Source organism: Phaethon aethereus, assembly GCF_964289735.1.
Source record: "Phaethon aethereus genome assembly, chromosome: 14".
NCBI lineage: Eukaryota > Metazoa > Chordata > Aves > Phaethontiformes > Phaethontidae > Phaethon > Phaethon aethereus.
In genome coordinates, this window is record NC_138590.1 from 10,212,792 (window position 1) to 10,284,390 (window position 71,599).

Genomic DNA, 71,599 nt, shown 5'->3' on the forward strand with positions numbered 1-71,599 from the left:
AAAATGACGTGAAATTTTCCTCTCTGTCGTTACAAGGAAATCTTCACTTATATTTTAGACCCTGGAATGGCTCTCAGAATACCTAGTTCTGCTCCTCAGTCTTCTGCAGGCTTGGCCCAGGCTCTCCACAGACAGCCAGGGTCTGATTTAAGCAACAGGGCTGGTTTTCCCCGGCATGGCTCTGGCAGCTCCGAGGCAGTGCTCCCTGTGCCTCTTCCAAAATTAGAGGCTTCCTAATTGTACCAGCTAAGTGGGCACATCGCTGCGGGGATCCAAATCTGATGCTGCTTCATGTGCAAAATGGTGATAAGTCCCTGTCCATCTCCTTGCCATTGATGTGGAAGTCTTTGGGGCGTGATCTGTCTTTTGTGTATGTTTGTGCAGCACTTGCATACCAGCACAGTCCGGGCTGGGCTGTAACCTGTTGTAACAGCTTTTATTAAAAAAAACCCCACAAAATACCAATGCAAATACTTTGCAACATTATTTTCAGCCTTATTGTCAGACGTTTATTTTCTATTTTAGGCTGGCTTCTAAGTTGGTCATTTCCTAAAACGAAAAATGAAGCATAGGTAAAAACATCAGTGAAAATTGTGGACTGCTTTCTGGGCTGTTGGAAAACAAACCTACACAATTTAAAAACTTTTCCTCAGGCCTCCTACATCAGTAGGTCTAATAAATGGAAATAAAAGCTGGGACTGTTATAGCTGAAAGTAATTTTAAGATTAATTAATTCCTCCTGGGTTTTTGCATTTCACTCTGTTCGCAAAGGCGAAGAGACTGCCTCTGTCTTTTCCTCTACTTAGACACTAACCTCTTTCCTTGGAAATACTGTTTAGCCACATTTTATCTCCAAGCAATAAAAGTCAAGATATTTTTAATCCATTTATAACATACTCTAAAACCGTCCTCCCAAATTTGAGACCCGGAAAGATGAGACCTTTGAGAAAAAAAAGTTTATTCAGTGAATTTCCTGGAGACTTCCCTGAGAAATAACGGGAGGCTGGTGGCATTCCCCAGGGAGCCACACGCCTGCCCTCTGCTTAATCCTCTGGCAGCCCTCAGCCTGGAGAGCCCGGCTCCCCCCTCGTGCTGCTGCTTCCTCCCCGCGCTGGCTGTGCAGTTCTTGCCTGCTCCTGTGCCCCAGATGGACATGGCCAGGTTTCAAAGCTCTGTCACCAGCGTGCTGGGACATTTGGAAAGAAGATCAGAAATCTGGCCTGAAGTTTCCAAGCAGGGTCTTAGATTTCATTCCCTACTATTTTCTGCCCAGACACCAGGCGGAATCGGGACCAGACAGCTACAGAGGCAGTGCAGGTCATTAGGTGAGCCTTTTTTTTCTATCTGCGTCTCCAAGGCCCTGCGTATGCCGTGATGACTGAGCATAGGCACTACGCTCTAGTTCTTAAAAGTTTCAGATGTTGCTTCTAAAACCAACGCAGGCTGATGCACAGGGAGAATGGTTCTTCCTTTAGGGATAGTCTACACTGTCTTCCCGGGCTCCCACTATCACCCTAAAATGGGAGGTTTTGCCCCCGAGACCTCTTAGCTTCTTGTAGTTTGAAAATTGTTTTTGATTTTTTTTTTTTGTTTAAAGAAAAGTTCATTGACCATAATTGTGCCCGCTATATCTGAGGAAGATCTTACATCCTATGGTTTCAAACAAAAGTTCTTAGAAATTTTAAATGAAACTTCATATGGGTTCGATGGGGTTAGTTTAGGGCAAGTAAAGTAACTGTAGATAATATACTGAATTTACCACTTAGCCTGAGACTGCATGGAAAGGGATGCAAAACTTTCTAGTTTGACACATTGGGTGCACATAGAGAAAAGTGTATTGTAACCCACAGCTTGCTTCATGGCAGATCTTTTCAGTGTCTGAATTGGACTTCAAGCCCATGTACGTTTCGGAGGAGAGCTATATTCTGCATCCCTAAATCACATGAGCTGCTGGAAATTGGCACAGATTTGTCCCCAAACAGAAACCAGAGAAAAGGCTCCATTCCAGAAAGTCTATTGCGAGATGGTCATTTTGAACAGATGGAAAAAAAAGAAAATGTTAAATACTGCTCTGCTTTGAGAGACTTTTCATAAATACAGCTTAATGCACAGTAATGTTATTGGTTGTTTTTCCCAAAGTAGTGTCAAGATCCAGATGCATATAATTCATCAATGTGTCTGTTCCCTGAAATGAAAAGAAAAGACATGTTTAATGCCCTGGACTCTTAAATTCTTCTATATGGCCTCTCCTTGTATTCTTCTCTGCATAAAACACATTACCATCTTGTACCACTCGCTATTGACTAGTCCATGGGTCCTGCTATTCATCTCGGTTTTTTTCAGGTACTTATTTCTCCCAGTGTTTTTCCTGGCATCAGGGCTAAGCAGATAGGTCTATAATTGCCTGGTTCCTCCAGTCCCCTGCTTTTGAAGAGCGACGCTACCTTTGCCCTTTGCCCGTCTGCTGGTATCTCACCTGTCCCTCACAAGTTCACTAATGGCCGAGATAACCGGCTCCCCGAGTATCCAAGGATAAAATTCCTCAGGGACAGCTGATTAGGAAATATCACTCTTATCTACACACTTCCCAGCTTGTTCTGTCCTCGTTCAAAACTGAGCTCCTGCTCTGTCCCTGCTATTAATTGTGGTCACTGTTGATGCTTTTGGTGAAGAGAAGAGCCAAAATAGGCGGCGAGCGCCGAGGGACGTGCGTGCTCCCCGTGCAGCGGCGGATCGTTTCTTTAAGGTGTAAGACTTTACAAGGCTGTGATCGGAGAGTGGTGAAATCGGATTTAGAGGAGATAAATGAAGGACAGTTAAGCTGTTTTCTCCTCTGCGCCTGGAGCTCAGCCTCTTTCCACCTGCAAGGTGGGATATCTGCTGGGTGAAGCAGCTGCCGTGCTTTCCCAGCCCGGTTTTTTGAGAGATGTGTGGCGCAAGGTTGCCTTCAAGTGAAAACAGAAAGGTACTGCAGGGAGGAGAGGGTGAGGACTATCGATACCGGGGAAGACTGAAGCAGATTTGGGAGCTGCACTCCCAGCTAGAGCCGGGACACGCGGAGTTCAGAGCACAAGGGAGTCTGTGAATAAAAAAGACACAGGAACAACAACAACAACAAAACCCCAATAACTTGAGAAAATGTACATAACTTTGGTAATGCCGACCATAATCTGTGGTCTGTAGAACTCACTGAGTTTAGAAACAGTTTATACTCCTTTCCCACTGCTGCGTACAAATCCGAGCCATGGCTTTGTGGGAAAAGTTGCTGTTGCCAAAAGGAGGCAAAGCTTCACCTTCAAGAGTCAACATGCAATGTGGTGGTTGTTCTCAGCCCTCCTCTGGTTAAGATCTCGGGGTTCTTTTTTGATAGAAATAAATTTTTATGTGCACTTACACTGACTGGCACAAAGGGGAAAATGCACCCTGCAGTGTACAGGAGGGTGTCTCCCAGCTGCATGCCACTCAGTTTTTTTTTTTACTGGGGAATTAAAAAATCTGATGTCTTGGTGATAGGTAATTTTGGTCCATTTGGATTATTTTTCTCATAGAAAATGCAACTAGCTTCAGAATTAATGACACAAATAGTCTGAGTGTAATTTTCCTGAAAACAAATTAAATCTTAGATTTTAATTAAGGCTCTTGAAATAATCACTTAAAGCTTACCTAAAGTTAATATAAAACTCCCACTGTTTCAGAGCCCACTGGCCATTTTTTAGTGGTTCTAAATTAATATTCTTCCTACTTTGTGTACTTGTACCTCCTCTGCTGTTATTCTGAGAGTTATCTGAGAAATCTGGATGCTGACAGGAGAAAGCTGAGTTCCTCTCCAGAAGTGAGGAGACGTAACTAAGAGTATCATCAAACAAATTGAAAACCTGAAGCAAACACCTCCACATGCGCTGTGTCCTCTCCCCATTCTCATCACGTCTGATATTGCCTAAGCAGTGGGAGGCAAAAGAGTGTAAAGGGTTATTTTCGTAAAATCATAGAACAGTTTGGGTTGCAAGGGACCTTTAAAGGTCATCCTAGTCCAGGGACATCTTCAACTAGATCAGGTTGCCCAGAGCCCCGTCCAACCTGACCTTCAATGTTTCCAGGGATGAGGCATCTACCACCTCTCTGGGCAACCTGTGCCAGGGTTTCATCACCCGCATTTTGCTGTTGTTGCTACGATTTTGGTCACATCTGTCGCTCTCCCTGATGCTCTAAAACTGTGTGGGAAAGAGTGCGGAAAATCTGGGACTGAGGAACAACATTTTAGAGGTTAGTGGGGACATATTAGACTTTTGAGACTCCCGCTGCTGCCTTTGTGTGGATGAGTCACACTTTTTCCCTTCCTGTCATGGATGTGTCCGTGCCGGTACGGGGCAGGTTGGTGGTTGCTGGAGGGCTGTCCTGGGAGCAATGCCCAGCAAGGTTCAAGCAGAGAATTTAGCAGATATCTTGGTTTTAGTTGGGTGAAAAGCAGCCGCCAGGAAGGGACGTAGGCAGAAAAGGGACTGTGAGGGCAGAAGAGCTTAACAAAAAAACACCAAAACCTGCAAACTGCTCCCAAGTTCAGTTGAACCGCAGCGCTGATGCTGGGGTTTGTCTGGGATGCCAGAGGCCATAATTCTCCATCCCTAACAGAAATCTTTCACCTATTGTCTGCTTTGCTCCTGCTTGCAACTGCAGTCCGGACTGCCGTGTCCTTCAGGTCCACCCCCCCGTGCAGCTGCCTGCGAACGGTGCCTTCCTCGCTCCCGCGGCAAGATGGTGCTGCGGATCAGGGAAACGCGTCTCTGCGAGCGCTGCTGGGCCTCGCAGCCGGCGCGTGCAGCGGGGATCGCTGCCGGAGGACAGGGCCTCCCGCAACGGCCGCGCTTGGGTCCTGGTGGGGCAGGGCGAAGGAGGGCTGGCGAGCCCCGGCAGCGCGGGGGTAGGCTGTGGGTTGCGTCTAACCTGCACCGGTTCGCCCTGCCCTGGGCGAGCTGACTAACTGGTGACCCCTCCGTCTCCTGCCTGCTCCGCGGATACGGGGGTGTCGGGGCAATACGGGTGGAAGTTCCTTACCTGCCTGTGTCGTGTTGCTGTGCCCTTTTCTGCGTCGTGCACGGGAGGAGAAGGGCAGCTTTGGCTTGAGCATGGTGGGCTGGTGTATATCCGAGTGGTTAAGATCACTGACATTATCACGCTTTAAATCAAGATGTTCATGTCGTGAATCCCCGTCGTGCCCAGGACTGATGTAGGTTGTAGTTATTTCTTTGCAGAAATCCTGGTTCACACTGTTGGGACTGTTTGCAATCAGACTTTCTGCCTAATGTGCTCCGGTGAATTAGTGGCAGCAGTTTAAGATATTATTGTCCCCAGTGCCATGTCTTGTGTTCTTGTGGGACCGGACGAGCTAGAGTTCCATTTCTGCAGCCCGATAGCTTGTTTTTTGACGGGCAAACTGGTCTGTCAATGGCTTAAGCTGATGTAACAAACTCCTCTCTGGAACTCCCCAAGATGGAGATGTGTGTCCCATAGTGCTGGTTTTGCTCCAGGAATGGTGACCATCAGCAAGCCACAGCAAAATCCTTTGGGCTTCTTAAACCGGTCTGCTGTGGTTGACCAGAGGATGTAGGTCAGAGCCTTAAATGCAGCCCTTGCACTACATTTGTTCTGGTTTTTGCCATACCTGTACACATTTAGTTACACAGTTATACAACTTATCACACATTTATTCAGGTTCTCAAGAGGAGGTTTTATTACGTAAGAAAATGAGGCATAGCACCTTTGGGGAGGTGTGTGTGTTCCTTTTTTTTTTTTTGGCCAGACTTGTTTTCTTTTGGGATTTATCCTAAAATTTATCAGGATTGAGATGGGAATTCAGAAAAGAAATAATGAGAAGGAATTATTATCTAAATGAAACTGTCTAATGTATCAAATACATATGAAAACCAAGTAAGTATATACAGGCCTGTTCTGCATGTAAAGCTGATATGTTAAGGTTATTTATAAGTAGTGAGTTAAATGAGTTATTTTTCCTGGTCGAGGTCTTCAAGACATTAGCACTAGCTGAATACATTCTGCAATACTTTTTCATGGCTAGAAGAGGGAAATAAACTTTCCTGCTTTTCAAGTCATTAATTAACGCCTGAATGATGAAGTACCTCAATCAAACTGATTGAATAAATCAGAATGAACAATTCTGATTGTTTTTTCCATACTTGCAGCAGAAGTTATTTTCATCAGAAGCTTATTGAGATTTTCGACGTCTTCTGGTCATGGTCTGTGGCTTTCACCATTTCAGCAATTTGACTTTCCTTTAAAATGCTGTCATTGTGCATGATTTGTGCAATTTTTCTCAAAGGATTTAAACAGATTATGGTATAAGTTAGACTCTATTTCTAATGTTGTTTAAAAGGTATGTAGGTGAAATGAAAAAACAAAATATAATAAGTTGATGTTTATCTACACTGAGAGCACCCACTGGCTTTCTATGTATAACCCATATATAAGCTTTTAGGCTTACACTGGTTTTGTTGGTGACATTGGCCTTGACTGGGTGTGATGTCTTATTTTCTATTTTCATCTTCATGACATTTTTTCTTAAAGCACATGGCCCTAAGAGTTGTTGTGAGGGATTCGGACCTTTTTGCTCAGAGCGCACGTGACTCTGCTTCCAAATACCGGCTGGACTGTGTTTCCCTGGTGCAGAGAGTTCAATCCTTGTGTGGGGACATAGCCTGGCCTGGGGTCTAGAATAAGCCTGTAGTCAATTTTGCAAACTTAGGTGGCCTACTTGGGCTCCAACTGCGGCTTCAGAAGGCCACTGGTCTCCAGGAGGTCCTGGGTCATACCTGCCAGTGTGGGTGGATGTCTTGGATAACCTAGCACATATCAGCTGGCTCCTGACACCTGTATTTTGGCAACAAACCCCTTCCACCTCATGCTAGACATTGGTGTTGTTCTGCTGCATGCTCTTGAGCAAGTCACTTCTCACTGCTCCTTTCATCCTTTGCTGTGGCTATTTTGAGCGTCATCTCCTTGGTCCATGGACTCTTGTACCATGTATTTACCTGGATCTGAGGAGGAATAACAAGAATAATAATCATGTGGCCCAGTCCCACCTGCCAACCACAGCAGGTCTGACAGGTCCAACTGGCCATGCACGTGCACAGCAGGCTCTGGTGTGTGCAGGGCTCGGCTCGGGGACTGTGCGGGGGCAGCTTGCCCAGAACTCATGCTCCTTTGAAGCTGGGGCTGTCCAAAATCTGGATAATTGAGTAAGGCACTGTAAGGGACAGGCAAGAGGGACCAGAAAATTGGTGGATGGGTGCAGGAATAGCAGGGGGTATGGTGGTAATGGATGCGAAATTATCAGTGTTTTGGCCTTCCCTTGCCTTCCCTTCTCTTCCCTTCCCGCTGGACAAGCACATCCCTTTGCTCTTGAGGCAGAGTTTTCAGGAGTCAGAGCAGACTCTCTTCTGTGCTATGCTGTGTGCACAGGCTAAGCCTCATTAGCAGCTCATTAGTAGTACTCTTCTCTTTTTTATTGCATTTTTAAAAACTTCTTGAGCCTTCTACATGCATCAAACAGCCAGCAGAGTCAGCAAAGAGGTAATGTCTCTGGAGTAATTTCTTCACTCTCTGTGCCTTCCACATCTGCCCAGTCTCTCCTTGCAGAAGATGTACCTCCTCAGGGAAGGGACGAGTTGAGTTTGCCTCTTGCCATCCACCCACAATGAGCAATTTCTGCCATCAGCTCCACTCTCTTGGAACTCCTTTAAGAGGAAATTGTGGAGCAGTTAAGGGCTCCCATTTGCTTTCACTTCTTTCTAAATCTTCTCTGTTCCTTCCCTTTCTTTTTTGACTATTCCTACACTTTCCCTTCTGTTTGTTATTTCCCTCTCTGTTCCTTTCCTCTTCCTTTTTTCTCTCTCCTTCTCCTCCTTTCTCTTCCTTTCTCGCGCTCTCTCTTGCTGCTGGATATTATGAGCAGTGACAGCAGCCGCTGGGAGCTGGAATCCAGGGAGATAACAGCATTGCCATGAGAATCAGTCTGCTCAGCTACAATTAGCCCTGCTGATATCTTTCACCTGGACGGAGCTGCCTTATCATTGCTACTTCTTGGAAAATGAAGGGTCACAGATACTGATCGCAGATAGCATGACTCTGGCATTTCCCTCTGGTTTTCATGTTGCTGGAATCCCTTTTTGGCTCCCTTCTCCGTACGATTAGTTTTGCATCTCTCTTGTTCAGCTGTGCTGCTGTCAGATGGAAAGCAGGCACCGGCGCTTTCCAGCGGTGGTATGGCTGAAACAGAGACCCGGGTAAATTCACCTGGTGTGAGCGACGGCGCACGTCCATGAATCCTGGATGTTTCTGAAGTTCAAAGCCAGAAATAAAATAACGCGTCAGTGCCCCAGGGCCTCTTAATGGTAAACCATTGCCCTGTCTTTGGAAACTATTGAGAAGGGCGCAAGGCAGAGCCAGCTGGGCCTGTTAATGTCGGGCTGTTCCACCCACCCTTCTCCTGGCTGATTGCGTAGTTCCTGACTAGTGATGTGAAGACGTTGGCAAATGCTCCCACAGCTTTTTTTTCCACCATGATGGGCTTTAGCAAGTGTTTCGTGAGTCTGGAGACAGCAGGGTTGTTCTCCCTGGCCTTTGTTTCGGTGGCAATTCCACCTATCCGATAAAAAGAGACCAAAGCAGTTCAAGGCAGCTAATCCAGTCCCTGCTTCGCATCCCCGCTTTCTTCTGATATCTGTCTTTCTATTTGCCTTATAAATACAGCTCTGCAACAGGAATAAACCCCTCCCTTCCCTTTCTGGAGCTTGAAAGCTTCTCAACTGCAGGACAAGCTTAGCACATGTCGCGGCGATGGACGCCTTTCTTGTGTGTCTTCTTTCTCTGTTGCTTTTCAGTACCTGGGAGACACAGCTGCCGTTGTTAGAGACCTGTCATGTGGCAGTCAGGCGTAGAGACACTGACATTAAGCTAATGGCACTTTATCGAAATGGGAAGAGGAAACCTAGACTTGCAGGGAGCTGGTGCCTCACCGACCATTTAATAACGCCAGCCTTCAGGCCAAGTGCAGGGATGACTATTAATGCAGCCTCTCTCTGGTTTTGCTACAGATTTGTTCCATTTGCAGACAGTACTGAGTGGGAATCATCACGGTCCTATGGATAAGAACTGATGTTTCTATATCTTTATTTTTTGTTCTCCACCTTTCTCCCTGATCTAGTTTGAGTCTTAAGTCCTTTTTTGCCATTTTCATATGAATTCAGGACAAGAATATCGCAGCCACAGTGGGGGCCTGTTGTACTATTACAGCCAGTAGCAGCATTTTAGCTAATTGCCTGCTCGGTTACTGTAACCTGTGAGCTGATGCCATGGGTATCACAGACCCTGCTGACTCTGCACCACCAGGTTGCTCGGTAATACACATCCACTTGAGATGCACCACATGAACATACTTAAATTTTGCTCAGCGGGAGCACACAGTTTGGAGCCAGCTTTACGCTTTTGCAATGATTTTGGTGGGTTGCGAGATTGCAGTCAGAATTACTTTTTATTTATCCAATACCAGATACCACATTGGTGGCACCAGCCCTCGTGTCGCGTGGCTGCAGAGTTGCCAGTCCCATAGGAGGGTCCCTAAGGCTGGCCCTGCTGTGTTTCTGCCGGAGGAGTCAGCTGTGTGTGTGGGTGCACGTGGAGCTTCTCAGAGCCGCGGCTGCCTGAGCTGTACCACGGGGGTACCACGGTGCAGCTACACCTGCGGCGCTGCGGTCGCAGCCAGGGGACAACCTTGGATCCCACGGCCGTGGTGAGGGCGCGTGGCTCCTGCCGGTTACAGCCCCGAGGACGGACTGTGCTCACCGCAACAAATGCAGCTCACGCGGTCTGTACGCAGCGACGAGGGCGGGGGGTGTCTGCGGAATTAAACTGGCGTGTGGCTTTTATGTAGCCGTGCTTGCAGCAGCGCTGTGCCTCGCTCTGTCGTTGCTTTCAGGCTGTGCCTGTTGCAGACGAGCCACCTCTCAGGATATGCCCTCCCTTCCTGCTGATGTTGCCCCAAAGCAATCCCTCAGTGGTAGCACCTGGTTTGTAATGGCTTGGCAGGTTTTGTGGCCCCTGAAGGATTTTCATTTCACTCATTTTTTCATCCTCAAGAGAACTTCAAAGAGCAGAAAGCACTTGTGGTTTTTTTTTCCAAAGATAAGGATGGGTGTTGCTTTGGGGACTGGGGTTTCTTTTCCCTGTGCAGCTCAGGCTTTCCATGGCAGCCTCTGCCCTCTCTGTCCTGCCTGTGCCTCGTGCTGGTGGAGAGCATGATCCGCCTGTCAGCTGCCCACCATCCACTCGAACCCTTAGTCCCGACAGAAGAAAACATAGGTGAATCGCCAGAGGAATGTGAATCCAATACGTTGCAACATTTGTATGTTTATATGACCTTCAGTGTTTACAAATTTGGCTGGCAGTCTCATGAGAGAGGGTTTGACCAACATATTGGTCAGTTGGACCTTAATGCCCTTCTTGTTTCTGGTCAGTCTGGCAATACTGTAAGAACAGCTTGTTCCAAGCAAGCACCTAAATGGGTTTATGTGCTTAAACAGCATCATCAAATATTCTCAGTGCTGTCTCCTGGCCCTTTTTAAATCCACACTCTCAAGTTTTTGACTTCTATGCTATTGCTCAGCATAATTGCTGTATTTTCCCGAATAAATGGTATCATCCTGCTACCATCTTCATTGGGAGGCTATAGCTGGTCTTTTCTCCTTTGAAGAGAGGGCCTGACCGCTTTTCCAGGCTGTACTAAAGCTGTGCTATGTGACCAACAGAAGGAAAACGAGAAGCCTTTATGTGTAGGATGGCCAGAGTTCAAGAAATAGGGTATATAATGTCATAAAGCCTAGTAAACTTTACTTCAGGTTTTTAAAAGCAGCATTCAAGTCTTATCTTTGTCATATTTAAAATGTCGTACAATTCTGGATGCTGTTGAAAGACACTAGTGATTGCCTGCTCTTCCATGGTCTGCAAATGGTCTACGCTTAGGGAGTGCTGCTGAAAAACCCCGTGCCTCAGATCCAGGCATTTCTGAATGTGGGATGTTTGAGAACAGATTATTTTCAGCCTCATCTATTTTCTGATTTCGTTAAGATTATTTCTGATAAGCCTATGTAGTCAGGAAAGCTTCAGTGATTCCCAGCTCCAGCAGGAGCCTAATCCTAATGTCCTACTATTATCAATAAGATGTTTTACCAGAGGCTTTGGTGATCCCAAGATTGAGCTTTTAATTATTATCCAAGACTCATTCCCCAGTCCTGGATCATTGGCTGTGGCCAGCTTTCACTAGTCCATGTAATGCAGATAGCCACAAAATACATCTCCTCTTCCAGGAATCTGCGGAGTCAGCCGGCTGCCGCCCTGGGTTGCCCGGACCCTCGGGAGCCCTTTCTTGCTCCAGAGCAGTTTCAGCTTCCCTGGGCATCCTCTGCCCCTTCCAAGGCATCCTGACTGCCTTAACTGCCTCTTTCTGTACAGGCCAAAATGCTTTTAATGGGCTTCTGCAGACTCATCATCAGTTAGCGTTAGCTTTTGGACCAGCGTAGGTGGTAGATCTGAGAGAAAAACACGTAATTCCTGTGATGACTGTTCAGAAGCATCTTGTGCAGTGAGTTAATGCTGAGTGTCCAGGTAGACACTATTTTGTTTTCTGTGTGCAGAGGCAAAGGAGAATGTTTCTTTCTACTGATGGTGATGGAAATTCTTTCTGGCCAGGCCTTTCTCCCGTGATATATGGATCAGTAGCCCTGAGGTTGGGGCTTGCTGACAACCAGGAGCTACTGCAATTATAAATAATAATAATATTTTCAAGGAGGCTTCGAGCATGTGCACTGCACCCCTCTGCAAACTGATTTCGTAGTGGCTTGATTTCATGTCAGTTTAACAAAATGCTGAATGTGCATACCTCCTCTTAATTTTATCTTAAAATAGGACATCTAAATAAGGCACTCTGTAGGCCTTTCCCAGTCTCTCCTGGCTGTCAGCTTTCACTGAGCTTCCCCACACCTCCCACTGCATTTCTCTCCAGGGTAGGAAGATACTCTGCAGTGTAAGTGGGATTATTCATGGGTGACAAATGTAGTCCGGTGCGATTGTGGGGCAGAGAAAAGTGGATGCAAACTGAAGAAAACCTGAGAAATGGAAGCGGGGTTTATAGATGCGATTACCTGCCATAATGTCTTAGGCAGTGGAGGGATGATCCAGTGCTGTATTAAAATGCAGCCTGGCTTTAGCCTTTCCATTAGCTGCTGTTTCCAGTGACACTGGGGAAGCTGGAGCTGTCTGTGCCGTGGGGGAATTTTGTTCTTGCACCGTGTAAGCTGACCCAGGCTTGATTTCAACCCTATTGAGGTTTCTTTTGTGGAACCACGTCGGAGCTGATCTCTGCGGTGTCACCAGAGCCACCGAGATGCATGGCAGCGCATCCAGCATGCTCGCTGCAGTGGCACTGCCCCCAGGGCACTACTTCCCGACAGCGGAGGAATACCCTTAAAAAAAGCTATATCCCCATCTACGTGGAGAACCTCACAGCAGACTCTCCAAAGACGACTTCTTATTGTAAAAGAATTTCTAAATAAACTCTAAGCCACATTTTTATAAGGGAGGATGGTATTTGCAGAAAAGGTCAAGGCTATAACAGTCGGCATCCTCGGAGATAGGAATTCTCAGCCCCTGCAGCTTCCCATAATTTGTCATGTCTTTAAACCCTCAAGTCCCCATTTTACATTCTCCATCAAGAAAGACATGAGGTTTTGATTGCAAAATGAAACGCTCCACTGGCTGGGATGTTTTTCCTTAAAGAAAATGTACAGAAACAAAAATCGTTAGGATTTCACTAATTACACGGTTATGCTTAGCCCCAACCCTGTGCCAGGACCTGTCAGTGCTGGGACCGCGGGAACAGACCTGGGAGGGACCTTGCGAGGCACCGGTGGAGCTCCTGCCCCCGGGGAGGTCCAGCTGCACCCCCTTGCATCCCCTCGCCACGATTCACTTTTGGTCGGTCACGGGGCAGGTGAGCGTGCCGGGGCGGGGTGACGCAGGCTGCCCGGCGTCGCTCGAGGCTCGAGATGTGCTGTGTTTGTCGCCGGGCGAGCGTGCAGCGGTTTCTGGCTTCAGCAGGTGCGAGAAGCCTTTCCTGCGAGAGGCTGCGAGGCGAGCGTGGAAACACGAACACAACTAGCAGTGAAAACGGAGTGGGATTTGCGTTTCTGGTGAGGTGTCAGGAAATAGCTTTAAAAATGCACTGCTGACAGGCTTCCCAGCAAGCTTTAACTGTTTCCTCACCTGGGAAGATCGTGGGGATGAATTCTCCAGGCGTGGGCTCAGGGAGGAGAGCGAAGGGCAGGGAGCGAAGGAACCAGCAAAGGCGAACGCAGAAGCGCTGGCAGTAGGTTTGACTCAGCTCACTACGTGGGCTGACGTATGTAAATTGCCATATACATTTGTAAATGTTTTGGTATGCCTGAGCAAGCCAATATCTGGAATTAGTTTTGTTCTTTTGGGAGGCTAGAGAGGGAGCCCGTCGGAGAATAAATCCAAATGGACCACATGTATGCATCTCGGTGGGATGAATCTCGGTGGGATTTGTTCAGTTGGATGAGACCTGTGTATGGACGTGCATTTGCAATTTCAATTGCCTTGATTTGGTTTTCCTTACCTCACTTGTAAAGCGACTCAGACCAAATTAAACTAAGATCACTCCAGTCTTGAAGCAGACTTGTGTGGTGGTATTAAACATATTTTAAGTTATACACTTGTCAGGGTTGTGCAATGCAGAATCCCTGCTCTGCAGTCTGTTTTAGGGCTTCTTTTTCTCTCTGTGCTTCTGTACTTTTTCATGTCAGCACTCTATTACTTACTGTGCTATTTTGTGAGACGTGATGCCCTAAGGGAAGGTGAGGGTCACTTCTCTATCACTAACGTCTAGCCACTTTTTGGAGCAGAATGCAGCCTCACCATTTTACGCATCAGGAGATGAAAAATAGCTTTTCTACTTGAAATTGCAAGGAGGCTGGTAGAGGGCAGAGGGCAGTTGCCTTAGCTGCATCACAGCCACGGTGTGGACCAGCTCCTGCAAAAAAAATGCAGGGGGATCTTTAATGCCAATGAGTGGTCCAACACCAGCACAAGCCATTCCTTGGTTGTAGCCTGACCGCAGCTTGGTCTGAGATCACATCCCACCAAACTCTGTCACATCTCTGCTGGCAAGATGCACTTTCCCGTCTGGCTGTGTTTGATGGCAGTCCGTGGCAGGATTATAAAGAGCTGTTGCACCTAAAGGCAAAGAAATGCTACAGGTCCTAGATTGCTGCAAATCACATTTAGGCTTGTGAAGCCCATCCCATCCAAAGGCTTCAACTGGATTAGTTATTTTTAAAACCCACAGAAGGAGTGTTAAAAATGTGCTTTTTCATCCAAGCAGCCTTAAAAAAAAATCCGTGCTTTATGTTCTGAGGTGCTTTCTCATAATTTCCCCATCCCCTTACTGCCTACACCCCAACACTGTATGAAAATGACTTTGGAGACAACACAAAGTGCTGTTTCTGCAGATTGCTCTTTGTAAATCTCAGGATTTTGCTTTTCTTCTTTGCTGAAACTCCAGTAAGCATTGAAGATTTTGATATCTGATCAGTGCTGGGCTGGTGATGGAGTGATCTGAGAGAATTACAGCTACTGCATGTGCCTGCTACACCCTGTACACGGGTGGGTACTTACTGACAGCTTATTAATAGCTGAGAGTGAAGAGCCAAATGGATGTCCTCTGTTTTTGAAGTAAAATCTTTAAGGGATAACTCTTGCTATCACATGAAGTGACTGGGTCTTGTAGACATGCAGGACAAATCCTATCAGCTATTACAGCTTTTGGAAAGCATTGCTGCTGCTTTTGGTAATGGGTCTGGCTGAAATCCAGTGCTTAGGGTTTTGGCCCCGTGCTGGGGGCTGCTGACACCTTGCCCACGGGTGGGTGCTGTGACCGGCCACAATTCCCCTTCCCAGCCCTTACAGGATGCTGGGTTGTGCCTATAGCCAACCCAGCCGAGCACAGTCGTGTGCAGCCCCTCAAGGGACTTCTCTAATCCATCATCAGGGCAGCAAGAAGAACCCCGTAAGCACCTGCATGCCCCTACTCCCTTCCTAGCCTGAGGCAGATGCGGCGTCTCCGACATGCTGCAGCAAACCCCATCCACGGCTCTCCCGAAACGAGCAGGGGCACAAGCTGCTGCTCCCCGTGTTTTTCATCCCCTGGTGTGTTCTGCATCTCCCTTTCTGCCCTCAGAGGAAGCCACCAGGTCCCAGCTAAGCAGCCAGGGAGGTCTCCCTCCCCCGGGGGAACGACACGCCGGTGACGAGGTCTCTGCCCTTGCGCCGGCTCTCCCCGGCGTACGGAGAGGCAGGGCTGGCTCCGTCCCCGCGTCCTGCCCCGGCCAGGGCACCTCCGCCGCGGCCCGGCTGGCACAGGGGACGGGCTCTGGGGGCACGAGCAGACAGATTACCTCTGCCCCCCTTGGCTGAAGCCGCTGGCTCAGCGTCAGAGGGCTTTTCTTACCCCTTATCGCAGCAGCTGAAATTCCAGCTAAACAAAACCCAGCCAAAGACTTATTCAAAACATTTATTAGTGTTTAAGGAAAATAATAGTGTGAAAGGTACAGAACTTTGTCTAAAGCCATATGCATTTCTTTTTTTACAAGCTTATTTGGCTGCAAATTCTACATGAGATAAAACTAGTATGTTTTTCTCCCAGAGATTTGGAATTAAGGACAGTTTGTCGTCTTTTTTTTTTCCTTTCTTTTTTTTTTTCCTTTTAGTTCAGCACTTTAAGTTAGGACAGCATTTTCCAGGGTTTACTGCTATCTTTTTCCAGTAGGCGTTTTGCTTCTCCCAGTATTTTCATTCCAGAACAAGGCTCATTCCAGATGCAAAGCGTAAAGGAAACATTCATACCTTGGCTTTTAAGCTAAACCTCCTTCATGAACTGCAAGTTCACAAGGAATGTTAATTAAAGCATCATACAGTATCTAAATGGACTTTTTTCTTCTTCATAAAGAATTAAGGCTATGTAGATGTCACAATAAAATAATCTCAGGTAAAACACACCCTATTTGTTAGATATGAAAGAAGGTTTAACAATAAATAAATGATTTATGCTGTCAATAACATTATGGAACTGTATAAAACTATATTTACGCAGCTTTAAACATAAAAAAAAACATACTAGTGGCATGAATATATACAACACAGGTCATGACGTACGTTTAAATTATCATAGCCAGCAGTGTTCTTTTTTAAATGGAGACACTATAATAAATAGAAATGTTAAATATTTACAATAATAGCATATGTGGAATCAGTAGATGAACACATAAAATCTTCACACACAGAGGAAAAAAAAGTTATGCCTTATACAAAAATCCCACCCACCTACAGCTTGCCCCCCCCCCCCCAATTTTCATTGACTAAACAAGGGGAACATACAATTTTCCCCACAGAACGAATGAATACAAATAAAACTGTATGCATGCTGAGGTGATATGTTGACTGAGACATTCAAGGATGTAGATCTGTATGTTTGGTTCCCATTGATGAATCAGACCTCTAATGCAAGAGGGATCTTATTTTAGTTCAATGCAAGAACATTATGTTGGTAGCGAGTTGTTGTTTCTGGTTTGCGTTTGTTTTTTTTTCTAAAACGCTTGGATTGTCTTTTTGGTTTGAGCTTGTTCTTCATGGTGGCTATATGCCATCAAGGGGGAGAGGACTCTCACAGAAAACCCATGGAGGCACACTAGAAACCTTCTTACGGTACCACCAGCAGCCACTTAGCTTTTGGCGCAGAGGAGTTGGCCATCAGAGGCAGGCCCGAACCAACTTTGGCAAGCTCCTCCGTGGGACGGCCTGGGTGCCCCACCTGTGGGAGAGCTGTACTACAACCCAACGGGGCAGCTGGCACTCTCACTGCCAGGAGCTCCGCTCCTCAGGTCAGCATGGTCTTTGCCGCTACAGTACCTGGCCCAATCCCACCTCTTCCCAATTAAGTTGAATGAAAATTTTCACAGAACTTAGCTAAGTCAGGCAGGATCAAGGTCATGTCTTTAAACAAAGACCTGGTGATCACAGAGGCACACCTTTTCAACTTAACGGTCCTTTCTTCCTTCCTACGTGGCTTCTATTAAAAGCAATGCCTATAACTTCTGCGGGTGGATATATGCATTAAACCCTGAATATAGCTATTAGGAGCTGTGTTCACTTAGCAGTAACTAAAATCTGAGTTGGAAATTGTAGCCAAATTCCAACACTCTCTACTGTTTATACAGCTCCTTCCCACCATGCGACAAGACGTACGTTAGTTCACTGGGTACGTTCTGTCTCTACTGAACTGCCTTCCTGCCCCCACAGCTTTCCTCCCAAACTTTCTAAACGAGAAGGCTCAAATCCCTGGTGTGATTCCAACTTTCTAAGAAACCTTGCTTTTTCTCTAGAGGAAGCTGAAGAACTTGCCCTTCCATCCCCATGAATGCTGTAACCTCCATTTCCAGTACAATATCTGGGGATCTAGGATTGCAGATCCACAACCTGAGAATTACAATTGCATAGGGGGTAGGACAGATGTGTCCAAACACCTTATTCACACTTAAAACTGCTTAGAGACTATTAATAAACTCTTGACACTCTTCATCTTCAGTAACTCATTCTGCAGAGATTGGTGGTCATTATCTGCATGACAAATTAAAAAAACCCAAGTCAACCCCCTCTCCTTATCTTTGGCATTTGGATAAACCACAGCTGATAGGCAGGTTAGAGTGGGGCTCCAAATCCCAGCAAACCACACTATGCTACTGCTAAGGAGAGACAGATTTCTGATGGGCCTTCAACACAGCCCTACAGAAGAACTAAGTATACGGGGTCCTTTGCTCTCTGAGCCTACACCTACCCTTGTAAGCTTGGGCTTTCCATAAGGGTAGAGGACCTGTATCACTGCGTCGGCGGGTGTAAATAGAATACGCACAGGGTTTTTAAGAGGTCCACTAGCATACTCTTGGGGGTCCTCCACACTGTGCAAGTCTTAACAGTCACACTGCCTTGTCTGGAAGCTGACCACTTGCCTTCGATACGCAGAAGTGACTGGATTAGCAAGTGTAAAGTTATGCAGTGGTTAAAAAACAAACAGGGGGCACTTAAACTAGGCAGCATCACCCAGATGGGAACAACGGCTCAGAAGTTAGTTAAGAGAAAGCGGTGGAGCTCCAGACCACATGGCTCCTGTGCGAGAGCCGGGGTAGCTATTTCATTAGGGAGTGTTACATTGAGAGCCTTGAGCTCTTGTGTTCTCAGTCACAGGCAGAAACCAAATCCCCCTGGAATTCAGCCATCTGCTGTAAGGCTGCGCCCTAAACCTTCGGAGGTGCTAAGCCACAAGTGGCCACATGCAATCTGGCAGAGCCCTCTTGGAACCTTCTCCCCAGCCCAAAGGGACCAAGAAAAAACAAAAACAACCCCCCAAAACAACCCAACGATCCCCAAATAAGTTCCTAAGTTTCAGCTGATGTCCGCTTCATAAAAAAGGGGAAAAAGATTTAGTCAGAGACATTTTGCCACATTTGGTGGCTGCTCAAGTGTCGAGTTTGCTGGATCAATAACCCATTGCCACTGCTCTCCCTTTGCTACTATATACACTGTTGCTGAGGTCCATATATATCTTGCAATGCCCTGTGCTTGACCTCTGAATGGGAAATGCTTTGGAATGTCCATAGACGGGAAGATGGGACTCAACGGAGGAGGTTTCCAGTAGAGGGGGAGGATGTGGGGGGGGGGAAGGGGGGTGGGGAGTTGGTGCCTTTTTTCACCTCCGGATGTCAGAGAAGTCGGACAGTTCATCTGCCCGGTCCATGATCCCATGTGCCCCTCTGGGACTGTGGCCCCCAGCTTTCACCCGGGCATGGGCGTTCAAGTGGCCCTTAGTACCTCTCTCTCCCTTAGATGCTCGTAAGGTCTCCCTGTGGTCAGAATCAGAGTGGGCCAGCATGTCCCCACGGCCAGCAGTGGCTTTGCTGGCTTCACCCGGCTTCTTCTCGGGACCCAGGATGGTGTCACCATGCACAGCTGAGGTGCAGAAGCTCAGGATGGAGCAGAGACTTCCCCAGTTCTGTTCACACTGGGCCTGGACGCTTCTTGTTATTGCCTTTTTCACCTCCTCGCCACAGGTGAGCAGGATATTCACTAGGTCAACATATGGTCTAGAGGTAAAGGAAACAGTGAGAGGAGAGTCAAAAAATATGTAAGGGTTATCTATCAGTAAACAAGTGTAATGGCCTCTCTGCCTTACCTTCTCCAGTGCAGAGCACAGCTCAGCAGCGTTAGCCCCCTGCTACCCACCGACTCGGCAGCCTTGTAGAGCAATTCTGCACCGTACGTTCATCATGCAATGTACTGTATTCTAATCAGACAAACTGCTCTAAGAAATGTGCATGATGTCACCCTGTGAAATGAAATTTCACTCAAGTGCTGGGTCTGCCTTGATTGCTCCCGCACCAGAGATGCTCTGGGAGAACTGTAATGTCCAGAGGAAGATAGGAGGTCTACGTGCTTGGCAAAATGGGGCTGTCAAACAGAAGATCTCATGCCTTCTCCCTCTATCTCTTTCCAAGCCCCTTCAGCTTTATTAGTCAGGATACATGACAAAGGAGACCTGCTCATGTCCAGAGCCATCAATTTCATCAAACAGCTTGCTATCTCCAGGTGAATGACTGCTACAGAGCACTCACCAGTCACTAATTTGCAAGAGGGAGGTATTTCCTCACCTCTGCAAAGAGCAGCAGACACTCACCTAGAGGGTCTCTGGCTTTTCTCATAATCTTTAGCTTTCCCTGAAGCACCAGGTATTGATCTCCACCAGAAGCAAGATCTGATCTGGAGTCATGATCCAATTGCATAGAGCTCAGACACACGGAAATCCACTTTGTTGGCACTGTTTCCTCCCACGTCAAGTTTCTTCTTCATTTCCTTACACAGTTGAGTACAGCTGTCAGTATATATCTTTTTGCAGCTAAACAAGGGACTCCAAATGAGCCATGGCCAAACAACCGTTTCTGCTTCCCGTCCGTCCCCCTGTGCCCCCACAGCACAACACAGCCTTGAGCACAGGCACTTCAGCTTCCTCAGCTTCGGGTCACCGAGTGCAGCAATTTTAAAATAGTTGCGGTCACAAGTTTTGTGGGTCAATATTGATGTTGTCTATTGACACAACTGCTCAGCTGCTACCAGGCCCAGAAGGACGTGCTTAGAAGTAGGAAATTCTTTTTCTAGGTTGGTAGGAACCATCTGCAGTGCAAGTGGAGAACTGCCTGGGGTCAGCAGTCATGGTTGTATGGGGTGGTGGGGATGTACCTTCTGGGCACACCATCCACCAGCTCTGGGGGCTGTGGACAAGTCTAAATCTCTTCCCGTGAACTAAGTCAGAAGAGACACGGAAAACCAACAGATTACGATCAGTGTCTGACACTGCCCTGATTTTACTTTGCCCAACTGCTTAAACTCATTTTGAATGACTAATCTTGGAAAGCCACCTACTATTCCCCTATCTCAAAATATTTCCCATGTTTGGATTGTTTCTGCCCTTTAAAAAAACCAGTTACTTGGAATGCAGCAGCGACCGATCTGCCAGGGCCTGTCACCACTTCCACCATAGCGAATCAGCCTGACCCCCACCCCACCACAGCTGACTCAGGAGGAGACTTTGCTGCCCCAAGCGCGTTCCTCAACACTCATTGGAAGAAAACAGAATAAAATAGTCAGAGAACTGTCTGAGAGCTGCCACTTGCTTCTCTACTCCTAGTTTTTGTTTTAAACATAAAATAGAAGATGAGAAAGAACTGAGCACATTGCATACCAAGTGATCCAGCAGGAGGGTGAGCAGGGGGGGAAGATAAATCAGTTGTTGAAGTTGGGCATAACCTTTACAAAAATCTTTGTAAGAAAAAGCTTGCTGGTATGACTAAAAAGTGGCTCAGCTGCCAAATATTTCAGGTATTCAGAGTCTGCCAGAGCCCTGCGGATTAATACTGGCCCGTTTCTCCTTCACTGTTTTACTTTCTGCATTTCAGCTGGCCTGACCATAGTACCTGAACTGAGCACAAGGCTGCAAGTCAGCAGACGTGATTTTATTTCCAGCTCTGCCACACTTGCCTATTGATCTTGAACAAATTCCTTAGTTCAAAAGCTTCAGAGATGGCCTCTAAATTTAGGGGAGGGGAGGAGGCTGGCTCGCTGCTTCTGGCTGGGGAGTTCCGCATAGGAAAGCTAAGCTCTGACTTAAGCTCATCTGTGTGATGCTGAAAATGAAGTGTAAGAAGTTCTAAATGAGATCGTGCAAATTATAGGTGTTCAGCTGAATGATCTGACTCTTCTCAAATGAGAACCCCCCAGTTAAGCTCCCCAGAAATAAGTAGCTGCCTTTGAGCATTCCTGCTTTAGCCTGTTTGTAAAACAAGGATAACCTCTCTTTGGTCAGGCCTTTGACTTCCATAGTTCTTCACGTCTCCAAATGATGGGGGGCGGGTTAACTGGTACCAAGCACCCAATTTATAGCCTACTAACACAGCCTGAGCAGTGCCCACAAAGATGTGCTGCAGTGCAGGATGGAGCCCTGCTTCCCCTCTCCCCCAGGCAGTGGGATGCGGCCCTTCACCCTGGGCACCATGCCTTCAGCCCACCATGTTCAGCTCATACAAACCACAGCAAACGATTCTGCATTTGAGAGTGAAATCAAAGAGTCTCTCTGCAACAGCAGCTGAAGTATTAGAGGGGAGCGGTTTTCAACAGAAAGTAAGGGAATTTGGCCACAGCTCCTTTGGAGAGCAATGAAAATGCAAGGCTAAAGGTCCAGGAGAAATGATTCTGTTAAAAAAAAAAAGTATCTGTCACGATCACTGGGATTTGGGGTTTCTGTGCTAGTATCTGCTAGGGATAAGGCAGCATAGAGGCGTGGTAGGAAGATGCTCTAAGGTAAGCCTGCTGCCAGGCTGTGGCTCAGCGTTCTTGTTTGGGAGCAAGATGTTCACCTGCAAGAAAAACAGGCTCTGATTTTTGCATTTGTGCACAAAGAGTTGGTACAAACAGCTTGTGCCTGGTTTGTTGCTGTCATGTAGCAGCTTTGATCAATTCCAAATAGGATTCGTGCCTGCCATTCCTTGGAGGGAGGCTGTGTTCCCAGTTAGAGGGATGAACTCCTCAAAAATCTGACTTGTGCCTTCATTTTGTACACCTCCATGTTTTATTAAAAAGCATCTGAGATTAATAAGGAATAAGATGAATGGGAGATTACCTGGGGGACTGCAGCTCTTTCAGGGACAATTAACTACAAGACATTTGAAAGTATGTATTTAAAGAAGAAATTCTCATCTTACTGACAACTTTGCATAGACCTTCTTCCCCCAACTCCTCTAGCTGTCATCTTTAACAAGATACTGGGGTCCAGAGCAGTGTCTTTGAGCTCAGAAAGCAGAGAGACATTGTCAGATGCCTCTGGAAACAGCAGACACTGACACTGTATTTGGTAAAGGACCAAAGAGACAGACAGATCCAACTTCAACCCATTTCATTCCCTTCCACAGTCACATCTAGCCCTTCATAAACAAACTAGTCTTCAAGGGCCCCTGTGAAGAAAGCATTACCTTGGTCTGGTACCTGGGAAAACAGGACATGCTTAAGGCCAGAGGGAGGTGAAACAGCTCTTGGGCAGATGCACAACCCATTGGCACCATCGTGCTCCTGGAAGGAGCTCCCACGCCTCTGACTGCACTAGCACGGAGGCACTTACTCATGCTGCAGCAGGTCTTTGAAGTGAATCATCTCCACAATGACCTGGACGTTCTCCTTGGCAGCAGAGCAGAGGTCATGCTTCAGGTAGCACTCCCGCTGTAACTGGAACACCATCTCTTTAATGGCAGGGCACTTACGGCTGATGCAGCTGAATTTATGCCTCAAGGCATGAGCCTTACACTTCAGAGCGTCTTTAATGAAGGATTTTCCCTAAGAAGAAAAGAAATGGAGTAGGTCTGTATTTTTGTCCATTAAGCACAGCAGCTGATTTATGCCCAGCTAGCTGCTCCTCTGTAGGACAATGTCAAGGGTTATTAGATTGCTAAGGGTACCACTTAATTGCTTTCCCCCCCTCTTCTCGTTGCTTCTCTGCCCTTAGAGATCATGCCAAGATACCTGGTCTTGCTATTCCAGTGGAGCTGAACACACAGGGCTTCCTCACTGGTATTTTGAGGTTTCCTCTACCCCAACAGCTGAATGCCCAACAAGGGAAAGGGCAGAAGTAAGCACCTGAAATAATTCAGTCCTTGAGTTACTAGCTTTGTTCACTTCTGGGATGTCAGCACAGCAGGTTCACACAAAGGGGAGGGCATCGTGCCATGGCTGAGGTCCCCAGGACCACAAGCAGAAACCCATTCAGTAACTGCAAGATATGTTTTTTTGAATTTTAAAATTAGTTTGCAAACTCATAGACATGTCTGCATTGTCTATATGCATCTGTCCATTCCCCATCTGTCAGTGTTTTCTCTACTAGCACTTCCTCAGAGAGCGACTCAAATCAGCACTAATAATAATCCTACAGTGTCTTGAAGCCTGTTTGCTGCAATAAATTTTAAGCAAGGTTAAAAGAAAAAATCAAATCAAGAAACTAGAAAAGTAAGTTGCAGGACAGCTGCTTCAACAGCATCTCTTTAACTTAACTGCTATTTGCGATTCCTTCATTCAACTGCTTAGTGGGCACCAAAACCATTCCTTCCTTTTCCTCTTTGCTACCTGGTACCATAGCTGCCATCCACGGTGTGTGTATCACTTTCTGACAGCTCTGCTGACCCCCTTTACTGTGCTGAGCAATAGGTGTGTGGAAGCCTCCTGCACTGCCTCCATCTCTTCATTAGCTTCAGATTATTTTACACAAGTGCTTCACAAAGACCAAATTCTTGTTAACCTTTATCCAAAGAGTACACCGGCACAGCTCCACTGACATTAAGATTCACCCAGACCTGCAAGAAGATTTTGTCCCCAAATTGTTTCAAGCCAGAAGTGTTTCTTGCTGATCAAAGAACTGCTTCGGTCATCATCCCCTTCTATTCCCTATACCAAAGGCACTTACTAGCCCTCCCCTTCAGTAACAAACATGCGCAGCACATTAGGCAAATAAGGATGAAAAAGAAAATTCTTATGCAAACCAAACCTGACATAAATTCTCAGGTTTCAGAGAGAGGGAAGGAGAGCGGAAAGCAGAGAACAGGAAATGGCCAATGTCTCGTCATTTAATGCAGTCGGAAATAACTGTAGATAATACAGAGAGGAGCCATGAACAGCCATGTCATAGCAGAGGCTACAGTCACCTCTATTTTAAATAAAGCTCCAGGGGTTCAATACTTCTGCACTGCAATGGCGACAGCCTGGATGTGAAATGGGCTGTTTTGGATCAGCAATATCTGGGGATCCTAGGGAATAGGCATCAATGGCTACGCTCAGCCTTTGTAGGCACATTTCCCTCCCCTCCCAACAGAGCTTACTTCTTTGGTCAACTTTGTTCATTGACAGACTACTGTGCAAAAATGAATGTTTTCGGGAAGCCACTTGGAAATTAAGTTGAAGGTTTTCAGATACCCACAGAAGAAACAATTCCCGTTTTAATGGCTAGCCAGACCCTTTGTACATCCTTGACAATTTGAGCCTAAAACTCCAGCACTTCAAAAGTGTTTCCTACTGGGTGGTCCCACCATCCCTTGTGGAACAGGCTGAATCCTGAAGAGAGCTCTACTTTATATCATGCTTTTAGCAGTGCCATGAGGCTGGTGCTTTTAGTGAAGTTATACTGTTAACTGCATGGTCAAGCCAAATGCTGCTGGCCCATCGTAAAGTTCTCTTCCCTCCACACTGAAATGGGGGAGTAGGTTTACAAGACATAATAACAGGATGTCCCAGTGATGCATAAATGGTCTGGGAAGAAAATGACGGAGACAAACTTAGTATCGCATACCATGGTAGTACTGCATTTTAACGTTACTGCTTGAACCAAAGACTTACTTGAATACAGCAGCTTTTGGGGGTTGCCTGTAATGGTTGTGTGAAAGTCTTGAGAACCAACTTTAATAACTGCACATAGAGAAATATTTCAATACGTCTAAATGAGCTGGGTGCTCAAGCTGCATTTCAGAATCAGCTTTGAACACACATGGTGTAGAAGCTTAAGCTGCTTAGCGTTTCTGAAAACCATGTTCAGCTACATTGGTGTTCTTGATTTAGTTATCCTGGGTACAGGAGGAGAAAGTGATCACAGGGAGCTGTAGCTAGAGACAGCCTGTCTCCTGGGAGAGGCTGCACAGTGCTGCTCTGTTACTGTTCTGGGGTCTTGATTCTGGGCCCTTCACCAGAAAAATTCTTATTTGAAGCTGGTCATGTGCAAAAGTAGGTTTTCTCCGTAATGGTAACTTTTTTTCCCCAAAGATGTGTTAAAGAACTAAAATACATGCCACGTGTATATTGGAAGCAAGCAGATAGGTAGGACATTTCATCGTGTTACCTGGGCATCAAATTTTCCAGCGTTGTGCAGGAATGTCATGCAGATCTCGTGTAAGCCTCGGATCTCGCAAGAATTGTTTTCAAAGCATTCAAACACTCCACATCCCACATCGCCAGCATTAACCAGGCAGTGCTGGATTTCAGCTAAAATGAGCATTGATTACAGTTAAAGAACTGTTCACAGAAGTTGGTGGTGGGTAGGGTGGGGAGGGAAAGAGTTATTTTGCTAACATCATCAGTTCAAAAGAAAAAACACATGTGACAACAGTTATTATACCCACAGCATGCCCACTTTTTGCAGAAATTAGGCCAAAACTTGGGTGTATTAGGTTATGAAAGTGATATCCGAGAAGTAAATGCCAAATCCACTATGCTTACGTCAAGCTATTTCACTTGAGAACTGTCTAATGCTTTTGCATTCCTCAGGAGCAAAGGAGAGGCATGATTTTTGCTATCTGACTTGTACAAAGTCCCCCATCAAATTCAAGTACCAGAGTGAGAAGCTCAGGACCCAACCAGCTAAAATTTCTCATTTCTGATACTTGTGCTAAATTGCCAGAAACTAGTGCAAATGTGTTTTACAGATCACTGGGCTTCTCCTGTCGTGATATCTATGAAGTTAATGGCAACACTCCCACTGATAAATAAAGTGTTCGCACCAGGTGTTGCATAAAGCTGCAACTATGTCCTCACCTATGCAGAAAACAACTGAAAAAAATATATTTATATATGTAGTGCATCAAATAGATCTACTGGAGCTAGCTGTTACATATATCTTTATTCTGCCCTTTCAGATGTTATGTAATACTGTAAAAAATGCTGTCTAATACTCACCAAAAAAAAAAACCACCCCCAAAAATCTTAAATTCTTAACAAGACAGCTTCTGGTCCTTTAAAAAAAAATGGATGTAGTAGTACTGCCAGAGGGAAGGTGGTTGCTGAAAAAGCCTGGGGATAAAGTTAAACAGGGGCAGCTTTTAGACCAGAACTGAGGATGCTAAGAATTCCTGTACTCTGTGCTCTAGTGGTACCTTTAATTAAAGCTCGCCCTTGGGAGCCAGCCTAATCCCCCTCCGAGCCGCAGCGGGTTTCACACATCGCCAGCCTCCCCCTTTGCCATTTGCAAGTCTTTACAGCAACTTTCGGGCTCATTTCACGCCGCCGCAAGGCAGCGAGAGGAGCCACGGATGTAACTGCGGAGTCTGACGGAGTTCATAGGACTCCCCCAGCTCAAAACCAAACCCCTGCCGCTGCCCCCCCCCCCCCGCCCCCTTCTACCTGCCCCTGTGGATCTGGGGGTGGGACACGGGAGCCCCGGGGTCGGCTCCCGGGATTGTCTCAGCCCCACGCGAAAAGCTGAGCAAACACGCAGGCACCGGGGGTGTGCGTGTGGAAAAATGGAGTTCTTTGTGGAGCGCTGCAGAGCGCGGAGCTGGGCTTTTTTGGGGCCGGGAGCTCAGCTGTAGTGCTTGTGTTGGCATCCGGATGCAAACCCTTTGCCGGATCACATGTCCTGGCTCCAGCGTGCTGAGAACTGCACAGTGCCGTGATTCACATGTGGCAGCCCCTGATGGGCATTCGTGCATTCCTGCTCGTGTGTGTTCAAACACGTCTCGCAGCACGGAGAGTGTTAAAAAAAAGGGGGGGGGGAAGGAGAAAAGCGGGGGGGAAGGGAAGCATCTGGATCCCGCGCGCTCTCTTCGCACGGCTGGGAAGCGATCCAGCAAAGTGCACGCCTCAGCTCTCTCTTTCTAGGCAGATAATACCCGGGGGAGGGAGCGCAGGGGGCGGGGGAGGAGAGAACCCCCGGCCCGCTGTATCGCGGCGCGGCGCCCGGTGGAGGAGGCAAAGCACCGGGCACTTCCAGCCGCTGCCCCCTCCCTCCCGCTAACCCCGACCCGGTTTCAAACGCTACGCCCAGAAACTTTCTCCTCTCCGGCTCCAGCCCGGCACCTCGCGGCGGGCAGCACCCCCGGGCCGGGCCGGCCTCGCCAGGCTCCCGCCGGCCCCGGCCCCGCTCGGGCCCGACTTCGCGGCCGGCGCGGCGGCAGAGGCGGCTCGGCCGGAGTGCCGCCGCGGCCGTAGCAAGGGCAACACGTGCTTGGCAAAGCCGGGCTTTAAAGGCAATTAGGAGAGGGCTCTTATTTCCTCTGATGATTTATGCCTGACAGTTCGGACACCGACATAAGACGCCTGTCATAACTCCACGCGGCTATGCCCCAGCGCTCCAGAAGCGGCGAGGGACACACACCCCCCCGGCCCGCCGTACCTGTGTTCTGCAGGGACAGCCGCCCCTTCTGCTGCGGGGTCCTGTCCTGCGGCCCCTCCGGCGGGTGGGTGGCCTCAGTGCCCGCCGCCGCCCGGGCGCTGCCGAGCAGCAGGGCCAGGGCCAGCAGCTTGCCGCCGAGCTCCGCGCACATGGTCGCGCCTTCCCCCCGCCGCCGCCGCCGCCGCCGCGTCCTCCCCCGCGGGGTGCCGCACCCGGGCCCAGCGCGCTCCTCGCCACGGCCCCGCGAACCGCATGTGCCCGGCGCGGCGGCGAGCGCGGAGTGGCGGCGGCGGCGCCGGAGGGTGCCTCAAATATCCCCGCCGAGCCCCGGTGTCACTCGCATGAGGGAGCCGAGCAGGTGTCGCTCCGCGCCGCGGCCAATGGCAGCCGCCGCCCCGCGCCGCCCGCCCGCCGGGGGCCGGCCCTGCCCCGCCGGCAGGTTGCAGCCTCCCGCCCCCCCGGCCCCGCAGGGGACGGGCCTGCGGGGGGCGGCGGGCAGCGGCCGCACCCCCGGCGGCGGCGGGAGGGTGCGGGGTGCCTGTCCCCGGCGGTTATGGGCGGGGGGGGGGGGGAAGAAAAAAAAGGGGAAAAAATTGGATTTTGACAAGCGCGCGGCTAGGGAGGGAGGCAGCACCGAGCTCTGCTCCCCCCGCAGCCGCGAGGCCGGGAAGGCAACTTCGGGCCGCTCCCACGGCTGCCCTTGCTCGGGGAGCAGCGGAGTTCGCCGCGCCGGCCGTCCTGCGGCACTGACGCCTCACTGCAAGACTTGATGAAAAAGAAAAAAATCCACCCAAACCCTCTCCGAAGCAGCTATTGCACTGACTTCCTTGGAAATCTTCCATTCCCTCCCGCCTTTCTTTTCTTCCCCTGGGATTTTGTACCCTCGAGTTCCGAGGGGATTTGGGCCAAATCCATCACCTGGGAGGGGGGACGTAGTACCCGAGAGCGGACCCGAGCAGGGCCGGGCGCTGCCTTCCCTGCCCCCCCCCCCCCGCCCGCCCGCCCCCCCCCGGGGGGAGAGCATCACCCCTAATAGCCCCCCCCAGAGGAACCCCACAGCCGACTCTGGCTGCTCTCTTTTGCCCGGTAGCTGGAGCGGGGCGGGGGGGCACACGTAGGGAAATCTCCAGCAGGTGATGAGAAGTGGGAGTCCCTCGCTGGGGAGGGAGCGTGCGTGTCTCCCCTCGCCCTGCCGTAATGCGCATCAGATGTTTCATCAGACCCCGCAGGCCCCACGCGGCTCCTGCCTCCCCCCGCAGCCCCCGGCGGTGCCGGGGCACCGCGCCGTGCCGCGCCGTGCCGGGGGCGGGGGTCCCGCCCGGGGGGGGACGCAGCCAGGAATGTCTCCAGCTGCTGCCGCCGCCCGCTTCCTCACAGCTGTCAAAATGCACTTGAGGAAATCCACTCACACCTCCCCGAGCAAGGGTCTCCTCGGCGGGACGTGACACCGCGCCGCAGGACCATGGCTCCGCGGCTGTGCACCAGCAGGCACGGTTTGTCACCCCCCCTGCAGCCCCCGCGGCATCCCCGCCGGCTGCGCTCGCCTGGGCCTTCCTTGGTTTTGTCCCAGGCCAGGAGGTTTGTTTGCTGGGTCTGAGCGGTGCAAAGTTTGTTTATTGTTCTTTAGGGTTTGACTTCGAAACATCTTTTTAAGACTGAGATTCTTAACGGTGGTGCCAAGCTCGTGTGGAAATTCCCTTTTATCAATACGCTGCTGCCTTGAAAACTGCAACTTGCAGCTTTCCTGTAAGGAACTGGCTGTGCCAGTGCGGATGTCTGCAAAGCCCCGGTGTCCCTGAGATGGGCTCTGCCCTTTTTGACAACAGGACTATTAAAGGAATAGGTTTTTCTTCTTCATTCCTACCTCACCCGGAGTGCCTGGTGGCCCTTCTTTTGTCCTTGTTCTCTTACTATTTATACTGCTGAAGAGTTTTGCTATTTAATTGCCTTTGCTAGGTCTAGCTAGCTTGACTTTTAACAAGTCTCATCTCCAGTGTTCAAAGGCCAGGGACTGAATGAGCTCAGGAGCAGCACAAAGGGAGCATGGGCAGGAGAATTCAAGGGACAGCAGTTTTCTCTGTCAGAGGAGGGAACCACCAATGTACTGTTCCTAACCAGCAAGTTTGTATTATACATATAATACATTTTTTTTTTCTTGTGCCTCACAGATTGTGCTTTCTCCTAATTCTTTTTCCCTGCTGCTTTCGGTCTGATGCCCTCCTGCAGCCATTCCTCATCAATCTTTCTGCCTCTTTTTTTAAAGTTACAATTTTCGGATGGGTTTTGCCCTTTTGACTTAAAGGAATTCCGCGCATCCTCCATGTGCCAGACCCCGGGTTCCTTCCTCTGGTTGACTTCTCTAGTCAGGCCTCAGCATTTCTGAGAGTGTGTCCTTCGACCTATGCAGCCCTGGCTGCCCCAGCGCAGCTCGTCCTCCCCTTCAGCCCATGTTGCATTAATTACTCCATCCAAGGTTATTTTCACATCTCCCTCACCAAAACCGTGCCTAAAATAGCACCCCCTCGTGTCACTGTCTGCTGGAGAAATCTGTCGGCTCTCCACACTTTGAGCATTTTCCATCTCTTCCCGCTCAGCAGACGTTGCTGGGCGGCGGGTGGCACGCAGAGCTGCGGGACTTTGCCCTGCTTTTCTCTCTCGCGAGGACACTCGTCAGGGTGCTCCTGGGATGAGAGGATCTGGTCCCGCGCAGCCCTTCCTTAAGCAAGGCAAGGAGCTGCGCCTGCATTTTAACGGTGAGCGCTGTCAGGAAAAACGCACGCGATGATACACAAGTCATGCTCTAGCAAACTTGGCATCTTTTGGAGCGCGGTGGAACGCGCTCCCTGGCAGCACGATCGACTGCCAGTTTGAGTGCCAGGTAATTTTATAGGATAGTTACCAATTCCAGTGATTTAGAGGCTGGTTTCCAGGAGACTTGGGATGCCTGAATCCTGAGGCACTGAGCCTGCAGCTTTGCTCCAGCAGCAGGGAGCCTGCCTGGATGCAGGCGCAGGATGGTGGCCGGTTGCGAGGCGTTTGATGACGTGTTTGAGGAGTAACACTTTAGAGAGGATCACAGCTACTTCCAGAAGTTTTGAATGACTGTTGGCTTTTAGGAATACACTTTTGAGTTCCCTTTAGCTGACATACATAGGTTTTACTTTTTAAGAGTGTTCCAGAATTTGATTAAAACTCCATACGATTAAGCAGTAGTACGAGCGTTTTGCAACTACCTTTAAATGGGAAGCTTTTAATGATTTGGGGTTTTTAGGGAGATGAGCTATTTTCATGATTATTAACTGGGCTGTGTCCCTGCAAGGCCATTGCAGGCAGGTGAAGGCTGAGGAAGGCTGTGCAAGAGGCTCTGGCGCACAGGGAGAGAGCGAGCACACCCAGTCACGAAGGACGGAGAGGCCAATGACTTCAAAAGGGAAGAGGATGCTGTGGAGAAGGTGTGCCAAGGTCTGGATTCTGGCTTTTTTATCTGTGACTAAATGCATTTCACAGTAGAGTTAGAGTAAGCTGCGCTGTGCAGCCCCAGCAGCGCAACGGGATTTCATCAGACTTGAGAAAATAAGCAAGACAGAGGAATTTATTGTTGCCTCTTCCCCTGGGTAATTTCCCCACCTCGGGGCTTAGCGCAAGGTGCTGACTTGCAAATGACACATCATTACGAAGCCAGCCCAGAGCTGCAAAGCATTGCTGGGAAAGTGGTGGGGGAGAGCGGAGTGAAGCTGCCTCTTGGACTTGGTTCCTCCTGGTGCGGGACCTGCTCTGGGAACATGTTGATTTAATTCCCACAAGTTGGTTCTCGGATGGTGCGAATAAAGCTGCTGACAGTGACTGAAATGGGATTTGACAGTGGAGAACCTGTTAGGCTCAGTAAATGTAGGTCTGTTGGGAAGCTTCAAAGGGTTGTATTTTAAGCCACTTTTCCCCCATCTATCATCGATTTAGTGTTTTTGAATCTCTGGTAACTGTAGTTTTTATGATGAACGAGCAGAAGTTGACAATAAAGCCACAGAGAATGAAATGCAAGAAAAGTCAGAGCCAATTATGGTAAAAAATTATACAGCCATTTTTTTCCTGATTGCTTGTGTAAAAATCAAGTATTTGAGAAATGGTCTTGCAATGAGTTATGCACCAGGTTTAAAGATGGTCTGGCTTCCTTGATAAAATATAAACTATTTGAAAGATTTATAGGGGTCAGAAATCCTGCCGAACGTTTTAGTATTTAGAGCAGCAGGAAACCACTCTGTGATATTTTTAAAACAGGTATTTACTCAAGTAATTGGTTACTTTTTATGTGGAATAAGAAAACCTGGTGCAGCTATATTGGACTTGACATAAAAGAGAGGTATGTAATTTGTGAGCAAAACAGGGTGGAATGTACACATTGTACCTGGGGAGGTATTTCGAGAAAGACAACTCCTTGAGACAAAAAGCCAAACCAACAGACATGCTAGGTTGCATGCCAGAATTGTTTATTCCTCAGTTAATCAGCTGTGTAATGAGTGTCCAGAAACAATCCCTTCTGCTCAGGTAGTTTAAGTTTCAAACTTCGTAAGCTTTGTGGCCTTCATAAAATGGATTACATGGAAGTTGGACGAAAAACACATGTTTCTGAGAACATTTTGGTTCAAATAAAAAAAAAAGTGGCAATGTCGGTGCCAACAATTTACTGCAGAATATCTGAACCAGATGCCGTTAAACTATAATTCCAAACAATTTGCCAGAATTATGTATTTACTTTATTCTTTAAGTCAAACTAAAGATATGCATGGTTTTTATTACTTGTGGATATAAACAAAAATGTGATGTGATTACAACTAATATAAGGCAGATAATGCCGAACAGTCATGATTTCTGTGACTACTGCACTAGCTAAAGAAAAATGGAAGCTCTGTTGGTAATTATGTGGGAAAGGGTTGTCAAAATGTGGCTGTTCAGATTGAGACATATCAGCCTGCAGTCTGCTTAGTCACCAGATAAGAGCATTGGCCAAAAGCATCTATTTCTCCTCTTTTCTCACAGTAGTACATTTTTTTTCCCCCTGAGAGAATGGGGAAGAGATCTGCAAGACATGCTGAGTTATATTCTTAACCAAAATAATACATGGAAGGGACTCTTGTTAGGAGATACTTGTAGGCAATCTCCGACTTGCTGGTTCTTATCCAGATGAGCTGCGATGTGATGGTTCAAAAGACAGACATTGACATCAAAATTGCTGTCTTGAAAGGACAGAGTGAGTTCTAGCAGGAGTTTTATGACATTACATGTCATTCAGGTTATAAAGGGTTCTAGGCTGGCACTCCCACAAGCTGAAACAATCTTTACCTACTGTCAAGAGGCTCTCAGAAAACCTCAAATAATTTCCTTGAGTGAAGTGGCTACCTAAGTCAGCTGTGGCTTGATGCAGAGAAGTGCTGAACATCCTGTAACACCCATATTCCCAGGTCAGACTCCAAATGAGCAGGGAGAAAAATACATCAGAAACCAGAGAAGAGTTTCGAGAAGAAGCTTTGATTCAGAGAATTGTTCAGCGAAGTCACCAAAACCAAATCCCCCTGTGTGCTATAAAGAAAAGAAGAATCTGCAAAAGATTTGCAGTGGAGTCTCTGGTTTCATCCAGACAACAGCTTGCTGGGACACAGCAAGCTCCGTCTCCCGACCGAGGGCTGCAGTGTCAGATCCTGCTCAGAGGAGCAGCTCATCACAGCTCTTCTGCAGAAATCCTCTTTGATTTTGAGAAAAACATGCTTTCACATAAAACAAAAAAGAGTTATCTGGGTCCCCCGTCAGACTACCACCTGATATATTAAGTCTCCGCTTTGTTTTACATGATTCAAGGTTAAGACGTGCTTCATTATGGGCAGAATCAAAACCCAGAGAGAAACTGGGTTCCACCTGCAACACAAGATGTTTTCGCATTTTTGAACCCGCCAAATCCTGAAGCAATAGCTGTAGGAGAGATGAGAATTACCACTACGATATTAATGCCAAAGCCCAATGCAAATAATTTAATTAAGTTTAAGTGTCACGGCTGACATTTATCAGACACACCCAGATTATGTGTGTTTGCGATGCAGTTATGTGAGGCAGAAGTTAAAGATGGGTGAGATTTGCTAGTCCCAGGGTGTCCTTCTCCTTTGCAGTGCCAGATTCTTCCGATGTTCTGGTTCCTTGGTTCCTCCTCCACCTCACCTCCTGAAGGAGCCACAAGTGATAGCTGCAGTCAAAGTGGACATTGGCAACAATTTTTTTGCTCTGGAAGAAACTGTCTTGGCATGCCTGGCCTTCCAATTCATACTAACCTTACCAGCTTGCGGCCAGGCCAAAAAAAATGATATTGTCCATCGTGCTAGGACTATCAGAAACCCAGGTCAGGTAACGGGACTGTAATTCCGTGGGGCTCGCCAAGAAGGAAACATGCCAGTGTAATTATAGTGGTAATTATAGCACCGTAGTCACCGCCCACAAAGTACGACTCTCTGCAGAATACAATGATTCCAGAATCAGAGTCCAAACAATATAATGCTCTTAAATTTCCCCACCCGCCAGTCCTGGGTCTCAGTTGGCTTGACCTCAGATTGAAAGTGAATCTGCCTCTCCTGTGAATGGCCGCGCAGATGCCAGCAAACACAAATTGAATGGATAATTTGCCTGCCTCTCCTATGCTTTTTCTCCACTGAAGCACTTCAGCCAACAGCTGACACTGAAATCAAAGGTCAGTTTTTGTTTTCATGTTGGACCCGACAAATTCAATGCAATTCTGCAGAGCGGGTAGGAGGAATGAGACAAAAAAGCACCTCTACAGTCCCATCTTGGACTCTCGTTGGCTTTTCATAACCACGTTTCACTTTGGACGTGTAGACAGACTTCCCGCTACTTTGGGACTTCCCAGTGCAGATCAGACAAGACCTAACCCATAGTTCTAACTGTTCCCACAGCCTAATTACAATTTCTTGTTGGAACCTCTCATTTCACTTGTATGGGACTAGGCAGATGCCCCAACACAGAGCACAGCCTGTAAACCATGTGGACTTAGAGGTACTTGCATGTGCTGGTCCATTTGTGACCTACATGACACAACTTATGGGTTTGTATTCTCCTGGCGTGAATTTAAATTAACATGGGGGAAAAAAAAAGCATTTCAGTGAATAGTTAATTGTCAAGCCCAGGCAGTTGAGACTAAGAAGATTCCCCAAATCTTATCAGTTATGAGCAGGACTTGCAGACAGTGTGTAGAAAAAACAGGGCTCAGCGTAACGAGCGGAGTCATGCCGTGGTCCTGCTGCTTTGTGGGTGTTAGATGAGCAGTTACCAATACTGGAACAGACAACTTTTAAAATACAAATGAAATTTGTATGCTGTCATGGGGTCTACTGATTCCACTGGGATCACTTAGATGCAGGAACCTGTCTGAGCCCATCTTTTTTCAGGGCTGATGCTAACATCTATTTTCAAAGTAGCTTTATTAATACATGTAATTATTATTTATCACAAAGTAACCTGCAGTTTGCCACTGTGACATGCATGTTGCCTGCATCATCTGCATCTGTATTTTTTCCGACCATCATTTAATGTGTTTTTACTATGATTGATTAAGGTTAGTTTTTTGCTTGCTGTGGAAGCCTTTTATTTTGCAGTGCTGTTGTGGTGGGAGCTCTGTCCCCTTGTTTATATGTTGCCATGTGCTTGCTCCAGGGACGTTGTGCGCAGCGTATCCACAAGCATGCACGCCTGCTTTCAGTGGGATTTGATGCCAATGAAAACACATTCTTTGAAGAGATAGGTAATTACTTAAGACTTTGTCTAATGTTATAGCAGGACCAATAGACTATTTGAACCAGTTTAGTATTCATAATAATACATGGTTCAGAGCTGAATAAAAGGCTATAATTCTTTTGAGGGGTTCCACTGACATAATAAACCACGAGAGCTCAGCTAGTCAGCAGAAAGCAAAGACTGGATTATAGCTGGGCTCATCAGCATGGGACCGTACATGGTAGTTTCTCATGTCTGCAAAGGGATTATTTCAGAAGTATTTTTTCTCCTTATTCTAAATTACTTTGAATCTATGACCCAAAATGCAAGAATTGCTGGATGCTGTTTTCTGTGAGAAAAACCCTCTGAGATAATATTTGCTGTCTTCTCTATTCTAGTGTAATCAGATTTTATCCTGGAAACATGTCCATGAATGGAATTAAATTCTCCCACTCTTTCACCCATCCGACTATAAATAAGCCGTGGTACTGCAGTACTGTACAACTGTATCGGCACGTCTTGCTGGGGCGTGGATGTTCCCCTGTGCTATTGCTCAGGTGGCTCTTCTCCCACCTGCCTAAGGGTTTTGCCCGTCTGTGGACCAAGGCTGGACCCTATATTTATTTAAATGGATTCTGTGTATGTGTTGGGTGGGTCTTTTCCTGGGACTATTTCAGCTACACACCTTTTCATAGACAGTAGTGGTTCCCATGTATCAAATATGCTTTGATTTTTGGTTGATGTCCTATTGCGTTTATAAGTAGTTAGGGACCATTTCAAAACAGAGATGTGTTTATGTAAATTTTTTTTTTTAATAGCCTCAGGAAAGCAAGTCAATGACTTAGGAAATAAATAGGCATGGAAAAAAGTCATAAGGGTATTGTTTATGAGTAGATTCTAGTCAGATGATAATAACAAGCAGAATGAATAAATGGGAGAGACAGAATTGACATGACAGATACTAGCTTTAATACCATGTACTGAACTTCCAGTACATCTTGTTTTAGGATTCATGTTTCTTGCAAATCCACAGGAATAAATTGGACTCTGGGTAAGCGGTTCAGACAGAGCTGACTGGAGGGTGGAATGTGTAGAATGAGACCACAGACAGGGTGTCCATGGTCTTCTGCTGATTCCCAGGACTCCTCCCAGCCTTTTCAAGTCTCCGTGTTTAGTCAAGTTTCTATTCTGATAATTGATGGCACATTGGCCAAGGTAAATGCTGCCTACGCTTTTGTGTCTTCTTTCACCATTGGCTTTGCTGGGTACCCTGAGAGAGCGTCTGCTGAGATTCACCTGTGTGAATAATGTCCACAGCAGGAAGGTTAGGGTTGGTTCTCCCCAGTCCCCTGTGACACACGAGGTGTTTCATCCCAAGTGGAAAACAGGCTGTGTCTGGCTCCGAAGTGTAGCGGCTGTGGAGCAGCCTGGAGGAGGACGCAGCTCACAGTGGTGGTGTGGCTGGTGACAATGGCTCAGTGTCAACCTGTCTCACCCTTGGGTTGGGAATATGATGGAGAACGGGCACAGCAGCCTTAACCCTGACTGTCTAGCTGCCAGAGTCTTTCTGGGAAACTGTTTGCAGGGCACAGACTTGAGCCTGGTATAAATTGCACTGAGGCCAGCCTCGGCTTGGATGGCACTAGGATTGGATTGCCAGAAGGTTTTTCAATAATAAGAGCAACTGTCCTAACTAGTGACATAGTAATACTCATTTATGATTTATGGGAACGCTGTATGTAGTGATTCCAGCATATACAAGCAGGACTGAACTCCTTTTTAGCCTCCTGAATAGAGGCAGCCGTGTAATACACACAGGAGCTTAGTACTCTTAGGAATACCCAGCACTGCCTGTGGCTGGAGGAGCTGTTTACATCCAGCATTTCAACTGGCCCCATTAGGATTTTTTGAAAGCAGCAAAGAAATTTCACTGGTGTTGAAGCTAGGAGACCAGGTAGCCTGCTGTCTACGTTACGTTTCCACGTTCATCTGCCCGCTTGGGTAGCGTAGTCGGGCACGGGGATGTTGTTTGTATTTGGGTCTAGATTATCAGTGAGTATAGAGCTTGTATTGTCTTGGCTGGGCCCATCATTGTGGGCAGACTGTCTGACTACAGTGGGTTCAGTCCTGAGATCATACCAGCAATTCTTCTTCCACAGCCAGTCTCCCATTATAGGCTGCTGGAACACACTGGGGTATTTCCAAATTCTTTTCTGCATCTGTCTGGGAGGGTTATGGAGTTCCCTCAGCATTTGCCTTTCTTTCAATGAACGTGTGTGGCAGTCTTGATGTACTAAGCAGGCCAAAATCTTTGTCTTTGCATTTGCAAAAAATAGGCTGTTCAGTTCCTTCATTGCTGGGTAAGATTTGTTAGGTACAGAAACCCCAGTGTACCCCCACCAGAGTGCTCCTTGCACAGTACAATCCAGGGCACCCCGGAGATAGATGTATGGGTACGCATGTCTATATATACTGCATGTGTATACATTCCTCACTACGTGCCTGGAAAGCAGCATTCAGTGCAGATGTCCTCAGCTGGCTAAAAAGCAGAATAGATTCAAACTGGTCTTGTGACAGTGTTATGCAAGAACAGGGAGCCTGAGTTATGTTTTGTACATCAAAACAGACCTAACGAAAGAGAGCCAGGCTTGGGTGGCTCAACGCAGCTGAGTTTGTGCATGTTATCCACCCTGCAAAAAACAGGGCGAGTAGAGGGAATACAGCACATCCCAGGGAACTCCAAACTTACTCCTGGTCTTCACATGTAACATCTTTGCTAACCATAGGCTCCAGTTTAGTAGTAGATTTTGCTCTCAAAACCTTTATAGATTCCTCAGGTGACACAATCCCTGCCTACCAATCACCTCAACTGGTTCAAATGCAGAATGACAGCTTGAAGGTATTTTGGGGGAGATGAGATGGATAGTGATTTGAGATCAGCTTGGTTTTGAAGTCCATTGAATTCAGATAAATGAGAAGGGATTGATTTTAAGCAATATTATCTGTCTAAAACAGATCAAGTATTCCTTTTCCCAGTAAAAAATCTCAATTAATTAGCTGACATAATAGTTCTGTGCCTCTTCTGCGATGTTTTGAGCAAACCTCTGCAATTTCCTGGAGCCTACAATCACTCCATCACCTGAGTGTGCCAAAGTGTGTCTCCTGAAATAATCAGATTATTAAACATCCCACCAGGAGGAGATGATTTCTCTCAAGTTGATGTCTGGTCCCTGCAAATAAAAACTTTATCCTGTTAAAATGATTTGGTGTCTGTTACTCCCCTACCAAAAGTTCCCTCTGTGTTTTAAGGACACAAATGGCATAACCTAAGTGAAGACGTTTTCACCCCTCAAATCTTGGGTTAGATCATGTATCATCATCTGACATCTCTCTTGAATATCTATGGTTTTGAATGACATTCAGTAGACCAGGGCATCAATTCTTTTGCCTTGATACTTGGGTAATGCTTTAGTCTGATGGTGTCACAGGTGTCTGATGGTGTCTATCTACGAACATATTTCCCTGTTGGTGTTTTATCCTGGGTTGCTGGTGTTTTATCTTTGCCTGCTACAAGGAGGTGACAGTAGATCTGTTCGTTTGTAAATGAAGGTTTCAGTAGTCAATGCATATGCCTAAATACCTCTTGGCATTTCTTCCTACTGCAACTGGGTCTGCTGAGGACAGTTTAGGTAGTTGCCTCTGGCTGTGCTCCAAGATGTGATTTTGTTTCTCTTTCATTGCCATCTGACCAGTGCGATGATGACAGAGCTTCCGGAGAGCTGTAAGTTTAAGTGCAGTCTAATGTTGGATGAGACATAGGTCCTAACTTCTTCATTTCTGGAGAAGGGACTAACGTTTTGTGAGAGCTGCTTTTCTTGTTACGTCCTTTCTCTTCCTTCTGCTCTCACATCTGCCAGCCTTTAACTCCATGAGCTATTTCAGAGCCAACCTCTTCTCTTGTGACATCAGGTACTCTGAACTCTGTCCCTGTGACGTGACTTTCCACCAGCTGCATCTGCCACTTGGTCATGTCATTCTCCTGCAGAATACGGTCTTTGGCCCAGCATGAACTGGTCCAGCAGTGGACAGCTGATTCCCACCAGCCAGTCGAAATGACATCAGCACATGGAGAATCCTTTGCGTCATGAATGAGTTTTGCCATAATTTTATTCAGGGTTCACATGGGGAGCAGTTAAGCTCCGTCACCCTGCAGGAACTGTGGGGAAACCATGAGTTGACCCCAGAGTCAGCACTTGTTCTTATTCCCATCCACTGGAGAAGTCTGAAAAATGTCCAGGGGAAAATGTATCAGGACAGTTAAAAGACCGATGAACTCACTCCAAACCAGCACCTTACTCAGTTAATCAGCTACAGTTCACAGTGGTAGAACAACAGGTAGCTGAAGTGGAGGTGACTCCAAACCAAACAGCACTACAGATAGCGATCATTTTATTAAAAACCTACCCCTCATACAGGCATGAACTTCACTAAGAGCTGGATTTCTCCTGATGTAGCTGATAATTATAGTTTATTTACTTCCTGCAGTTCCCATGTGCTTCAGCCATGCACGTTTTCCATGGGTCAGAGTTATTTCTGATCAGCAATGTGGCTTTCAAGCTGTCCGTGTCATACCTTCAATGCCAGCTGAGTGGCCAGCGTTTTGCGTGGGCCTTGGGAAGAGTTGCTGGTGGTGACTCTGCTGTTTCAGCAACTTCTAGTTTTCCCCAATGTGGTTTCCCTACACTTGGGCAATCCTGTCACTGGTGACCTTTACCTCTATACTGCCTAGAAATGTCATCTGGCCTCAAACCCACATGGGAAACAGACAGCCTCCTCCGAGCTGTGGGACACCTACCACAAGCTTGCACTTGGGCCTCCTCCAGTTTTTAGCCAGTTCACTAACGATCCTTTTTGGAAGGGCTTTATTCTACACAGACAATAGGAATGGAAATTACATACAGATGGGAATTAACAGCTGGTGCTTTAACAAGATCCCTATTTCTGCTTCCCTGGAGGATTCTGTCTAATTTAGGTTCATTCCGTACCTTCTTTTTCGTCACCAATGTAGATTTTGAAGTTCCTTCGTTCAGTTGTTTATGACCTGACTTTTCACAAAAGCTTTTTTAACGAAGCCCTTGTAAGAACAGGCATCTTTTCCCATTACGAATTTTGCGTTCAGCTCGGTACAAGCTGCTTCCCAAACCCATTACTGGGCTGAAGTGCTCCATCAGGACCTACCAAACCAGTCTCCTCATGGCATGCTATGTGTCAGGTCCATCTCCTCCCTCTGTCTGTCTGGCATTTCAAAAGCTTTTCATTGTAGCTGCCTGCAAAACTAGAGTCCATGCAGGGAACAGAGAAAAAAATATTTTACTAATGGCTATGGGTAAAGCACTTTGGTATAATGACCTAAAATCCTTCCTGGATACTGCAGCGGCTTCTCAACAGCTCTCCAGTCCACACAGCCTGCCGTCTGATGTGCTTTTGCAGACTCCAGTTCATCTGCACCGTCCTGCATGTCTTCACCAGTAGAGTAGGTTTTTCCTAGCTGAAAGCCTTTGCCAGCTGTGCTAATACTTGCTTCTAAACTTGCTTACAGAGATTTCACAATTCCAACAGGCAGGACTTTACTCTTAGCCTCTGCTTAAAGTGCAGGCTGAAATCCTGAACTTGGCCCTTTCTGAGAAGTGATTTCTTTCCCTCTGCAGGCACACTGCAGTGAATGTTCATTCCCCATTTCCTCATGTAAACCAGGCAGTCTTCTATGAATTTCAGCCAAAAAAAGTAAGTTTGTGTTCCTTGCAGCGAATAAAAAGACGTCCCTCACAATGCTTTTCCACCTCATTAAAAGAGATTATTTTTGACGGGATTTAAATTTTGGGGATACGGGTATTATGTTGGGCAAAGTTTGCTAACAGGTGCTGGTGTTATGCGGCTGATGCTGATGGATCATCACCAACTAAGTAGCCATTTACCTGCTTATCATCTTTTCCAACCATTTTCCTTTGAAGGCTCTGAGACAGGAGACTAGACACCTCCTTTAGGTAGTGCTTGCACAGGCTGTATTCTCCGGGCAACTTAATCAAGTGCTATTGAAGTACCGCATTAGGCCAAAAGCTAAGATCTCTCTCAGAAACAGATGCAACACAGCAAGCATCTGCTGAGGAGAGCGTACTGGAGAGAGGAAGCGTGTTGCAGCTTACTACACCTGCTGCTAGGACGGTCCCCTGAGGTCTGGCCAGTGCAGAAGAGGACGTGCCACAGCCTCCCTGGGAGCGGGGCTGACTCTGGTGCAGCATCGGCGAGAGCAGCGCAGCAACGGGAAACACCAGCTCGGCTGCCGACCTGCTGCTCCACCTGCACAGCTCCTGCCTCTGCCAAGCTCTCAGGCGGGGATGGAGAGCCAAGAAACTCCCTGCTGGGCTGCCCACGCAGCAGCCTTGTCCCTGCAGCAGGGGCTGGTGCAGATGTGCTAAAATACAAAATCACGGATAGCAACAAATGTGGGTGGAGGTAGGGATGGGGAAGAAGAGAGAGGAAGGGAGAGAGAAGCTTCATTCAGACCTCGCTGGCACTTATTATCTGTTCTGTCTCTGCCTCTTCAGCCTTGGGCTAATAGTTTTTAATCTTAATAGGGAAAGTACAGGTCTCCTTCTGCTACTGAAACCCTGATTTTACAAAAAGGGAAAATAATCTTGGATTTAGGCTCCTACTTATGTCTCTGTGAGCATATTTCCAGGATCAGGTTCTCTTGCCCACTCATTCATTTGGCTTTTCAACCCAGCAGGGATCAGTGCCATAATGATTACTATACAGTCTTTCTCTCTCTTTCATTATTTTTTAGCTTTTTAGTTTAAACCGGGAGTTCTGGTTTTTCTGCACACCATTTGCACAAGGATTTTGTTGTTTTAAGCCTGATTTGTCAGTTGAGATAGTGTTTATTGCTGTGTTAGTATTGTGACAGTAAAGGAACAGTATGTTTTCATCCATGATGTTCCTTTCCCGAGCAGATCAATCCCAATGAACTCTTAGTCAGCAAATGATACGAGTTTTACTAAACATTTGCTCAGAAAATACATTCTGTGGTTAGATATACTGGCATGTTTGCTGATATGACCACACTTCAATAGTACACGATCAGAGCTGGTGATTTATGATAGTGGGGTTGATTGTAAAGCAAAGGTTTGTTGCTTCTTTATTTTAAAAAGCATCGGGTAAAGCAAAAGGGTAAAAATCAAATCACACTTTAAAAAGTATATGAAATTTAAGAAGAAAAGGCAAAAATTAGTTAGATTTCAGTTCTGTGAACCTTGACGATGTCCTTTTGAGTGCCCTGTGCAAAACAACAAACCCCAGTGATTCTCAGGGTGTTTAAAAGAAACAGGAGAAAAAGAGCCAGTCTTTCATGAGGGTCTGCCAAAGCCTCAAGTAGAGGCAGACGCTGATGTCAGAAGAGAGCTGCTGTGATTGTCTTGTTTCCTATGTGATTGACAATACGTGTGACAGCATCCCTGTGCCCAGTACAACTCTGTTGGAGTTTTTCCATTGGCTTTGGTAAGAATTGGCTCAAATCCTACATTTGTCTAATGTGTTAATGTGTTAACTGTGTCAAAAACTTTGCAACACCATTGACTATTGTACGGCTGATGATCTATTGGATGATAACTGTATCTGAATAGGACAGACGACCACAGGAATTTCCCTCAATGTCTGTTGCATTGTTATTAAAGACAGAACTATCGTATGGCTCTGACAGTGCAATTTCATTATAACAACAGTAGATTTTCCAGGAAGTTAACTTTTGGGTTACCACTTAATCACCAAACCAATGAAGTGTTGTTAGGCTGAACTGAAAACAGTTTGCCTTTGACTGGACGGTTATTATTTGTAAGCATCACATAATTTGCTGTTATTATTTTTGGTGAAGAATTAAAAACAAGTCTCTGGTTTCTGTCCAAGCTTTAGATAAAGAATATCATAGCAGAAAATATGGGAGGAAAGTCCTACCTGCCCTCTCCGACATTCTCATCATTAAGGGGTTTATTTTTAAGGGTTGTGTGTGTATATCTGAATGGCTGAAGCACTTGATTTGCAGTTGTAGTATTTAACAGGTATTAAATAGTGAATCTGTACAGCAGTTACATCTGCAGGGCAGGTCTGTCTTATCACTCCACGTTGTTATTAGGACAACCAGTCCCTGTAAGTTCAAAATGAAGCAATGCTTCACCCTTCAGCTTTGTTGATCAAGCCTGGGACCTGTGCCTTTTCCTTTCTCAGTTCAAAGCAAAGCCTGTGTTTTTTGATGAACTTTCACTGCTCACTCATTTTGTTCTGTAAAGGTACAGCTTTTGTGTTTTCAACAGCTACAGTCTCTAAAAGACCTTGTAGTGACCATGGCTGAGCCCTGAGGTCCTCTCTTAGGCTTGACCCTGCCTCTTGATCACACTGAGCTCCAAGTTGGTTTAAATGGGATTTTTGCTTGAGGAAGAGGGTGAAACTCAGGATTTGGTGCAGTATGTTCTGTGAAAGGACGTTCACCCATAACCTATATTGCCTTGACTTGGCAGTATTGTTTTATCTTGTATATCTGACATTCTCCCTTTCACTGCTTACGTAAGAAAATCGTTTGTACTGTCAACAGCTCTGTTTAACCTTTAATAATAAAATTAGTAACTAAAACCAGGAGGCCCAAGTCCTGAGGCCCACATTTGGGTAAAGTTTCCATTGAAGCCAATGGTAGTTTTGCCAGGGATAGGTCTGGAAAAGCCCTGAATTTTGAACTCAGAACTTACCCCAGGAAGTTTTTGCAGTAGCCTCTGTTTCTGCTCTACAAAGAGTAACTAGGACTACAGTGGCAGGGAGAGGAAACATTAGAGGAACCTTTCTGTACTTCCCATTTAATGATTTTATTGGACGAGACGTCTGATGATACCAGGTTTTTCTAATTCTCATTTTTATAAGCTATCTAATGCGCAGAAACGTCAGTTCTGGGCATATGTTCCTGTCCCTGGAGTCTTGTTCAGACATTAGAGAAACATTTTCTAACTCAAAAGATAAACACTTCTGCTAGAGTTCAGGGACGGAAATTGTTTTCATCGCAGCAGGTGTTGCCTATTAGTTCTACTAGAACTAAAACCCTAAGCTGGACTTTAAGCGAGATGCATAATCAAGCTCTTACATCATTGTGAGATGTACCGTACTTGAACCTTTTGCTTGCTGAGACTGTATTTCCTCCAAGAAACATCCTGTTTTGCAATCCCCCAAATTCCCCATGTGCCATACAGCATTAGGGATTTCATCACCTCCTGGGCACACAGGCTATGCTTTCTGCAGAAGAACCCATAGGGAGGGAGAGACAGAGCGCCAGACAAGTCAGAGGTTTCCGTATTTCCTGGTGGGACCATGTGATCTATGAAAGATAGCTTTATTTTTATTCCCCCCCTCTTCACTTCATGCTGTTTCCATTCTAGACCGGACTCTGCCTCTGCTGGAGGCTGCTGGTTGCATCACGTCAAGGATGGGATCATACTCTCTTCAGTCCTGTTCAATTGTTTCAGGTCCCATCTTGCTTTTAATGGCCTTGGCTGCTTTATTTCTGTCCTTCACCTTGCTCTCATGCATGCAGTGGACAAAATAGTTGGGCTAGTAAAAAGGCATCATGATTTGTAGATTCAATTCTTTATCTCCAGCTTTCATCAAGGTTTACTGCTAAAGGCAGTGGATTTATTTGCAAGCTCCAGCTTTGTATTTGAGGACAGAATATATTTCTTAGTAGTTCTTCACTTTGCATCTTTACTGTAAGTCTTTACTTATTTGTTTTGGACCTAATTTGACGCACCTAAATTTACTAGGGATCGTTAGGCTGGGTTTATATAGCAGTTTGCCAGGCCCCAGGGGGTGCTAGCAGGTTCTGACTGCCCTGAGCAGCTCCATCTGGGCCCCCACTTATGCTGGTTCTGATCTGCATTTAGGCTCAGCCTAGGTGCTATGGAGCTGTTATGCTCAGCCTTGTGCCTTGACCTTTTGGCTTGATTTGGAATTGCCTGGGATCTGGACTGTGGCTGACTCTGGTTGTGGCCACTGGACCTGCTCTGCTCTTGCCCAGGTACTGGTGGTGCTGCATCCCTATCCGGGGGTGCTGCCCTGCCCTCATCCTGGTCCTGCTTGCCTGTCCCTTGCAGAGCATTCTGCTCTGTCTCCTCTTTGGCTGTGGGAAGCAGGATCTGGCCTTCAGTGGCTGCAAACACTTTCAAGAGTGGTTTGCCTGAAGGGCTGCTCCCTTGTATTTTGTACAGCCGACCTAGGTCGTGGTTTGAAACCTGTTTACAGCTCTGCTGCCTTTTCACAGATCGTTGTTTAGCAACAATATTCCACTTTTCTACTTTTTATAGCCACTTGTATTGCTCTGTCTAATACACAGAGGAAAATGGGCTGGGTTTATTTTTTTTCTAAGTATTTTGTTTGTTTGTGTGTTTGTTTTTTCTTTATAGCAAAAGAAAGGTGTAATGATAGTTAGAGCCACTAAATCATTGCTTAGTTACCTGTGAAACTGTGGCTAAAATGGCCGCGACTTTGAAGAGTGCAAGGCGAAGCTGGAAAGAAATGATGGCCTATGAAGTTTCTCGGTGAAACTCATCAGGGCTGTAATCTTCTCTTAGAGCTAACGTGCCTCATTAGTGCGTATCTAGCAGATGATGTGTGGAGGGTAGAGAGAAGCAAAGGGGGGAGGGGGGAATTTAGCATGCTTATCCTATGAGAACGTTATTTCAATATTAGAACAAATTGTCCTGTGCTGCAGGATAAAGCACATATAGGAGAGAACCGCAGCCATGAGAGCGGGGCTGCCGGAGCAGCCCGGAGAAGCACTTTTTCCTCGTCCCACTAGAGGGTGGGTGCAGTTTGGACAACGCGAGGCTTTGGCAGCCTGAGCTCTGCCTGGCTTGGCACGGCGCACGGTGGGAGTGCGAGCATTAATTTATCACCTAACAAGGGTGGCAGGGCTGCCAGACCTGGCAGTTGGTACTTCAGAAAATATTTAGCTTGGGGATGGATGCAAGCGTTTTCCCCTCTATAATTCAGGCTCTGTAATCAGAAGATGCTATGAGTATTAATAATATATAAATTGAGCAAGGCAAATGTTTTTATTTTTAGTAGCTTAAAAAAAAAGTGTCTATACTTTTCTTTTTTAAATTGATTTAGAAGTTTCTCATGTTGGCATGCTCTACCAGGCTCACAGGCAAAGCATTTAAACAGTACTTGTTTCAGAGATATGAAAAATCGACGAAATAATAGATCAAATTGTGTTTTTTTTGATTTAATATTTGCAAAATCATTCATTTTGTGATGAAAAGGCATGCAGATAAGACGGTCCCCTGATCATGATCTCCACTTTGGAAATGAAGCACAGTTTGTACTTAAAATAAACATCAGCAATTTAGAAAGAATATGGTTCATTGTATAGCCATCAGTATCATCGGAGCCAACTTCCTTAAACTCTACTTCAGATACAACAGGCCAGAAGATATTGTTTCAGGGTTTGTTTTATATATTATTTTCACCTGATTATTGGTTTACATTGTAGGAACTGAGAATGCAATTTTGGTTTAGGGTAGAGCTAAATATTTTTGAGGCTGAACTATATAAAGCTTGTCCAAGACAATGTGGCATAACAGTAGAAAAGAATGAAACTGTAAAGTTTGGGGTGAGAGAATCTCTCTAAAAAGAGATCAAATAGACCAACATTAACTTGGTTTTGAATAAGGCAAGGAAAGGGAATGGAGCCCTGTGAAACAGGGAAAGGTTCAAGAAAGAATCTCATGAAACTACTCTTCTGTAAGAGAAGCCATTAACATAAGTAAGAAAAATAATAGTGCTTTTGTCACAAAGTTGAGTTAATTCATAAAGTCCAATCTATTGAGAAGGCAAAGATTTGATCTTAAGAGGATGTGCAGTTATATTAAGCTAAAATAAAAAGGAAGAGAAGAAGAAAGGACAGTCCTCTGACTTTGACATATATTTCTTTATGACAGCACCTGGCAGTCTTTCATATTTGGGATAACATGGTGTAATATTGCACAGTTGTATATAACAGTAGTGGAGTTTTGCCCTGGGTCAAGGGCAAAATATTGCACAACTGACCCAGGTGCCTTGCAGGCTTCGTATTTCCTTTTTTAATCTTTTGTCAAAGCATCAACGTTGGCCTCTGCTGGAGACAGGATACAAGGAGAAGATGGATCACTGAGTCTGTTCTGGCGTGATAGTTCCTATGTTTTGTTCCATAGAAAGGGTTATGATCAACAAAAACATTGCCAACGTAGGTCACTTGCCAGTTTATGAGCAATGGGATTGCTTTGCTGGTTTATGCAGCCCTGGTTGTTTTTGCTGTTATTGAAATGTGACATTGGCTGACAGCTCTGTGGGATCTCACATATGGAGACTTTGCTCCACAGGGATGGGAGAAACTGGGCAAATTGTAGCGGGTTTTCACATATGGGGCCAATTCATGCCTGATGAACCCCTGTGGAAGCTGTTGGCGCTGCACCAGCAAAGAGGCTGACCCGTCATATCCACTGACTCATTGTGGTGCCGTTTGTCATGATTAAAGCACTTGAAATTTTCCCCCTAATGGGGGACCATGCTGAGTTTCAGCGTGTACTGCTCTGCTGCCCGCCTGTTTCCGTTGTTACTAGATCTTCTGGAGTTGTTTGTGTTTGTTTAAAAGGAGAACAGTGAACTAAGCTGGTGGTTGAAGCAGCAAATGTGGTTGAGCTGGATTATAAAAACATTTGACATTCTTTGTCACCTTCTTAAATGTGTGACGTGAATGGGTATGAGAAAAGGCAATGTGGATAAAGAGGAATCAGATGATAGAAATGAGGCCAGAGTGGCGGAATGCAGAAGGGATGGGAACACTGTGGTGATGTGATCAAGGATGGTCTCAATCCATCCTGCATCCAAGTGGCTTGGAAGAAGACAGCACTACTGCAGCAGCGACACACGTCTGTGGAAGATGGTACCCTAAGATGATGACAGGGGATGGAGGGGAAAGGAACACAATGGGATTTGGGGAACTGGGGAAGGAACTCCCAGATCTTTCAATGGGGTTGAAAGATCTGTATGTGAGCAAGGGTGGAGGAAAATTCACCGTAGTCTGTAGTGCTAGACCTGGGTGTTGTGCATGGTTGAACGTGGCCTGGTGGATTTGATAGGCCATATTTGGAGGGTATTAGAGAAGCCGATGAGGGTATAGACATGAAGATAAAATTGTTGTGCTGTTTTCCCAAAAATTTATGGCCATGGTTTAGAAAGCAAAGAAGCAAAGATATCAGTAGGAGTGATTTAGTAAAACCAAGCTCAAGTCTATTGTTATAAACAGTCTCTTGGGGCTTGCAGTGTGTTGTGGAGGAGGGGACTAGAAGAGGAAAAGTAAAAATCCAAGAAAAATATAAGTGTGAAGCTTGAAAAGAGTAGCAGGTCTGTAGGCTCAAGAAGAGAACCAGAGAGGCATCTCATCTAAATAATTTAAGATGCTTCAGAATGGGCTGAAAGGGTGAATAATGATCTGGCAACTGAAGAAGAGTTGTGTGGGTTTGTTGGTTGGGGTTTTTTGTGTGTTTTTAAGAGCTGGCAGTAATACAGCCAACTAGGAATGGCAGCGGAGGCAGACTAAGAAGTAATGTGGACAGTGGAAGGAGAGAGTATTTCAGGCTGTGGAAAGAGCTGGAGGCACCTTCCTTTGTAGGCAGTGGGGGCATGCAAAATAACAATTCCCATCCCTCATTTCACTGAGCACTTGTTCTGTTTTCATGTGCTGCTAACTTTGGGCAGTGGAAGCAACAGATTATGAAAAAGGAGGAGAAAGTGAATGTGGACCCTGGGCTGTGACTCCCTAAGCCACCACCATCTAGTGCTTGCCTCAAATCAATCTCCTTGTAGTGTTTATTAATTGGACAGGGACAAACAAGAAGATATGTTAAGCAGGTCACATAATCTGTCCAGTAAGACGCCATGGCAATAAGAGCATTATTTCTTTTGTGCAAAAGTGCTTGAATTTTAGCGAACTATATTCAATAGCAATCAGTTGCTCTCTTCATACACTTAAGCTCACATGTAAGTTCTGCTTTAAAGCACAGCAGGTCATAGAGAAAAGCAGTTGTGATCATGCAGAGCCCTGAAGTTCCAGAAAAAAGGTGATTTTCATATACTTTCTGAAAGTAAGGAGAACTTGTGAGTGTTGTATGTGAAAGAACTGTCTAATATCAGATTTCTGCTTTAGTGAAGCTTTATTCTGCATATTTTGGAGGAGGAACTTTGACAGATGATTGGTCTTTCCCTGTAATTTGTTTGAGATAGTGGCTGGTGAGGTTTTAGTTTGGAATCAGAAAGAGACATGAGAGTGAGCCAGGGATGACATACAAGTGATCTTGGTCATGCTTGTAGGTGGACATGAGAAAAGTGAAGAGCCATGAAAGAGCGGGTGGACATGGAGGACACAGCTGTGAGATGCAAGTAAAAGGAGCATGCAGAGATGAAAACAGGCTAAAATTGAGGGTAAGTATGGTTCAGAGACAAAGGGTGTAGGTCACTGTTAAAGACAGTCAGGAGGTTGAAGATGGGAGGTGAAGCTGATGGATATTGAGCAGTTCAGTATTAACACCCTTCTTTCTTGAGGTCTGCTAACTCTTTTATGTCTCATTTTGTCCTTATTTTGTGGTCTGGAGTCTTGGACGCTGTTTCATGCTCCTTCCATTGAGCATAGCCTTTTCCAGGCATGCAGGGATGAGGACACTGCTCCAGACCCCAAAACAAGCAAAAAATGCAGCCCCCCACCAGCCCTGCCAGTACTGCTCCAAAGGCCAAAGTCATTCCTGTAAAGCCTCTGATATTACACCTAGGGATGGATTTTTGCCACTGTATTTGAGAGTATGTGCATTCAATGTGCAAGCTGGGCATCTTAAAAACTAGTAATAAAATAAAAAAGAGGCTGTATTATTGCCTTCCACATCTTGCTTGTGTAATCTGCCCGCAGAATCTCTAGGCAATCTTCTCCCAATCTGGAGGTAGTTTTGGTTTCACATACATGGTTTTGAAGAGCCACCTCCATCAGCCACTAAGTGTTAGAGCTGTAAAAATAAGAAAAATAATAATTTTATTCTCTGGAAGCCAAATCAAACCACAGTACAGGTCTGACAGCTGTCCAAGCAACTGAAAACAATCAGTCATAAAATGCCTTTAAATCAACAAATAGAGAACCAAAGAAATATCAAGTGAGATTAATCACTATCAATTGTTCCAAGATTTTATAACTAAGGGGCAGGAGGAGGAATTAGTCTTGCAGACTTTACACACTTTTTTTTTTAAAGGCAGCAGTTATCCAAGTCAGTAAAAATGAGGTAATTATATTGCAAAATACTTTGGATGAGAATGAGACTTAGTTCTAAAATCTGAAGCTACATTTACCCACAGCAGAAAATTGCTGGAAATCAGGAGAATAGCAGCTTGCATGTTTATTTTTCCTAGAAGAAAACAATTGACTCTTCAGAACTCGTTTCGGAGTGACTGAAAACAGATGGTGGTGGAGATGCCTTGCAACCCTGAAGCATCGGGGTGGTTATGGATTCCTGGGGGCTTGTGTCCTGTTTGCCTGTCTCAGGCTTAAACAAATACAAACTAGACTGGGAGACAAAAGAGACTTTTTCAGGAGGCAGGAGTTCTCAATCACTGATCTCTCATACTGAGAGAATGGGAACACAGCTATGGTCTTTCTTTTGCTGTGATTATTAATTAGTTTGTTGTGTGCTCGAGCTAGTTTGTTGTCTGCAAGAGCTGACCTTACCTTCCCCAAATCCTGCAAAATTTGTATTTGAACTCTGTAGCAGGAGGAAAAAGGAGTGCAAACTTTCTGGACAGAAGCTTGAAAAAGAGGGGTCCCCACAGTTTTGTTCATGGGGTTTTTCAGTGGCAGCAGATCTTCCTGGTAACAGTATAACAAAGTTAATTTGTACTGCAGTAACTCTAGGTGTATGTGATTGTAATGCAGTATTGTGCCAATAATGGAAAGAAAATTATCTCCCTGTAGGCTGTATGCAGAAGCTCTGAGTGGTTTTGGGGATCCCCTGCTCTAGAGGGATGCAGTAAGGAAGACAGACTTGTGCTATGGAGATCAGTTTTCTTTATCAGACTAGAGCTGGTTGTTCAGGGTTTGAAGAAAGCACCTTTTTCTATGATGCCTTTTCAATCTTAACACACCAAGATTTTGAATTGTCTTTCCAAGTGAAGAAGTAAATGCATTAAATGGCAATCATGCTATGCTTCTAGTTGCCAGAACACCCAAACCAGGCTTACTATTTTCCTATTAGCCATTGAGGACAGAGATATAAACCACCCTCTTCTGTATGCTATATATATACACTATACAAGACATGGACATTCAATTTATTTTATATATTAGTCTTCATAATTTCTACACTTGTATTACTTGCTGCATGATGTTTACCATTCTGTCAATAACACAATCCCAATAACATTGACAGAATCAGGTAATACTTCAATTAATTGTGTAGCTAGAGGACACCCATGACAATACTTTTCCTGATCCAGGAAAGTATTTAAGTAAATGCTTAATAATTTCAGACTGTGGATAGTCACACTCTTAACAGAGGCGCCTGTATTTAAAGCTAGCTTGTATGTCCATGCTGTGGTGGGTCAGGGAGCAGGTCCACATTTTCACAATTGCTGTTTCTTAGAGTTAAAATGATGCTGTGGGGACATTCCAGAGCAAACCCTCATTTTCAGGTCAGACCTGCAGTATAGCAAACCGCCTGGAATCTGAAGGTGGAACTGTCACTTCTTTGTCACTTTCTTCATCCTTATTTTAAAAGATGAAGATAGTCTAGGCTTGACCACTCATGCTGCAGGGCTGGTTGCAGACTTTCAGGGTTTGCTGACACAAGGTTTATTAGTGTGAAGTTTGACCCCTTGCCTTCCACTTTCTCTGAAGTCACAACTAAGCCCTTGTGCCTTTTTATTTACCTTGCATCTTACCTCTCTTTGTTCTTTTCCCTGGGAGTCCAGTTCTCTCTTCATGGTTCTCTCTTCTCTTGTTGTCATGCTGAGCCTGTGGAGTCCTTTACTGAAGAAAGGCTAGAATGAAAAGTCCCTGCAGCCCAGTTCTCACATAATCTGACCTGAGCTTAATCCAATTTGTCTTGGCAGGGAGTTATAGCTGGGATGGGCAGCCTCAGAAGAGCAAACCTGGGCTGGCTGTACTGTAGCACACTCCTGCCTTGTTGCATCACAACTGGTCCTGGCTGAGGAGGTGTTGTAGGTTAAGGTCTTTTAAATGAACTAAAAATGGATAGATAGCCTATAAAGAAAAGGCCTTGCATCAGCCTTCAGCGGAGGAAGAAGATGGGACTGGGCAATTAGAGGAAGAGCAACATGGGTGTATGACTTCAAGGGCACTGAGGGAGTGGGTGGTTCCTGTGCAAGTCATTGTCCTTGGAGGTTTCTTCTTAGCTCCGCTTTTGCTACTGCCATCTCTTAAGAGGGCTGTTTCTGGCCCCTGAATGAGCTGACTGCTTCTCTCTGCACTCCTCTGAGGGCGTTGAGGAATATGACTGTTGGTGGCATTAGTTGGAAGTATTGATGGGTTGCTTGGATGGATTTATAGGAGAGCCTTTCTACAGAGCATTTTAATAAATCATCTGTTGAACTAGTTCTTGGTTCTTGCCAGCGTACACTTTTTCCTCTCACAAACAGTGTGACAAGGATGCAGCAGAGCAATGAGTCCACATGGCAAAATCTGTGGTGGATGGAACAGGTTTGTCCCTGTAGTTGTTAGTAATGCTAAAGTTGGCAAGTTAATTCAGGGAGTCCCAGCACTCCTTTGCCTTCCCCAGGAGTGCTCTGAAGGATATTTTCTTCTTCACTCTGCTTATTTCAGGCTTTCGGGCATTTTGGTGGGAGTGGAGGCTCAAGAAATAGAGGAGGTGGTATAGAACTGCACATTGCCTGTATCCTCATAGCACCAGAAACCACAGCTTCTAAGACTTTTGACCCAAACATTGTTCTCTAAAACAGCCCAAACCTGTGGTGATGGTGCATCCATATTGCAGTTGGGGCCTATCTCTGAATAAATAGTTCTTCAGGTACTTGCTATTTTAGAAACGTGGCTAGAGTGCTTTGGATGTGAGAAGTACTCTACTCACATTTACAAAGCCTTGCAAAGGAATGAAATAGTATTCCTTGTGTTAATGTTCAATTTAATAATAGCCGTCAGGCCTTCTAGGTAGTCCATTTCAAGGCATTAATGGAACTTCTTGGGTGCTCAAGGTCATTAACCTTTGACTGTAGCCCACACTATAGGCAAACTAATCACTCAAACGTTCTCCCCAGTGTGCCTCATTGCGTAAGCACACTGCAGGAATGTAATCTATCCCTGGATAAATCATTCACCATGATATCATCAGAACTACTGGTTTGCCATTTAATTCTAGTGGGGTACAGAATGTTTCAAACTGTGGCAATTAGCATTTGCATGGACTGGAAAACCTGGCTGAATGATATATGTGCATTTTTGAAAAAAAGGGAGGAGGGAGAACAACAGAAGCAGCGAGCTACATGTTGACATGTAATTGCATCCTTTCCTCAGGCAGGTACCTTACCAGGTAGTTTACTCTTACCTCTGCTGATCTGGACCATCTGCCAGGTCTCTGCCATGACTGTGCTGGAGGCTTGGGGTTTGTTTGTGACACAATGATGTGTTATAACAGAAAGTACTGGGATGTAGCTGTGCACATACCCAGGAAATCCAAAAGCATCCAGAAAAAACAATGGAGGCAGTATTGAGATCTGTATTAGAAAATTTATTTCCCTCTTTCTCCTGCTGTCTGCGGAAGTTTGCTGGGGGATGTAAGTTTTGAATATTTTTAGAAGTTTTATTTAAAGAAGATAAAAGTTTTTATGGAAGATAAAAGTTTTATGTAAAGAAGAAGACTTTAAGCTGAAAATGTTAGTCAGTTTGCTAGCTTGGGCCAAAGCTGATAGTCTTTCTATAGCTAAAGCTCACGGCTGACTCTTATGAGAGTTGTGTTAGATGACAGTGTTCAAGATTTCCTTGGTGGTACTTTCAGGACTACTGTAAATGAGCTATGGTTGTTGAAAGCACCAAGACAATGAATCAGGGGGAAAAAAAAAGCAGCATTGACAACTCATTCTTGCCACACAGTTAAAACAAATGAACAGAACACCCTCCCAAACCCTGCTCTTCTACCCCTCTTGGTCCCCTAATTGCTGTTCTAAGAGGGGGCTTCCTATCCTCCTCACCTGGCTCCCCTGGGCACCCCCTTGTCCTTTCCTTGCCTGAGCACTGAGCTATCTGTTCATTAGTCCCAGCAGTAGCTATTTGGAGGTTCTCGAACCACTGCATCCCAACACAATTTTGGATCTTTCAGGGCCGAAATGCATGCAGAGACTATTCTGGGAAGAAAAGGACTCTGTCTGTCCAAAGCCAGAGGCAGAGACAAGTCCTCATCACTGATTCCAAGAAGTAGCTTTTGAATATTCTTGTGCAAAAAGCTGTCTCTGCTGCCCTGGGGCTGACAGATCTGGAGGGTGACCGCACATGGGAGGTAGCCCCCAATTACCAGTCGGAGTTCCCAGTGAGAGGGACTTTGGTACCAAAGACAATAAGATCACAATATTCTGCATCTGTCTGTGTCAATGTGACCTTAGAGCAATAGGACCAGAGGGTGGAGTTTCCAAATTATGTGGCCAGTGGCTACAGTCCTGAAGGAATCCAAAAAACCTCCAGTGTGCCTATGAGCAAAATGAGGAGGAATGTGTAGCTACTGGCTTAGTTCTAGGACACTGCAGTCCCTAAGTCTAGCCTAAACTCTTTGCCAGAGCAATGAAAGAGCAGAGATGAGTTTGAGGGAGCGCAAAAGAACATGAGCTCACCCTGGAGGTCTTAAGCTGCCAAAGTTTTCCTGAAAAGGGAGCCCGTTTCATGCAGACAGAATACAAGGACTTGAATGTCCCCAATAGGAAAGTTTCTATTAAAAAACAAACCCAGACATGCACTTTCATATTAATGTGAAAAATCTTCTGTTGTTTATGAAATCAACTCTTTAAGGGGAGTGGTGGGGGGAGAAAAAGAAAAGAAACTGTTTGTTAGCAAAATGAAATCCAGACAAATATTTATAGCTACTTTCAAGTGGCTTGTTCTAACATGAGTCGACTATCCTTAATACCTTCCCTTTAGCACCATTAAGTATCTCACTGGCACTCAGAACAAATTTATGAATGTCTTATAAAAGTCAACAAGCCGCAGGAAAAAAATAAATAAGGGCCTTATGCAAACAGTGCTTCATCGCAAGAACTCATACAAAGAAGGTCATATTCATCATTCGCTCGCAGAGAGGGAAAGCCAAGAAGACTGATGAAAGATGACACAAGACCTGGCTGACTTTAAATCTCCACCTAATAGGAGTTTTTGTAGGTGCTGCCAGGGTGGCCACACTCTTTGCAAGCTGCTTTCCTGCCGCATCTCACATGTTCTGGTAATTGCTATTCTCCATCAGAGCATCAGCATTTGTGCGCATGCAGAGATGGGGGTGAACTGCAGAGATGGGGGTGAACTGCAGGGATGTGACCTGCAAAGTCACTTGCGATAAATTCCTGTCCAATGGAGTGTGCTGGTCAATGGGTTTAATAGAATTAGGTGGAGGTAACTTATATGGTTGGCACCTGTCTATCAAACAGATGGATAGGTATCGGCACAGGGGAGTTGCTGGTAAATCAGATGGCCAAATGTGACTCTACTTGAGGTGGGAGCTGAGTGTGGCCTGAGGTAAGAGTCCCGCTGGATTAGGTTGTAATGTAACTTTTCTCAGCAGCATTTCAAGAGTTGATATAAAGGGGCTTGGGTAGTTGTAGCTGCTGGTTCCTTGTTTTATTTAAGTAATGTGATATACAAGACAGAAATTCATTGGGAGCTTGGTGCAGTCAGTGAGTCTTGTCATCAGATCTAGAAAGCTCCAAAGCCATAACAGTAACTTCACCATGACAATGCATTCTTTCAGTGACAGTAACACAGGGAAAGAGGGAGCACATCTGCATGGTGGATCTCTAGAGGTTAAAGCTGGGCTGATCAGGGACTGGAGTAGGAGGAAGGATCTCATCCAAGGTAGTGAGGTTCAGCTCAGAGCATGAGTAGGAGTCAAGTCACCCACTGCATTGGAGAGGCATTTGGGACTGGATTCAGGTATGGAGCATGGGGGTAAGTCTGGCTTTAGGGAAATGTTAAAGTCTCTGTCTCAAGGAAATGTTAAAACTAGTAGAGAGATAAGGACTGTGGAAGGGATATGCCTCAGAGGATGAGAGATGGGGAAAAGGTTAGGCTATTACCATGGTGTGTTGATAAGTCTGGGTTAAACCTGCGGCTGGAGGAGTTTTTAGTACATAGCTAGGTTTTTGGCAAAACAGCCATTCTTACTGGAGAAAACTCCATTCTTGAGGTACTTGTGTCGTTTCTGATGAATCGTTGAATTGTTCTGCCAGCTCTCAAACCTGTGCTCTATTTTCCCTTTCCCCAGCTCTTGGAAATCTGATCAGAATTGAAACAGAGGGGTTTTGTATTCTTTTCTTCCCACGATAGAGAAGCACATGTGTGCACACAGGTCACACCCCACAGAGATTGCCAGTGTGATGCAAGCACAGTGCTGTATTTTACTGAAATGAGTCATGTTCTCCCCACGTAGCCACAGAAGCAAGTGTCCCACAAGGTGACTACACTGTTATGGAAGAGAGCTCATGTCTTTAGTTTCCAGGGCTGTGAAATACTTTGAAACCGGATAAATGCATACCTTCATTACTGCTTGTGATGTTTCTGTGCTTGAAGTTACCTGGTGAAAGGTCTGTACCATCATGCATCCATTTGCTCTTGCCTGCGTGATTGATGCCAAGTAGAGAAGATGGCTCTAAGGTCCTTCCTATCAAGACCCTGGTGTCTCCGCTGCAGGGGTGATGGAGCTATGGCAATCTGAGCTCTGGCTGCCATATGTTGTGGCTGTGGCATATCAAGCTATCAACACCCTGCAGCCCCACGGTGGATGTGCAGAGAGTGTGTTAGCCTGTTTCTGTCCTCCAGGACAATGTACGCTTAATTACTCTTGTTATTGCTATCCCTGTCATTGTTGTCTTGCAAGGGTTGCTCAGAAGCTCTGTCACCAAATATGTTAGAGACAGTCGCCGTTCCTTGTTAAGGTTTAATGCTGCCTTTGAGTGCAGGTCACTTAAACCTCAGTGGGAGTGGGGGACAACTTACATGTGTCTACTCTAGCTCATGGAGTGTAACAACCCTGTGGAAAGGAAGCTGTTATAGGATGTTTGTAATTTTTACCTGTTAATTCATTTTCAAGCAAAACTGGAAGATCTATGCCCATGAGAGAGCCTGCAAAGTTCAAGTGAAGGGGATTGGAAAAAACAACCCTCAAACTTTCCATAATTCATATAGAAAAGAACTAGGAGAGGGGGGAATCAAGTGAGGGATGATGAAAGAGCCTCATGGTTTTGAACAGTTTTTTTTTTCTAGGGTTAAAGTCTGCCTGCTGCAGAGTTAGACTTTCTCCTACTCTGAAACCATGTAGAAGTTAAACAGTTTAAGAGTATTTGCTGCTGTAAATTGTTATCCAGAATCTCAGTGCTTTTGGCTGCCTGTGGTTTACCTCTCATGCATGTCTTTCCTTCAATATTTAAGGTCATTTTCTGCTTTATGGCATGACATAAACTGATAGCAAAACCCTCAATAGTTTAACCACTTATTTTTTTTCAAACATTTTGTCTTGCCGAATTATTGAGTCAGCTGTAATGACCTTGATGTAAACATGTACTTTTGAACTTACATGAGGATCAAAGACAAAGCAATGTTAAATGGAGCCTGGAATCTGGAAATGATCCATGTGAAGCTGGCATCAGTCTTCCATCTTTTTTTTTCATTCATTTTTTGCGATGTGGAGCCGAGAGTAAATTTGCTCAGTGCAAAAGTGAAGAAAAGTAATTTTTATATAAATGCCAGTGCTGCAACCGTTGTGGTGTCTGAAAGTCAATCTGCCTTGCTTCTTGCTTTAGCGTGATCAGTATCAATATAAATCATGCACAAATGGCACAGGAAAAAAAACTCCTGTGTTATTTCTGATGGCTCTTTTGCTTGGAATCTCTGACCAGAGTAAAGTGCTAGCCAGGAAAAGTAGTAGGTAGCACTCAACTGCTGGTTGAGGTATTTAAGAGAGAATGTGTTATTTGTCTGTTGTAATTCTCTCTGGTTTCTTCAAGAAATGAAGAAAGTGGGAGTTCAACATTGCTAGGTTGTGTTTATGATTTTTTTTTTTTTACTATAATTGACTTAGACACAAATGGATCAGCTGTTTATCACTTTTAAAGAAAGCAGCCAAAACTGTACTTAATAGTAAAGTTAGAACGTTGCTGCACTGATCTGAAGGAATGAGGGATGAGTTGTGCTGGCCATAGCAGTTTTGCTTCACAGTTTTTCTGACTGCTGGCACTGGAGTTGAGAAGAGACTTTGTAATCTATTAAAACTGACATTTAGCTTTGCTTGAGGTGACTTGAAATTCTAAAAACAAATGCTCTGGAAATCTTATATGCTGCTGTGATAATCTGGAAAGGAATAGAAGTCCTTTTCAGAAGTGGCCTCTGATTTTTGTGGACCTCTCCTCTTAAATGCTTGACCTGGAGTACTTGAGCTGAGATTCAGAGCAACTGCAGCTTCCCTTGGCTTTAGCCGGAAAAGAAAGGTGGGTGTCTGGAAAAAACAGGCCTGCTTTGTCCCTTAGGCTGGACATTCAGAATGAGGAGACACATTTAAGCACCACATCTATCTGACACACTTGCTTGAGTTATGAGGGCAGTCAGAGGCGGAACAGCAGCAACAACCCAGTTTCTCAGGTCTCCTACACTTTCTCTCATAGCCTGCTCTTCCCTGTTGTTCAGTGGTAGGAACAAAAGGCTCTCTGGGGACAAGGCCAAGAGTGGTTTTCTCTTAAAAAAAAAAAAAAAAAACCACACAAAAAAACCCACACAAAAACCACCAAGTTGTTGCTCTCAGTCCTCCTCACATCCCCCTGATGTTGAAATTAATAAAATCCCCACTGTAGCTATTGAATCTCTTTTATAGGTTTGTTGGATCTCCAGTGAGTAAGTATCTATAAATGTTAAATATTTAAGAAGTTAATTTTCTAGGCTTTCAGTGGCATTAAACAGTATGTAGGTTTTTATGGAAATCTGATTCTCCAACAACTTTAAATCCCTAACAGTAACAAAAAAAATTGCTGTTTTTCCAGCCACACAGTCTTTAAAATATTAACAGGTTTTTTAAATTTTATTTGTACCAGGAGTCATTTTTCCAGCTGTTGAGCTGATCAACAGTTTCACTTTTCTTCACTCCGAGTCCATCAGACATTTTTACATTTTTATTTTAGTTTTTAACAAGGAGGAAGTTGCTTGGTCTTATTCCTAAAAATATATTTCTGAGTGCAGTTTAAAGGAGGCTTGTCACCGGTGCCTGGATTGCACAGAAATCCTCTCTGATCCTGCGGAGCAATATTTTGCAGGCATAAATATGGAAAAGAGGCTGCTGTATTTTGTTGCTATGTCACAATGGCTTCTTATTTATTTGTACATGCCAGCCCAGTTCTGACATCAGTGGCACCAGCATAGAGTCAGATCTAAATCTTCTTGGGACACTGCAGTCGTTCTGCACTGTGGCATAATGCTGGGACATAAAATGCTCCCAGTAACTTTCCACTTGCCTCATGGAGACCCTCTGCTCACAAAAACCGTTCTTCCCTGAAGAAGTTCTTCACTCCCAATTGATATTCTGTGCCATTTACCTTCTTTCTTTCTTTCCTTCCTGCCTTCTCCTTTTGTCAGGAAGGGCAATGTGTCGGTGGGCTGGATGTAGGTCAGACTAGGGGAAAAGGACATTCCTGGGACCCTCACTCGAGGTCTTTTCCAACTTGTGTTAGACCCACTGTAAGGGACAGCTTCACTCTATGTACTTCTCCTGGTGGAGAAAACTGCCTGATGCTGAAAGTGAGTGGGTGGGAAAAACCTTGAGAGTGGCTAGGATCCTGAGAGCTCATGGTGCAGGGGAACTGGCCATTGCCCATGCTTCAAGAACACCAAATCCTTTCAAATTGAGTCTTTGTATTCATGTGCCACTTGAAATGGCCACTGAGACCTTTGCACCCATTGGTAGTGCCAGAGGGGCTAGAGGGGAGCTGAAGGAGTGAAGAAAGACTTGAGGTGGTGGTGGTGAAGTGAAATGAAAGACATTGTCTGGTACTCTCTAGTGCTTGGCTGCAGCTGGCTCTGCAGCACTAATGGTCCTGTCATCTGCTATTATCATTTTACAGATCTATCTTGGTTTGGTTGTATAAAAACAATTAGCAAAGAGCATCAATTAAATCAGTCATAAGAGCTGTACACTGGCAACAACTGAAGAGATTGCAAGGACCAGATAGGGAAACCAATGCTTGTACTTTTGCTAGTAATTCTGGTCCTTTCTAGTTTATAGAAGGAGGTGTATTAGGGAAGTTGCAAAATCTGGAACTTGAATGGAAAATTAATAGGATTCACAGAAACAGATAATTTTCCTAAGGAAAAAATAAACTCCCAAGGAAGTGAATGGCTCAGTATTTTGAGCACGCATGTTACCAGTAAATATGAGTTTAACAGACCTAGCTGTGTATGGCCCTTCTCTCTGTTGTTCAGCTCAGGGTTTAGAACATCTGTCAGTCATGGCCAGTGGGGTTTTGTGGAGTGAAGCATATGCCTTTATCCCTTCACTAGAAAGTGGTTGATTTTAGGTGGGATTTGGTGGGTTGTACTGATTATCCTTGACTTGATCTCAAACTTTTTGCTAAGAAAGTATCTTTTAGCTTATCTGAGAGAATGGAACAACATGCTAAGGCAATCACAACCAAGTGCCACAAGCCCCAGTGCCACCCATTCCTGCTTGGTGCATTTCAGCTTTTGGTTATTGTAGAGCAAGTTTAAAAATAAGTTGACAATCACTGGTCTGTATCTAGGTTACCTTTCTCCCTCCATCTCCTTTAAGTTGGCAGTGGGTTCTTGGGCAGCACTCCCAAATTTCTTGGAGGAGGCTATTCTTCACACCCTCTGATGTTGAATGCTTTGGGACCATGGTTCTGCATATTCTCGCTGTCCTCTAAAGACTGATGTGGGACAAGATCCTGCTCTCCTTTGTTTAGTTGTTCTAAAGATCAGGCCTTTTGCTTGGACTATTGCCCAAGTATTTTTACAAGTCCAGACTTTCACTCTGCCCTTGAGAGCTGCTAGGGTATTTTCCTCAGGATTTTGTTTATATATGTCTCTCCCTAGCCTGCCTTTTGGGGGAGAGAGAAATGCACAAGAGCTAAAAGGTCTTTGATATGTATGGTAATTTGTAAATTAAAAAAATCAGGCACTCACCTTGGCCTAATGTCCAAGGTATGTTTAATCAAAGGACAAATCAGCTGACAATCAAAGTTCTTGTACAATGAAGGGGGAACATCAATCATTGTTTCATTCATGATTATTTTTTTTTCCCTGCCCCAGTAGAACTGTGTTGGCATGAAACCTAATCTGCCCATCACAAAGCCAATCCTATCACAAGGCCAATCCTTTCATCACTGCTCTGAGGCAGGGTTACATCAGACAAGGTGAAATTGCTAAAGTCTATCCACCACTACCCAGAGGTCATGTTCCAGATGGGCATGTGGTTTGATTTGCCTCCCTGCCCTCCCTTCCCTGTGGCAGCATCCTCTTCTTTTGAGCCAGCGAGCAGATTTGCAGGCTTTGCCTCTACTAGTAGAAAATGGGATAGCTCAGTTACGCTGTGAACCCAGTCAGGAAGCAGTTGGCCTCTTGCCTTTTACATGTGGTCGGGTGAAGCTACCTACTGTCTGCTCTTTCCATTGGACCCAGGCAGAAGCTGCTTTAGATTTCTCAGCCCCTTGGAGCTCTCTCCAGAAGTCATGCCATATCCCAGGGACTGCCGTGATTTAGCTGGTATTGATACAATGGCCATAGAAATGATGCACAGTAGAACAGAGGCAGCTTAGAAAAAGCTGCTAAATCTTCATTTTCCAAGACTTCCAAATTTGCTTTCAGGAGGGAATGTGTTACTATTTTCTTTCTGATAAGATTTTTGTCGTGCCATTTTAGGGGAAAATGGGAAGACAAGTAAAACGTGTTATGGTATGCAGTTGAAAGGAGAATTTGCTGTGTCCAGTGTCCTCCTGAAGACAGATATAACTAGACTCATAGACAGAAGTGTCTATAGAACTGAACTGTACATAGAACAATATAGTTCTACAAACTGATGTCGTTATTACTACCACACCATATTTGTATTTCATATATTATTTGCAAAATACAGCCTATTCCTAGTTGAGATAAATTTCAGTTGCTATATGTTCTGTGTTGATGTCTTATTTGTAGTGTACTGGAATCAGAGTGTCCTTTGACTTAACTTGAGGTTAAACACAGGAGCCAGTTGTAACTTGGCTTTCCAGATTTATTCCAGCATTATTTGTGCATCTGATTCTGTGTCAAGTTTTGGGACTACACACTTTGTGTAATATTTGCATGTCTTACTGGCGATTTTTACCTGCCATAATCACAATTGCATCATCCATTTCAGGAATGATGCCTGTAAACTGTTTTAAATGTATGTCTGAAAATGTAAGCATGAGGATTCAGGGAGAGATTCATGGTAGTTAAACTGTCTGACAAGCATCGCATTCAGGACACTCTTTTGCTGCTGAAGTTGGGCAACAGGTTCATAAATGAGGAAGAGGTCTGAATGTGAACTTGAAGACTTTGATGAACCCAAATGAAAACTTCGTAAGGAAGATAGTAAGAAGCAACACAAGCTTTTTCTGATTATTTCTTTTCTTTTTTTATGCTTAGGGCCCATCCAAGGCACCAATGGAAGGTGAACTCCACTGCTGCCAAGTCCCCAAAACGAAGCAAAGGCAACTCATTTGGAAGATAAGGTAGCCTGTATTTCCATAACTAGAACCATTTACGGTGAAGTTCCTAATGTCATAAAAGAAAGGACACGAGCAAAGAAGTTATGTTATTTCTGCCTTGAAGAATAGGATAAATGAATCGCGTCTGGGCCCTGTCCCTTTCCTTACCTCCGTCTATTGCTCTTCTGCCATCTTTGCTGTTTCTGATGGCAATAGAGTGATTCCAGCCATGTGCCCATCAATTTTCCCCCTAACTCTGCCTACCTAAGGTCCTGGTGCCAAGGATGTGATTTGACTGCTGTGGAGTATCACTTCAATGCATTTTTGTAGCTTTGACAAAATGGGGATATTGTGCAGAATACCAGTCTAACTGGACAGAACTGGGCTGGAGGGTCTTTAGAGAATGGGGTTTCTCTAATTTCTCTGAGAACTTGCTCAGTTTGTCTGTGTGAACCTTTCTAAATCTTCACAATGCCTTGCAATCTCTAGTATGTGAGTCTGTGGGAAGGAACAGAGAAAGAGGTGTACTGTGTCATCCCAGAAGTGCAAGTAGTCCTCTAGCTTGGGTCTGATTTGGGACATAGCAGTTGTGTAAGGAGAAATCTATAACACAGCAAGAATACAGTGATACTTCCCTTGATTATACCTTCCAATCCTGCAGTAGTCTGCAACTAAGAAACTTCTTGAGCCAGAGATTTGTTCTTCTTTTCACCTCTCTGAGATCAGTGGCAGCTGTAGGCACTCGGGGTAATCTCTGAAGCCCAGGCTACTATATTTAAGTGTCTAAATATAGATGTAGCTGCCTATGAGCCTGTGGGTACCATTGAAGTGGACTGGAAATTTCCCATTTGCCTCTTTGGGGATTGGATCAGGCCCTATTTCAGGTAACCAGCTTGAAAAAATAAAATTGGATTAAGTGACTTGTGCAAGATGGTTGAACAAATGGGACAAATGGCTGGCAAGGCTCAGGAGCTCTGGATGCCATTCCTGGGCTCCGACTGCCGAATTAAATTTGTTCTCCTATAGAAAGAGCTCATGCTGATAAGCATGCAATAGAGATGCAAAGGCAAAGTACTTCTCAGAGTACAGTGCTGCAGTGGTATTTCTTGCTTGCTGTTCTTCACAGCAATGTTTTGAGAGAGCAGGAGCTCACAGGACGCATTAGTATGACTTCTGCTTGGTTAACAATGTGACTGAGACAGAACCTCCATCTGTTGGTCCAGAAAGGATTCATGATTTTCAGTCCTTCTGTTCATCCTGAAGTGTATATGTGTAACTAGTTATATAATTTAGTACCTCCTATTTAAAATAAAGGCATTTAGAGAGGGGGAAGGCAGAGAATCATCAGAATTTTCTGTAGCGGGAAGTAGGTGTAATTCAGGGATTTACCCTGTACAGGCTATAGCTACTAAACTCATCGCAGGGACATGAGCCAGCCTAGCAGTGAGCTGTGCCGCAAATATGCGCTGAGGCCCAGATCCCTTTCCCTTTGAAGGCAGGGAGAGTTAAACCATTGACTTCACTGCAGTTGGGTTAAGCCTGTAAATAGTTCGTAACACTTGCATATTATTAGTTACTCTCAGATCTAAGCGTACTTGATCTCTGGAGGAATTTGACTTTGCATATAGTCAGACATTCCTCATTTCTCATTACTTAGGTAAACTCATGCGCAGAGAAGTTGGGTTTGTCGTCTTAACCCAGTTGCTTCTTCCTGAGAGGGTGATGAATGCTCTTTCAGAAATTGTGTGAAATACAGCATTTCTGTAAAGAAATGTGTAGTTCATCTCGCAATGAACTATGTCTGTGACAGCTGAGCAGGGAAGGCTCAGGCCCTGCATAGGTTGAAGTCTTATGATGTGGGGCCGTTGGCATCTGCTCTGCATGTCACAGAACATAAGGACAGCAAGTGGGTGGTTCAACAGCTGGGATGGGAATGGGGGGGAATGGCAGTGAGCTGTCATCTGATGGCTATAGCAAAGGGAACGTGAGGCTTTGGAACACTGTCTGTAATTTAGCGTGATTTGCTTTGTAGTGTATTAAACTTACGTAAACTCCATCTCTCTCGCTTTTTCTTCATCTTCAATTCCCCAGTACAGTTGCATGCTTCCCCTTTCACAAACATACACAGAGAGAGACTTCCCTGAGGATTTATCATCAAGAAAAGCAATCAGCAGGTGCACTTGGCACATAACACCCAAATAAGGGGGCTGCAATAATAGCACTGGAGTAGCAGCCAAAAGGTGGGAAGCTGGATGCACACAAAAGGAGTATGTTAAGGTCTGAGATACTTGTACACTCCCTTCCTCGGACGTCATGGGGAATGATCACAAGACTCGACGTTAGGTGGTCAGCATGGTCCTGCAGTAGGAGATGGCTTAATGCACTGGAACAGTCATCCTGCCGTGATATGACAGGAGCATGGCTTGGATAAGCAGTCTTGAGACTTTCTTAGTACCACTGTTAATGTTTGCAGTTGGATTTTGTCACTCATTAAGCCTGTTTTGATCTTCATTTCAACAAGTCCAAGTTGCTATATCTTAATCATATGCAATGCACTTACAGTTCGCGTTCCTCTTCTAAGAATTGAATGAGTTGCATCTTGTCTGGTTGATATCTCTGGGCACATTCCATGCAGAAGACATTGGGCAGCCACACCCAGGGCCAGAATTTTCTCAAAACCACCAGGGGTTGGTTTTTTCCAGTGCTATACATGCAAATGCAAAACACAAAGCTAGCCATTTTTACTTGCCGCTTCCAAGTACAAAGGCTTGGACCTGGACATGTGGGTAGGAAATCAGTCTAAAATTAGACTTACCTAACCTGACCTTGCAATTAAGCATGATATCTAAGCATCCATGGGAATGATCTCCAGGCCTGAAGTTATTGCCTGTTGTGAGCTGGGCTGTTTCCCTGTCTGAGGGTAGTACTGTATTGTTCTCTTAAGGGCTGTGTGAGTCACATCTTACATGAGTTGTTTTATCACTCTAATTAGTCTACATATTGAGGGGGGAAAAAGGAGGGTGTACAAAAGGGCAAAGGCAAAACATATTAGGAGTTCCTGTAAACTTGTAAGGCTTTCCATATGATTTTCTAGTTGAGAAATAAAACACCTCTAACTTCTTTCATCTAGACTACAACAGTGAAACGTCTCTTTCATATGTCAGTGGTATAATCTACATAATGAACAAAACTTCACAGATGGACTGGCTGATGCAATGGACATTCTTTTCATAAATTGCCTCTCAGTTTTATCATTTTCTTTGGTTTCCCACAAGATGGGCTGAATATTGACAATTACTGAGCTATTACTTCCTACGTTGCATAACTTATAAAAGTGCTGTAATTCAGTGAGGTGAGATTTTGTTCCAGAATAATCAGTGGCACAAAATAGCTAGAGGAAAAGGCAGACATTAAAAAGAGAGGACCCCCTCCAAAAAAACCCCAAAACCACTTTAGAATGTGTGTGCCCTTTTAAAAACAAATAAACAAACAAACCCCACTCTGATTTCATACTTTACTTTTTGACCAATGTCATTAAGTTAATGTGTGGGTGTTTCCCCCCCCCGTTTATGCAATGATATAGCTCTTCTGACTGTCTTGGAACTTGTCTGTGCCTTTGGCTTTTGGAGTTTTTAAAACTTGTTTTAGGTTTTATTACAAATGCTTTTTTTAAACTAAAGGCCTTTTAGGAATGCAGGAAAATATTTGTTTTGAAGTCCTGCTTTCACCTTCATTGCTTTCCTTGGCCAACGCTCACCACTTACTCAAATTCACAAAATTCTAGGACTTCAGATTTTATTTCCGCAACCCTACTTGGTAGGTTAGAGATCAAATCCTTTCTGACTTTCTCCAAAGATGGTTGGTGGTGACGTGGTTTTAAACTCTGTTTCAATCTAGCCTCCCAATTATTGCTGGATCAGAGAGGTAAAGTTAGAGAGGTTGAATTTACTATGACCATATGTCTAGGACTTGGAAAAGCTTTGTGGAAAACAAAAGTCTAGTTTATATGAAAGAGGGCATTTTCTTTTTCTGCGTTATTGGGATGCGTCATCCCAGCCAAGAACCTGGAAGACATTAAGGTAGATGTGATTGTCACAAACATTGAGGTTTTTAATTTTTTTAATGGATGAGCTGCACTTTTAGTGAGTATGAGGTGGAACTGCAACCCACAAGTAGGTATGAAGGTGACATTTTAGTTATCCAGGAACAACAGTAATGTGCAACAGTTCTCACTTCTCATTAGGTATGTGTATGGGGAGAATATAAAATTTTATGTAGTGATGGTTTCCAATAAAAGGAAAGATATCTCACTCTTGGAGTGAAACTCAGACATTCACTTGTCCAAAGAGTTTGCCTAAGGCCTCCCCAAACTCACACTCTCCTTTTTTGTCTTTCACAGTTGCCTGATTGCTGGGTCTCCAGCATTTATTCTGTCTCGCAGAGCATGTCTGCCGTCCAACTGAAGGTGTGATTGCTCCACCTCATGTACCCGTACCAACAGCGGTGTAATGCCACTGGCAGATGCTTAGTTGCCAAATATATTCGCAAAGTCTCGGGCAAGCATACTGAGCCTGAGCTGAAACGCCCACTGCTGTCAGCCATACTCCTATGCTAACTAGATCAGATATCAATAACACTACCTTGGGGATGGCTAAAAAAGCGGTGCTAGTACTTTCAATTGCACCGTAAATGTATCTTCAGAAGTTCCTGCAGCTGGGATCAAAGCTGTACTGCTTTGAGTAATAGGCAAGTATGGAAAATATGTGGTCTCTTCCGCGAAGATTGTACATGTCCTCCCAGAGAGGTGTTTTTTGTTGATTCTGATGAAATACCAGCGTCTTGGCTTTAAGCTGAAGCCTTTCACAGGCATTTCCATACTATCTTTCTTTAGACTCTCTTCAGGTGTTGCACTAGATCATGTCTTCCCTCCTGCCCACTTGCCTGGGACCATGACCTCTGAATGCCTTACTCTCTATTTTAGACATATTGTCCTGATACTTTATGACACGGAGCTTGAAGTCTGTGCTTTACAGGGTGAACCAAACAACGGGCTGGCTGAAACAACTTGCTCAGGGACGCACAGGCAGCTGGGGTTGAGCTAGAAATTAAGTCCCTGTCTCTTGAATCCCAATTAAGTTCTCTCTCTACTTGTAGAGGAAGGTAGGAGGACTTCAGGATCTTCCAAAAGAACAACATTCTGCTGAAACTGTAGTTCAAACCCAACTTTTTAAACCTGGGTGCCAGAAGTGAGATGCATCCACTTATATGTTGTCATATTAAGGAGCGCCACTTTCAGGAGTGATATCTTTCCTCAGCTTCCAGAATCGCACCTACTCCCTTTTCAAACCACATGCTCTATTTTGAAACCTAGTAGACATACTGTGCCTATACATCTCATGGGGATTTGTAAATTTGGAGCCAAACTGTGGTCTCTGAGGGCCACTGATACCTTCTTGAACTTGGAAAAAATGTTATCAATGTTAAATGTAATCAAATGCTTCAGGCAGCACTTATGCTTTGAACAATTTGAGATTTCCTTGGGGAAGGGAAGAGAATAGAGCCCGTCCGTTCCTGGCCCCATCTCAGATAATCCACGGCAGAGGGAGAGAAGTGATGTCCTGATTTATTATTGGTGATGTGTAACATGATGCAACTGCTACACAATGGAAGAGGAGGTTGCATTTGTAGACTGAATGATTCCTGATTGAATATCCATTCAGTTTTTTCCTTTTCTGCTCATTCATTACTGGTACACAGACTATAATTTCCTCTAACATATTTTAATCCCAGGTTAGCAACTCATTTGTTAAGGAGCTATTAATCTTTGGTATTTTATTCACCTTTCTGGGCACACTGAATACATAATGAAAACTCGATATCCAGATTATATCAGTTAACTGAAATTGGTTAGAGAATACACATAATATTGTTATTGTCTCCTTGACCAGAGGAGTGTGTAAGCATTTCCAAAGTAAATGCAAATGTGCTTTCCGTGAGCATTTCTGCCAGTAAAATCTGATCTTGCCAAACCTCATGGCAAACTAGCACAAAAGATGTGTGAGCATGGAAGGAGCAGATCTATCTAAATATTCAAATGAACATTCACATTGTTAACTCTTCATTTAGCCCTCCTGGATTTCTGCATTTCTCTTGATTGGGAAGGCATTTAGTCTGTGCAAAACCTCTGGTTTAGATGCCCTTTATAGTCTGGCTTTACCCTTACACGCTTTTATGGAGACAGCTGACTTGGGCAAGTCGTACGGACACAGTGGGTCATCCCACTTAGTGCTGCATTTCCAGTTCCAGTGTGCTTTCCTGGGGACACTGAATGGGAGGAGTATCTTCTGCAATCACAATGCTGCTAAGGTTGGCAGGGACCTCTGAAGATCATATAGTCCAGTTCTAACCCCACGAGCAAGGATGGCTAAAGCAGGTTCCTCAGGGCCATGCTGAATGTCTCCAAGGATGGAGACTCCACGGCCTCTCAGGGGAACTTCTTCCATTGTTCAGACTACCCTCATGGTAAAGCAACTGTTTCTTGTGTTTAAATGAAGTTTCCTTTTTTCCTGTGTGCTCATCGCCCCTTGTGCTTTTACTGGATACCACTGAGGAGAGTATGACTTTGTCTTCTTCTCTGTCAGGTATTTATCCATTAAGTTCTGTATTTCTGCAGTTATGCAATTTACTGAGCTCTTCACCATTCGTTTAAAAATAGGGTTTTTGCTTTTTCAGTCAGAGAGCCATTTAAAATTTTTACTCTAAAGGCACAGGAACCAGGAGGAAGGTGGGGTTTGGTTTAGAAATGACAGCCACCCCTGTGCTCTCCCCTACAGAACACGCTGCATCCCACACTGGCAGCTCTCCTCTGCGTGGAGATATGCACACCTATGGCAGCGTCTTGTTGTCACACCACAATATTAAGCAAATAGTTCTTGTTTTTTACTTGCCCACGTGTACCAAATCTTCAGCATGAGAGAATGTCACCTGAGGCAGGAGAGAGAAAGGTGCATTTGCTTTTGTAGCTCATGCTGAGACGCTCGTCTCATTTACCCTCCCTCTTTTTTGTCTTCCCCACGTCCTCTCCCTTATTATAACTTGGCTAGAGACAGAGAAGATGTTGGCTTCCCTGGCTGGTTGGTGCAGTGGCAACTCTTTTGAAAAAAAAAAAAAAAAAATTAGTCCTAATTAAGGAGTTGTCCTCATGATTTGTGGTTTTGTATACTGGAAAGCAGGCCAAGGCTGTCTGATTTCATTTCTGTAAAAGAATGTAACTCCAGTTCCTTGCCAGTTTATACCATTCCCCATGCCGGGCAGTAGATAATTTCTCATGGTCCCAAAGCTTTCAACAATACTCCATTATGTTTCATGACTCATAAATGGGCTGGTGCCCATGGAAAGCCATGTGTCTCAGTGCAGGCAGCACAGCTCCCCGCAGTATGTTTGAACTGATTTCATAGCCTCCAGACCTAGCATGGTTTATTATTTTCATGACTTGCTCACTGTTCTCATTGTTGCTAAGACCGTATTGCATCAGTAGCAGGAATAAAATTAAAGGCCCTGATGCGTTTTGATGCGAAATTAAAAGCACGATATGCAGAGCTTCAAATGAATGCAGAAGAAAACAGGATCAAACAAAAGACTGAACTGAAGTTCAGATCTAATGGGTCTCTGAGATAAGCAGCTCGTATAAACTGCAGAGACAGCTGATCTAAATAAGACGATAGTATCTGGACTGATGTAGCTGCGGTGACTGTTGCTGGTTTACCTGTGCACTCGGGGCTCTGCGGATGAATGTTGCACATGTCTTCTCTATTAAATTGGAATAAACGGAAGGATTAGGAAGATATGATCTATAATCTTGAGTCTGCTCCTGCAGCCTTTATTCAACGGAGCTGA

The 71,599-nt window shown here is 45.2% G+C and overlaps 1 protein-coding gene across 1 annotated transcript; it reads right to left on the reverse strand.

The window, feature by feature from the left end:
• Window positions 1-18,809: 18,809 nt before the first annotated feature.
• Window positions 18,810-28,598, reverse strand: STC2 (stanniocalcin 2). The gene is made up of 4 exons (XM_082006143.1): window positions 27,881-28,598; window positions 25,613-25,755; window positions 22,859-23,070; window positions 18,810-19,277 (listed from the first exon to the last, which is right to left on the reverse strand). The coding sequence occupies exons 1-4, from the start codon at window positions 28,029-28,031 to the stop codon at window positions 18,884-18,886; spliced, it is 900 nt and encodes a 299-aa protein (XP_081862269.1). The 5' UTR covers window positions 28,032-28,598; the 3' UTR covers window positions 18,810-18,883.
• Window positions 28,599-71,599: the final 43,001 nt, after the last annotated feature.

What these genes read in the sequence shown, in the direction of transcription:
- STC2 (XM_082006143.1), bottom strand. Translation starts at nt 28,031, where the DNA reads ATGTGCGCGGAGCTCGGCGGCAAGCTGCTGGCCCTGGCCCTGCTGCTC. An exon ending in CTGGAAAATTTGATGCCCAG is followed by an intron (nt 23,071 to 25,612) that starts GTAACACGATGA and finishes TTTTCTTCTTAG; the next exon opens with GGAAAATCCTTCATTAAAGA. An exon ending in AAAGACCTGCTGCAGCATGA is followed by an intron (nt 19,278 to 22,858) that starts GTAAGTGCCTCC and finishes CTTTACCTCTAG; the next exon opens with ACCATATGTTGACCTAGTGA.